This window comes from Procambarus clarkii, chromosome 12 (genome assembly GCF_040958095.1).
Source record: "Procambarus clarkii isolate CNS0578487 chromosome 12, FALCON_Pclarkii_2.0, whole genome shotgun sequence".
NCBI classification, from domain to species: Eukaryota; Metazoa; Arthropoda; class Malacostraca; order Decapoda; family Cambaridae; genus Procambarus; species Procambarus clarkii.
Genome location: NC_091161.1, coordinates 43,393,737 through 43,465,825, shown reverse-complemented (window position 1 = coordinate 43,465,825; position 72,089 = coordinate 43,393,737). Strand labels below are relative to the sequence as shown.

The 72,089-nt window shown below is 42.9% G+C and overlaps 1 protein-coding gene across 1 annotated transcript; it reads right to left on the bottom strand.

Annotated features, from left to right (window-relative positions):
• Positions 1-14,829: 14,829 nt before the first annotated feature.
• Positions 14,830-51,068, bottom strand: LOC138364024 (trichohyalin-like). Its single transcript, XM_069323460.1, has 8 exons — positions 50,961-51,068; positions 50,275-50,448; positions 49,457-49,643; positions 44,576-44,873; positions 42,513-42,549; positions 20,675-21,088; positions 19,699-20,593; positions 14,830-14,834 (listed from the first exon to the last, which is right to left on the bottom strand). Exons 1-8 carry the CDS (start codon positions 51,066-51,068, stop codon positions 14,830-14,832), a joined length of 2,118 nt encoding a protein of 705 aa, XP_069179561.1.
• Positions 51,069-72,089: the final 21,021 nt, after the last annotated feature.

Sequence of the window (72,089 nt, the reverse complement as noted above, 5' to 3'; positions counted from 1 at the left end):
CCTGCCACACCTCCTGCGGCACCTGCCACACCACCTGCGGCACCTGCCACACCACCTGCGGCACCTGCCACACCACCTGCGGCACCTGCCACACCACCTGCGGCACCTGCCACACCACCTGCGGCACCTGCCACACCACCTGCGGCACCTGCCACACCACCTGCGGCACCTGCCACACCACCTGCGGCACCTGCCACACCACCTGCGGCACCTGCCACACCACCTGCGGCACCTGCCACACCACCTGCGGCACCTGCCACACCTCCTGCGGCACCTGCCACACCTCCTGCGGCACCTGCCACACCTCCTGCGGCACCTGCCACACCTCCTGCGGCACCTGCCACACCTCCTGCGGCACCTGCCACACCTCCTGCGGCACCTGCCACACCTCCTGCGGCACCTGCCACACCTGCGGAGTAGTAGGGTGTACAGCTCACAGGTAACTTTTTTTTTGGCCAGAGGACCCCTGTGAGATGTACAGCTCACAGGTAACTTTTTTTTTGGCCAGAGGACCCCTGTGAGATGTACAGCTCACAGGTAACTTTTTTTTTTCTGGGAAATATCCCGCGTGTAAGCCGGGGTTTTCAGGTAAATTTTGTGTCACAGATTTTAGAAGTATGGAATTCTTATGAGAAAAATAATTTCCGAGACTTAGAAGTTTGTTAAGGCCTTATGGGAGAAATTCAAATATCGTGTGTAGCGCTTTAGGGTTTCCAGGAGAACTCTACGGACATATTTTACATGTTTTCAACTTACAAAAATCGTCTATGTAAGCCATTGTTTTCATGTAAATTTAGAAAATCACCTGTGCTGACCAAGGTTTTCAGGTCTCGTACCTCACACCCCCTCCCTGCCCCCTTACCTCGCAATCTCTCGCGTCACCTTTATTTACCTTACGCCCTGCCAGCCAGACGCTTCTTGTAGGTCGCCTCTTATCATATCTTATCTTATCTTCTCCATAATATCTGGACCGTCCCTCCTCTCTCTCTCTCCTCTTCATATTATTCTCTCTTCCTATTTTTTCTGACATAATGTTTTATTCCTTTTTCATTAACCAGTCAGTTTTATACAAATCAACCGAAGCATCTCAATGTAACCTTTAATACTGAATCTGTCTCAGAGACTAACTAAGCTGGCCCCAGCTACCTGCCCCAGGCTATCTGCCCGAGGCAATCACCACCTGATTACCTGCCCTGTCATCTACCAGTCATTGTCAGCGTTCGCCACCGTAATAATTTATATATATATACATTAGGCGTTAATAAAACTTATTTATTTATAATTTATTTAGTCATCTAATTCATAGTTTACACAATTTATAATAAGAGTTTATTCCCAGTATTCGCCAATCATTCTCGCTATTAATAAAACAGCCAAACGCTCACTCAGGGGCACACTATCGTTATTACGCTCATTCAGGGGCCCCCTCAGATCGCCAAAGTCTCAGAGGCCTACACTTTCAGTCAACATTCAATCTTCATCCTGTTCACAAGGTTCCCCCCAGCCTAGTCATATCATCATGTCAGTGTGTCCTCTGTGCCTGTCTCCTCTCAACAACGAAATCGTGCATGTGTGTCAAACTCAGTGTTTAACATGCCTAGGTGAAATGTCTATCAACGCTCTTCAAGAATGCAGACTGTACTGTATAGGATGCAACGGGCCTACACCGCCTGGACATTTTGACGTAACCTGTACCAGCTGTGGACAACTCTATTGTGCAAATCGTAAGTACCGCTTTTTTCTCGCACATTCAATAAACTTTCGAAGAAAATATATATCTGAAACACACATACATACATACAGACAGTCAATTTATATATATTATTCTTATTTCAGTTCATGGTTCTACTTCCTGCCCATACTGTCGTTGGTCCGTTAACCGGGAACCTCCCACTGATGCCAGAAACGTCATTGAACCTCCACCCAAACGCCGTCGCATCATAAATAACCGTACGTTTTCACAATAATTTTCGTAATTTAAAAAGTTATTAATTGTATATTTTAACAAGTGTATAAATTAGTAATAAGTACTCATACAGAAAAATGTTTCCATTACAGGAGTTCCTATTCGTAATCAAGAGAATCTCATACTTGGTGGAATCAACATCCCAGCTCGTAAGTAATATTATTATTTATCTGTAATTCATTTTTTCCTCTTATTTAGACTTTGTTTTTCCTCTTAATAATAAATCCTCTTATTTACACGATATTTTCCTCTTAAAGTTACAAACATTGTTTTCCTATTAAGGTTTTCAAATCCTCTTAATGTTTTCAAATTTGCTTTCCTCTTAATGTTTATTCATTGCTAATATTATATTACAGAATCGCCCCTGGATTCATCCCAACCCTCTGAGTGGAGCACGCCTGTACGCAGTCAACCCCAGCTGTCCCAGGAGCTAGAAGAAGATGCACCAGACGGCAACCTGCAGGCATCCTCAGATGAAGAAGAAGAAGACAATCAATCCCCTGTTCACGACATATCAGATGAAGTCAATGCTCCAGATTCCCCAGAGGTACTTAACTTGGATAACGTTGTTCCGCGAGTGTTAGAAGTCATACACCATTTCGAAGGATCATTCTCGAGACATTCTTTCTCCATTCCCGGTCATTTAGACGCCGACCCCAGCGTTTATATAAATAGGTATAGGGAATTTTTTATAGAATATATAGACAATCAGTTCAGACAAATACAGGAAGAATTCCCTCCCTCATTTCACATTTACCCAGACGTAAGCCTAATTTTGCAAAAACTTAATCATGCCGACGATCAATATGAAATATTAGACGAAGTATTTTCAATTAGAGGAGAAACTCAGACTGTTACACAGGAAGAGGTGGAAGTTCTCGTAAATTCATGGGTTGACGAAATGTCTGCCAAAATTGACGAATGCCTAAAAAATGTCCAATCCTCAAGTGTAGGAATTCATTCCATGTCAGGCTTTGCCATTAATTTTTCATATATTCGCCACCCTATGCACCTTGGATCTTACGTACCATATCCTGCGAAATTAAGGGGTAAAGAATCAGTATTTAATCCTGAAAGTGAAGGAGATGAGTGTTTGTTACATTGCATTGCGGCATATAAAAACTTAGCATTGGGCAGGACTATGCATAACGTTAGACGACATTACAAAAGCCTTCGATGGTGTAGAAGATTCGTAGTATGGGCAGATGAAATCAGATTCCCTGTATCATTTGATAATCTTAAGAAAATAGAGAAGCTTAACAAAATTTTTATTTATATTTATACAATAACTCATGAAAGTAACAGATACTATCTTAGTTTAGCTAGGAAAAGCCAGGAAAAGTATGCCGATAAAGTCCCTTTGTTGTTATTAGAAGGCAAGCATCTCTGTCTGATCAAGGACTTTGATAAATTTGTAAAGAGTATTAACCATAATCCGTATAATATTCCTAACACTCATAAATTCTGTAAAATTTGCCTTTTGCATGCTCCCTTAGATGAAATTCAGGCTCACGAAGAGTCATGCACTGTATCCCAAGTATTTTCGTTCTATAATGCTAATGATAAAATCAGTTTTAAAAATTACGGTAGGACCTATAGCCCAACTCACACCGCTTATTACGATTTTGAATGTCTATTAGACCGTCAAAATCCTAGAGGCATGGTGGAATGTAAGCATAAAGCAATTGCTTATGCTTACATGAATTTAGACAGGGAATTCAATGTCGTAGAAACGTATTCATACGTAGGCCCAGACGCGGTCAATCATTTTATTACAAAGCTAGAAGCCTCATGGAATGCTATTCATGCTCAGCTCCCCAACTTCCCTAAGAACTTGTCTAGAGAACAGGAAAGAATGTTTCAAAGACAAAATACGTGTCAATTGTGTCATCAAACTTTCAAGAATAAGAAAGATAAACATAGACATCATAATCATGCTATTCAGGAAAATAATTACTTAGGTGCTTATTGTGCTCGTTGCAATTTACAATGTAAAAATGCTCGTAGATACTTGACCAAATTTTCCCATAATGCTGCCTATGATCTTGGAATTATACTTAAAGAACTGTCCAAAAATCCTCACCGCGATGTAGAAATTCTAACCAAGGAAGGATTGAAATTTATGCAAGTCATCATAGGTAAACTTAAATTCCTAGATAGCCTAGCTCTCCTTAATGGGTCATTAGGAACCTTAGCAAGCGAGCACGTTGCCAGTAAGAAACCCACCAAGTACACTGAACACATACTAAATGGCGTATCCGATGAAGCTAAAGCTCTGTTAATTAAAGGTAAACAAAGCCTATGTTATGATTATATATCTTCCATGGACGTGTTAGACGAACCTCAGCTCCCTTCGCGAGATAAGTTTTATAATGTTTTACATGATGCTCCACTGTCTGAAGAAGATTATAACAATGCTCTTAAAGTATTTAATTTAGGGAACTGTACAAACATCAAGGATTACCTCATGTTATATTTAAAAGTTGACGTGGGAATTCTAGTTGATATATTTACACTTTGGCGAACATCACTTAAAGAAATTTATGAACTAGATATTGTTTTCTATGTATCACTTCTTAGTTATGCTTGGGACGCGTTCTTATTTAAATCAAAAGTTGTACTTTACTATGTGTATGATCAGAATATATATGATTTGTTGAGAAGGAATCTTAGAGGGGGGTTCACATCTTCCATAAGACAATTTACACAGGCTGTTAACGAGCACACTACATCTAACCCTAGCTCTGATGACGATACTCATATTTTGTACCTCGACTTTAACAGCCTATATGCAGCGTGCATGGCTGAGGTACTTCCCCAGGGAGGGATTAGACAATTAACTGACCTTGAGCGGGATACCTTATTAGGGCAAGGGTTACAACATATCCCCTGTGATCAAGACAAAGGCTATTGGATTTTATGCGATACAAAACATGTATCTCCCGAGGTAGCCAGGTATACCGATGATCTGCCCCTTGTACTGTCTCATACTAATATAACGGAGGAGTTTTTGTCAGAGTACAGTAAGAAAACCCTTAATGATGAAAAACGTAAGCTCCCACCTAAAAATACTAAGTTAATTGCATCCCACTTGCCCCAAAACGACTACTTAGTAAGCCTTGATTTCCTGCAATTGCTATTAAAACTTGGACTAGAAGTTGAACGAGTAAAAACAATCTATGAATTTAAACAGGCTCCCTATTTAAAAGATTTTATTTCAACCAACATTCGAGAACGAGCCAATACCACCTGTAAAGTTAAAGAAAAAGCTTTTAAACTCATAAGTAATAGTCTGTACGGGAAATCAATGACAAATATATCTAGATATGCTAATACTCACCATCTAGTAACGACAAAACATTCATTCTTAACTCATGCAAGAAACCCTCTGTATAAACGAGCTGTCTCTTTAGGTCAAGATAGGGTTCTCTGTACAGTAATGAAAGACATCCTTAAAGTTACCACTCCTCCTTACATGGGATATCAGATCTTGCAGATAGCCAAGAGGCGTTTATACGAGTTCTGGTATAATGTAGTTAAAGCCCATTATGGGGAGAGAGCTAGACTAATTTATACGGATACAGACTCATTCATATTTACTCTGACCTGTAAAGATGCTTTCCAAGAAATGACAAAAGCTCCTCTAGTAAATTATATGGATTTCAGTAATTTTGACAAAGATCATCCCATGTATTCTGCTACTCGCAAAGGTGAACTAGGACTCCTCAAGTCAGAAGTAAAGCAGAAAATTATAACTGAATTAATTGCACTCAAGCCTAAAACTTATTCTCTCCTAACCCTTGATAATGAACATTTATGTAAATGTAAAGGGATTCCTTATCACCAACAAAAGAAAATAACACATGCATCTTTTCAGAACACATTAGAGACAAATACAACTTTTAATTTTATATCCCGATCCATTCGTAATGTTAATGGACAGATATGCACGTGTAAAACAACTAAGCGCGGTCTGTCAGCTTTTGATGACAAGAGGTACCTCATTAGTCCCACAGAGTCATTAGCTTACGGTCACCCAGACATTCCAGAGCGTGAGGTACAGGTAGAGGAAGAGGTACAGGTACAGGAAGAGGTACAGGTAGAGGAAGAGGTTCAGGTAGAGGAAGAGGTGCAGGTAGGGGATCCAGTAATTGTAGATAATCCCCAACCAAGACGTCAATTGTTCCACATTTTTAATCTTTGGGAAAAGCGGGATAGAGTCGCTCAGCAATTATTCCCTAACAACAACTAAGTCTGTTACTGTATTGTCTATGTATTATCTATAACTATATTCAAATGTCTATGATATTGTATTGGATATGATTTGTTACTGTATTGGATAAGAAATGACTGATTTTATTGGCTATGATATTGTATATTCTATGATTTTATTACTGTATTGGATATGTTATGACTATGATTTTATTGGCTATGATATTTGATATTGTATGATTTTATTACTGTATTGGTTATGTTATGACTATTATTTTATTGGCTATGTTTAAAATAACTCGAATGTAGATTTCGTTTAAATACTCCTTTCATTATATATTTGTAGTTAGTCTATTGAATCCTAGCAACATGGAAGGGCAGAAAAAAGTTATTACTGAATCCCAGTTGAATATATTTAGTGAACCATCAAGAATTATTATTGCTGGATTTTCAAATGGTGGGAAGAGCTATTTATGTGCTAAAATGATAGAGAAATATCAGCAGAACTTTGCAAAAATAATTATCTGTGGAAGCGGGTATAAGTAAGTAAGTAATTATCAAAAGAAGGCACCAAACCGGGAAGGCTATGTAGCACCATCAAATACGCAAAATAATCAGAGGGCGCTAAATATCACCAAGGATGCCAATACGAGAACAAAAACGCATAAGGCGAACGATATCAAAAGTATCCGAGTCACCAAGAATTCTATCGAGGGACAGGTGACCGCGAGGGGCGGTCGGAAAGCAAGACACACGCTCGTCCTGGAAGTCAGGACATTCAAGAAGGACATGCACGACCGTAAGAGGGACAATGCAACTAGGACAATAAGGAGCAGGGCGGCGCTCCATCAAGTGACCATGGGTTAAGCGAGTATGGCCAATACGCAACCTCGCTAGAGCTGTTTCCCACCGCCGGTTACGGTGGAAGGAGGACGGCCACGAGGAAACACAACATTTAAGAGTACGTAGCTTGTTACCAGTAACAGACAACCAAGAAGCCTGCCAACGGGTAAGGACTGAGGAATGGATAACCGGGTAAAAGTCGGAATACGGAATGCCTTTACGAGAGATGGGACAAGAGCGGACAGCTTCCTTAGCGGCAGCATCCGCACGCTCATTTAAAGACACGCCAATATGGCTGGGAACCCAACAAAACTCAACCGACTTAAATTTACTGTGAACGAGAAACAGCCAATGCTGGATCTCGACAACTACCGGATGAACTGGATTAAAGCACCCGAGAGCCATGAGGGCACTACGAGAGTCAACAACAACCACAAAGGAAGACTGACAACGAGAAAGCAGGAGACGAAGAGCATAGAGAATAGCATAAAGTTCCGCTGTAAAGATGCTAGTCTCCGGAGGCAAGCGACACATATAAGTGCGATCAGGAAAAACAACAGAGTAGCCAACACCGTCCGCTGACTTAGACCCATCGGTGAAGACAGAAACGGAGCGGGAGTGAGAAGAAAAGTGCTCGAGGAAAAGGCGTTTTAGAACTGTAGGAGGGGTAAAAGCTTTAGTGATACGAGTCAAGGATGTACAAAACCGCGGAAGAGGGACCCTCCACGGGGGCAAAGAAGGAACAACACGAGGAGAAACATCAGAAATACGAACGGAAAGAGAATCCTGCAGGCGAGATAACCGGACAGAAAGAGGGAGGTGGTGAAGAGGAACAGGAACCGCAGGAGGGGTAAAAGTTAAAGCACGACAGAGACGAGAGGAAGGATGTTGCAAGGACCGCGCAAGATAGCGAAGACAGTAGCGATCACGGCGGTCCTGGAGAGACAGGAAGCCAGTGTCAACATACAAGCTAAGGACGGGAGTCGAACGAAAGGCACCAGAACTGAGGCGCAACCCAGTATGGTGCAAAGCATCAAGACGGCGAAGAGTAGAAGGAGAAGCAGACGAGTAAGCAGGGCAACCATAATCGAGCTTAGACAGGACGAGAGAGGAATGTAAAGCAAGGAGAGTGCGCCTATCTGCCCCCCAAGAAGTATGGGACAAGACCCGAAGGAGGGTAAGGGACTTAGAGCACTCAACACGGAGGTAAGAGATATGGGGAGACCAAGACAAACGAGTGTCAAGGAATAACCCCAAAAGCTTCGCGGAATCTTTGTATTCAAGGGGATGACCATAAAGTGACAAAGAGGGACGAAGAACAACCCGTTTCCGCGTAAAAGTCATGGCACAAGTCTTAGAAGTAGAGAACTTGAAGCCATGACCTGTGGCCCAAGACGACACGGCATCAATCGCAAGTTGAAGCCGGCGTTGAAGGAGAGGCGAATCATCACCCTGACAACAAAGGGTAAGATCATCGACATAGAGAGCGGAGAAGACACCAGAAGGAAGAGAGGAAAGAAGACCATTGAGGGCAACCAGAAAAAGAGTAGTGCTCAGAACACTACCCTGGGGCACACCTTCGTATTGCTGAAAAGGGGGAGAGAGAGCGGTACCAAGGCGCACCCGAAAGGAACGACGAGAGAGGAAGCTGCGGAGAAAGAGAGGGAGATGACCACGAAGGCCAAAAGAATGAAGTTGAGATAGGATATGATAACGCCAAGTGGTGTCGTAAGCCTTTTCTAGGTCAAAAAGGACGGCAACAACGGAGGTCTTCGCAGCAAAAGCAGTACGTATATAGACCTCCAAGTTCACCAGGACATCTGTCGTGCTGCGGCACTTGCGGAAACCAAATTGAGAAGGGGAGAGGAGGTGATGGTGTTCCAGGAACCACATCAGACGAACGTTAACCATACGTTCAAAGAGTTTGCAGACACAACTTGTGAGAGCAATAGGGCGAAAGTCCTTAGGGGAAGTACCCAGAGACCCTGGTTTGCGAACAGGGAGGACAACGGCATCGAGCCAGTCCTCAGGGACTGACGACGACTCCCAGATCCGATTATACAGACTCAGTAAATACTGAGACGTGCTCGGAGGGAGATGGCGAAGCATCTCATAATGAATACCATCGGAGCCCGCCGCCGTAGAACCGCAGAGGGCCAGGGCAGAACGAAGTTCAGAGAGAGAGAAGGGATCATTATAGGGAAGCTGAAGATGAGTGCAGAAATCTAAAGGACGAGACTCAAGGACAGGTTTACGAAGAAGGAAAGATTGGGGAAGATGAAGACCAGAGCTAACAGAAGAAAAGTGGGAACCCAGTTCGGAAGCGACCTGCAACGGGTCCGCCACAAGAGTATCATGGAGGTGAAGGACCGGTGAAACATCGGGAACGAACTTGCCCGCTATCTTGCGGATACGCTTCCAGATCTGGGCCAGAGGGGTTTCGGACGTAATTGTCGAGACATAAGATGCCCAACATTCACGTTTAGCCGTACGGATGGCCCTACGGGCCACCGCACTCGCTTTCCGAAAGAAAAGAAAAGAATCGGTCGTCTGCCTACGGCGGTGCTTCTTCCAGGCTGCACGCTTACAGCGGACAGCCCGAGCACAGTCCGCATTCCACCAGGGAACGCACTTCCGTGGACCCCGAGAGGAAGAGCGAGGAATAGAGCGGAGGGCAGCGTCGAAGACAGTGTCATGAAAAAGGAGGAGAGCGCGAGAGAGGGGCAGAAGGGAGAGGTCAGAGAGAGTAGCACTGAGGGAAAACAGGGTCCAGTCCGCCTTAGCAAACTGCCACCTAGGGAAAGAGAGGGAAGGGCGAAAAGAGAAAAAGGAAACAAGGATGGGGAAATGATCACTTCCATGGAGGTCATCAAGAACCTGCCATGTGAAATCTAAGTAAAGAGAAGAAGAGCAGAGAGAAAGATCAAGACAAGAAAGGGTGCGAGTTCGAGAGTCCAAATGAGTGGGCTCACCAGAATTCAGAAGAGACAGGGAAGAAGAGAGGAGAAACGGCTCAAGGAGGCGACCCCGGGTATTCGTCAGAACGTCACCCCAAAGAGAATGACGACAATTGAAGTCACCCAGCAGGAGCACAGGCTCCGGCAAGGAGTCTAGGAGGTGTTTCAAATCAGGAAGAGAGAGCGGGACACTCGGGGGGAGATAAATGGAACAAACTGTGTACCATTTCCCCACAAAGATACGAGCAGCAGAACAATGGAGAGGCGAAGGAAAAAGTAAAGGAACAAAGGGAACATCAGCCCGAATCAAGAGAGCAGAAGAATTAGAAGCCCCAGCAATGGCTGGGGGGGGGGGAGAGAAAGGAATAGCCACGAAAACGACCAGGACGAGCACCAAGCATCGGCTCCTGGAGACAGACACAAAGGGGCGAAAACCGCGAAACCAGAAGTTGGAGTTCGAGGAAATTGGCGTAATAACCTCGAACGTTCCATTGAAGAATGGACAACGACGAGAAGAGAAAGGACAAAAACAGAGAACAAGGAAGAAACAAAGGCGAAAGACCAACAGAGCACGTTAAAGAATATCAGGGTCGGGATCAGGGTCAGCAAAGTCAGGGTTAGGGGGCATGGGTAAACTGAGCAAAGACGGAGGGAAGGAAACGGGAGAACAGATCAGAGGTGGGCGGGCAGGGTCCGGAGGAGGAGGAGGAGGAGGAGGAGGAGACAACGGAGAGGAGCAGTCAAGGACAGCAGCAGGAAGAGGGGGAGTAGAAAGAGAGGAGCGCACCCCAGCAAGAGCAGCAACCGAAAGGGAAGCAGGGGCCAAAGAAACCTCCATAGCAGGAACAGGGGGCGCAAGCACTGAAACGGGAGTGGAAGGAGCAACAGAGCCAGAAGGAGGAGCTGAGGAAGAAAGCGAAGCCTTCTTACCCGCCGGGGAAGAGGAAGGAGAGGAGCCAGGCTTACGCTTCTGACTTAAAGAGACCGGTGTCCCAGCAACTACGTACCGGGCAACGGACTCCAGTGTCTCAACAGGAGAAGCCGAACGAGAGCACACACGACGGCCGTTAGGAGAGCGATGGACATCCGCCCGCACCGACAGGCGGCGGGGAGAGCCGATAGATGGAGGAAGAGGATGGGAAGGAGGATCGGAGGGGGACGAGGAAGGAGACACAGAAGACACGACAGACCGGGTAGAAGGAAGGGGAACCCCAGACAGAGGACCAGGAGGAGGATCCTTTGGGAGAGAACCCAAAGGGACAGAGGAGGGGGCAGTGGGCGCATCAGGGTCCAAGGCCTGGAAACGGTTGTGAGTCTGAGGAAGGCGGGAAGGACGAGGAGAGGAAGAGCGCAACACGCGAGCATAAGAGATATTAGCATAAGGCGGGAGCCGGCGAACCTGGCGCCTCGCCTCAGGAAAAGATAAACGCTCCCGGTGCTTCAAGTTGAGGACGGCTGCCTCAAGCTTGTAATGGACACACGCACGGGAGAAGGTAGGATGGGCCTCACCGCAGTTGAGGCAACGAGCCTGGGGAGAAGCGCACTCCGACTTAGAGTGACCTTCGCCACCACACAAAGGACAGAGAGAGAGAGTCCCGGAGCAGCGGAGGGCACCATGCCCAAACCTCCAGCACTTGTTGCAGAGCCGAGGAGAAGGAATGTACTCCTGGACAGAGCACCTGGCACCAGCAAGAATGACAGAGGGTGGAAGGGTCCTACCATCAAAGGTAATCTTCACAACCCGGAGGGGTTGACGGCGACTACCACGAGGGGGACGAGTAAACGTGTCCACCTGGAGAATAGAATGGCCCTGGGCAGCGAGGATATGTCGAATATCGTCGTGGCAGTCGCGTAGGTCCCGAACACCGGTCGCAACATGGGGCGGGAGCAAAATAGTGCCAACACTGGCATTCAACTGGACGTTCTTCGAGACCCGAACGGGGGTCTCGCCAAGGCAGGATAAGGCAGCCAAGCGGGAAGCAGCATCCTGAGAAGGAGCAGCAACGACACGCGTACCGAGACGAGTGGGGTTAAAAGTAATGGAGGCATCCACGGAATCAATGAGATGTCGATGAAGGGAGAAATCGTCAGGAGGCGCAGAATCAAGAGGGAGGAGATCAAAATATTTGGCCCACGAAGCGGGACCAAACAAGGCTTGATAGGTAGCAGAACTGGAAGGAATCGAGCGAGGGCGGCCGTGACGAGAACGGCGGTGAGAACCCCCAGAGAGAGAGGGGTTAAAAGGCGCAGTAGTAACAACTAGAGAAGGAGCCGCGCCAGGGGACGAGGTAGTCACCACTGGGGGCTTGGGGCTCGACCCAACCACAGAGGAGGGAGGGGAGCCAGGGGAAGGAGTCAGAGAGGCCAAAGGAGGAGCAAGGTCGGGGCCCAATGCAGCGGAGGCTACAGAGCCCGGTCTTCCAATACGGACCGACTCGGGGGCTTGGTCGCCCACCCCACGAGCCTGAAAAGGTAAGCCAGAAGCAGCCGAAACAGGGGTTATCATCTTGACGAAATTACGAATTCACTCACGAATGTGCCCCCACACCCACCATGGAGCCACAATTAGAGGCAGGACACCCAACAAGAAGCTATCGCCGATCTTGTCGGGGCCTCCTAGGGGTGCGTCGTGAGTATACGCCCCACAAACGCCACCTTAAGAAACCGACAGTCCGTCGAGATCGGGTTCAGTGACGAAGTGGGGATTGACAATAAAAGGTTCCCCTCGCTCTCGACGTCGGGTACTGCAGTTCTACGGGTGCAAGAGTATGCCTCCTCAAGCACCCGGGCGTCAAAGTAGAAGAAGTCCAAGGGAAGAACCAGAACGAGCAAAAGGTCGGCAGGAAACGGCAAGCAGATAGGAGAAGAGGGGGGAGAAAAACGAAACAGAAGGAAAAGGAAAAGATGCCCAGCAGAATTGGAGAGGACGGCAGCAGGAGCACAAGGCTAGAAAAGGACAGAGGACTGTCCCAAGGAGCATCACACTCCGGCAGCCGCCCACTAAGCCCCCAGACGGCGACAACGAGCTGAGCGGGGAGGGGGGGAAGCGGGTATAAAGAGTTGAGAACTAATCCACTTATTAAACATAAGATATCTTTTTACTCTGAAATTGTAAACCCTTTAGACGATCGTGATCCAGAGGACACATCTCATATATTAGTTGTTTATGATGACTTGTATGTTGAATCTACAAACTCTAAAATAGTAAGTGATATATTTACTAAGGGACGGCATGAGAACATCTGTTATTTTTATAACCCAAAATATATTTTTCAGTGGGAAATTTTCTAGATCTATAAGTTTAAATGCTTCTCATTTTATTCTGCTTAAATCAAGAGACTTGTCCCAGATAGAAACATTAGGCAGACAAATATTCGGAAAACAAGATGCCAAGAAATTTTTAGATATATATAAGAAAGTGATTTCTCGACAGTATGGGTATTTACTTGTTGACTTGGGCGTTAAAACACCTGAATCCATAATATTTAGGGGAAATATTGTAAATGAACCCCCATATGAAATAGTGTATCAATGGTGAACATTACACAAACTCTTAATAAGATATACAATGACCCCAAGTCCATAGGTGGGTTTGGTGGCGTTTTAAAATTGTATAAGGCTGCAAAGAAAACAATCCCTGAAATAACTATAAAAGATGTGAAAGACTATTTAAAAACGTCTAATGCATATACCTTACATCTATTAAAAAAACGTAAATTTAAACGAAGACGTATCTTAGCACCTAGACCTAAAGCTTTCTTTACCAGTGACTTGGCTGATATGACATTGTTAGCTAAGCACAACAATGATATTAAATATTTATTAGTTTGTGTTGATATATTTTCAAGGTTTGCACATGTAGTTCCACTATCCACTAAATCAGGTCAGAGTGTAAGTGAAGCCATGAAAGCTGTTCTGGATTTACCTTCATCAAAAGGTGTAAGGAAGCTTAACACTGATAAGGGCGGTGAATTCTATAATAAATATATGAAACGATTGTTAGACAGTAAAAACATTGATCTGTACAGTGTATTTTCCCAGGAAACTAAAGCCAGCATTGCAGAGAGATTTATAAGAACATTGAAAACTAAGATATATAAATATTTAACGGCTTATAACACCTTAACCTATATAAATGTTTTACCTGATATGGTTAAAACGTATAATAGAACACCACATAGAGGATTAAAGGGGAAAATACCTATTGATGTACATGCTTTATCTTCGCCTCAAGATGTGACTAGGCAATTTAAGCTCATGTATAAAGGAGAGCAGCAGACTAAGCCACGCATCAGTAATCATCTGTCTGTAGGAGATACAGTACGGCTTGCCTTATCTAATCGTATTTCAAAGTTCAAAAGAGGTTTTCATCAACAGAACACTAAGGAAATATTTACAATTGCTCAAATTGATACTAAACAACCCGTGCCTTTATATTATCTAAAGGACTTAAATAATAGACTTATAGAAGGCGGATTTTATAGAGAGGAGTTGACTCCCACCTACTTGTCAGATACATTTGAAATTGAGAGAATTATAAGTAAACGTAAAGTTGGTAATACTACTTTATATAAAGTTAGATACGTCGGTTACGACAGTTCATTTGATCAGTGGGTGAATTCAGATGACGTGAAGAAACTATGAAGAAGCAGCCCTTAGTTAGCAAGTATCGTGAATTTATTGAACTATTAGCTAGATTAGGTTATAATTCTAGGAAAAAGTTAATTAAGACTTAAAAAGGAACATATACTTTGCTTATCAGAAATATTTAATAATTTCTTAAAAAATAAAATTGAAGTTGGGAAGCCTATTTTAAAGAGACTTTCTAAATATAGAGCTCTACTCCATACATTAGCCTGTAAGAAGAAGGCTATTTCACTCAAAGACATTAACAAGTAAAAGAGGAGGTAATTTATTGGGCATTTTACTTCCCATAGCTATAAATTTCATTTCAAGGCTATTTAATAAGGAATAATGAAAGAATTCTATCTTGTACCACGAAAAGCTATTGATCAACAGAAGCCTACGGCAGTAAGTGTTGAGAAGCCTACGATGACAGTGAGAACAAATCCTGTTATACAACACTTGATAGACTTAAGATTAAAGCTTAAGGATTATGATTTTGCTGTCTCCTTGTTAAATTATTTTAATACAACTGGACTTGTAAAGTGGGATGAGGAAGGGAACATTACATCACCAGTTACTGGGATCAATATTGTTGACGTTTTAGGCAGGATGTGCACTCCGAAATTGTTATTCCCAGAAGATAAACTGCCAATAGCAAAGTTGTTTTTCTCTTTGACCTCTACACCTAAGAATTTATTTAGAAATGTAGATGCGAAAAATCAAGTGTTTTCTCCTCCAAGTTTGAAGAGGAATATCAAGGCTGGAGATGAAGGAGAGTCTACCTGGATATCATATTAAGGCGAGTTTCTGTTTATTTTTATCATTTACTATTAGTCTACAGGATGGATAGTTACGTTATATATGCAGCGAGTAACTCTGATACTGATGTATTTAAAAATAATGCTCCCAATGCTTTTGAAAATAGATTACATAATCAGCTGCCTTTAGACCCGAATAAAGCTTATGAGGTGTGCCTGAAGAATATATTCCTGCCTCCATCTTATTTCGCTGTTAGGAGGAATGACCCGGAAAGTTTTATTTCAGTTCAACTTCTAGTGTCTAATAAAAATTTATCTGATTTGAGTACGGTGAATACATCTTTCACTTTAAAGTCGGATATTTTAGCCAGTGATAATTGCATAGAGCTAACGACTATTTTAAATAGAGAAATTTCTACTATATTTTCAAAAGGTTCACCGAGTTTTATAGGACCCGTACTTAATTATAATTTCCCAGATCACGGGGACGTTTATATGAAATATGATTCGAGTATTAATCGAATTAAGTTTAATGCAGCATTTAGTGAGAAGTTGTTAAAATTATTTATTACAAAGGATGGAAAATTAGTTGTTCGAATTTCTTTATCTTTCGGTCGAAATATATGTAAAGTTATTGGAGCTGAAGTAGGTAAAGCCTATGATATTTTTATTATGAATAAGCTACCTAATAACAGGTTATCTGTACAAGATACTTGCTATTATCATCCTAGGCCAGGAGGCCGTATAGATTTCTTGTGTGTATATTGTGATAAGGTGCAGCCCACCATGTTTGGTAATCAGATTGTAAATATCTTGGATGTTGTTTCGTTTCAAAGTAATGTAACACACAGGAAATTATATAAACCTTTAAATACGACTAATATTGATGGCATCAGTATTAGATTAACAGATCAAGATGGGGAGCCTGTATATTTTGAAAAGGATGGATGTACGATTGCAATATTACATATTAGACCCGTTGATATATAATGGCATGAGTAGAGGGAGTTTATCATTCTCTCTTGGCCTGTTTAAACATGAGGGTCGGGTTTGTACCGCTGTCTGTTGACGAGGTAGGGCGATTTATCGCTCCTCGAGGGAAGAGAGGTGGAGCACTGGGCGATATTACTGTTTTTGATAGAAGACATTTAAGAGGAGGTGGAATATTAAGTTTCTTAACTGGTCTAGCTCGTAGAGCAACTCCTTTCCTATTAAAAACTATCATGCCAGCAGCATTGACAATGGGACAATGTTCTGCAGGATATAAATGCTGGTCAAGGTACTTTGAAAGATTCAATTAGAAAACGCGGTATGGAAACATTGAAAAGTATAGGTCCTAAATTGTTAACAGGTGGCCGAATAACGAAAAGAAAAACGAAAAGACCTGCCTTTATAAAGAAAATGGATAGATATAAAGATGTGTTTTCATAAAAACAGTACTAGTTGTATGCTAGACACAGACATGATGAGTGTAAATGCTCCTAGTGCAGCATTGCAAGTTCCTTTAGAAAATTATACAGCTGCTATAAGCGATGGCTTTCCTAAAGTTAATCCGCATAGAATGGTTGAAAGTACGATATTTTCAAGACAGACACAGGATATTTTACCTGTGAATTCAAGTATTAACAATAAATTTAAAGACTCTTATATTGAATTTCGTATCCCGGGAGTTAAGGGGCAATTTATTGATCTTTCGAGCTTGACGCTAGAACTGATGGTTGAATTAACGGGACCTGACGGAATTACGGCTTTAGCGGATATTAAAAATGCATCATTAGTCAATGGTTTGTCCCAGACAATGTTTAAAGCTGTAACTGTTTATTTAAATGAGCAAGTGGTGGAAACTAATTCACTATTTTCATATTTATCATATGTAAAGCTAATGACGACGCTTTCTGAATGTAAAGCTGAAAGATTTAAAGAACTGACGTATTTCTATAATGATGTTTTTCCTGAAAAATATGATGTAGATTATTTTAAGAATGCCTCAGAAGACCTTAAATCTAGATTTGTAAAGTTAAAAACTGAGGGAGTAAATTGTTGCTTTAAACTGCTATTGGACATTACAACTTTGAGCGAATATCTTTTGGATGGAATTGATATTCGTTTGAGATTAGAACTTAACAGTGATCCGTGGGTTATAAACAGTATTGAATCTGGATATAAGTTTAACATAAAACTAGCTAGAATGTGGATTGATCGGATAACTCCATTTGCATCTGGATTGGAGGCTATTAATAGAGCTCTGGCTGAACAAAATACGCCAGTTACATATACGTTTGATAAGACACTCCACAAGACGTTCATTCTCGGTAATGGGCAGCAGAGATTAAGTATTGACCAGCCATGGGGGAGCATTATCCCAGATAAATTATTTATTATGATGATGGATATGGAAGCAATATCAGGAGCGTATACACTTAATCCACTTTATTTCGATCACTGCGATTTATCTAATGTATATATTACACGTGATGGGACAAACTTATTTAATATAACTTGCAAGTTCCCGAATAAATGCTCGAAACTATACTACGAGACTCAAAATACAGTAGGCTTTAATGCTTGCAATACCTTGACATATAATTCATTTATAAAAGGAAGAACGTTACTGGCATTTAGACTAACGCCTGAGGAATTGAGAGATACCCTTCCTATAGAGGCTTCGGGCAACCTGAGAATTACATTAGAATTTGCTGTTCCAGCGAAATCAAATAGTTATTTTATTCGGAATTACAACGGGAGTATTGAGAATTTATTCCGATAGGCGAGTTGTGTGTGATACAAGAGCATGAACTGCAAACAAATTAATACGGCATTGAACGATATGAAAGGTAGTAAAGCTAAATATATTGGATGCTATTTAGCGACGGATATATATAGAATAATGAAGCAAATACGGGATAAACCGATTATGTTTATAATAAATACCTTAGGAAGAGACTAAGGAAGTAATGGGTCACTGGATTGCTGTATATAAATCTAAACGGAAAATAGTTATACTCGATTCATATGGAATAAATGTGTATTCGCCATACATTTCGGAGTTTTTAAATTATTAAAGACTGATGTATACACGTTTACAGAGAGACTTCAGAGTTTAAATACTTACGTATGCGGGCTATATGCGATGTTTTTCTGTTACCATCTTTCAAACAAGGATCTAAAAACTGCAATAAAGCTGTTTGAAACTAGTTTTACTTACGGAGAATATATGCAGAATGATAGGAACGTAATGAGGCTATCTTATGCTTTATTTAAAAATATGCCGAGCTGCTATGAAACGCTGTGTTATGATAAGAGCGATATTTGTTGGAAAATGTGCTTGGAGACGACTGGCTGAATGAGGCTATAACAAATTATCTAACGGAAAATGGTGAGTACATTTGTTTAGAGGTTTTATGTGTCTGATAAATATTGTACATGTGTAAATGCTATCTGAAACTGTTATTCTTTATTTACAGAGATGAAGAGTGAATAGGACGGATATTATACAAGCGGATTGAGGAGTGAGCTTCTTAGAACTTCGGGCTAACTGAATAGTTTATTATAAATTGTGTAAACTAAGAATTAGATGACTAAATAAATTATAAATAAATAAATAAGTTTTATTAACGCCTAATGTATATATATAAATTATTACGGTGGCGAACGCTGACAATGACTGGTAGATGACAGGGCAGGTAATCAGGTGATGTTTGCCTCGGGCAGATAGCCTGGGGCAGGTAGCTAGGGCCAGCTTAGTCAGTCTCTGAGACAGTTTCAGTATTAAAGGTTACATTGAGATGCTTCGGTTGATTTGTATAAAACTGACTGGTTAATGAAAAAGGAATAAAACATTATTATGTCAGAAAAAATAGGAAGAGAGAATAATATGAAGAGGAGAGAGAGAGAGGAGGGACGGTCCAGATATTATGGAGAAGATAAGATAAGATATGATAGGAGGCGACCTACAAGAAGCGTCTGGCTGGCCGGGCGTAAGGTAAATAAAGGTGACGCGAGAGATTGCGAGGTAAGGGGGGAGGGAGGGGGTGTGAGGTACGAGACCTGAAAACCCTGACTTACAAAGGTGATTTTCTAAATTTACCTGAAAACTAAGGCTTACATAGACGATTTTTGTAAGTTGAAAACATGTAAAATATGTCCGTAGAGTTCTCCTGGAAACCCTAAAGCGCTACACACGATATTTGAATTTCTCCCATAAGGCCTTAACAAACTTCTAAGTCTCGGAAATTATTTTTCTCATAAGAATTCCATACTTCTAAAATCTGTGACACAAAATTTACCTGAAAACCCTGGCTTACACGCGGGATATTTCCCAGAAAAAAAAAGTTACCTGTGACCTGCCGCACCTCCTGCCGCGGCACCTGCCGCACCTCCTGCCGCGGCACCTGCCGCACCTCCTGCCGCGGCACCTGCCGCACCTCCTGCCGCGGCACCTGCCGCACCTCCTGCCGCGGCACCTGCCGCACCTCCTGCCGCGGCACCTGCCGCACCTCCTGCCGCGGCACCTGCCGCACCTCCTGCCGCGGCACCTGCCGCACCTCCTGCCGCGGCACCTGCCGCACCTCCTGCCGCGGCACCTGCCGCACCTCCTGCCGCGGCACCTGCCGCACCTCCTGCCGCGGCACCTGCCGCACCTCCTGCCGCGGCACCTGCCGCACCTCCTGCCGCGGCACCTGCCGCACCTCCTGCCGCGGCACCTGCCGCACCTCCTGCCGCGGCACCTGCCGCACCTCCTGCCGCGGCACCTGCCGCACCTCCTGCCGCGGCACCTGCCGCACCTCCTGCCGCGGCACCTGCCGCACCTCCTGCCGCGGCACCTGCCGCACCTCCTGCCGCGGCACCTGCCGCACCTCCTGCCGCGGCACCTGCCGCACCTCCTGCCGCGGCACCTGCGGCACCTCCTGCCGCACCTCCTGCGGCACCACCTGCGGCACCTCCTGCGGCACCTCCTGCGGCGGCACCTGCGGCACCTCCTGCCGCACCTCCTGCGGCACCTCCTGCGGCACCTCCTGCGGCACCTCCTGCCGCACCTCCTGCGGCACCTCCTGCCGCACCTCCTGCGGCACCTCCTGCCGCACCTCCTGCGGCACCTCCTGCCGCGGCACCTGCCGCGGCACCTGCCGCGGCACCTGCCGCACCTGCCGCGGCACCTGCCGCACCTCCTGCGGCACCTGCCGCACCTCCTGCGGCACCTGCCGCACCTCCTGCGGCACCTGCCGCACCTCCTGCGGCACCTGCCGCACCTGCCACGGCACCTGCGGCACCTGCCACGGCACCTGCGGCACCTGCCACGGCACCTGCCACACCTCCTGCGGCACCTGCCACACCTCCTGCGGCACCTGCCACACCTCCTGCGGCACCTGCCACACCTGCCGCGGCACCTGCCGCACCTCCTGCCGCGGCACCTGCCGCACCTCCTGCCGCGGCACCTGCCGCACCTCCTGCCGCGGCACCTGCCGCACCTCCTGCCGCGGCACCTGCCGCACCTCCTGCCGCGGCACCTGCCGCACCTCCTGCCGCGGCACCTGCCGCACCTCCTGCCGCGGCACCTGCCGCACCTCCTGCCGCGGCACCTGCCGCACCTCCTGCCGCGGCACCTGCCGCACCTCCTGCCGCGGCACCTGCCGCGGCACCTGCCGCACCTCCTGCCGCGGCACCTGCCACACCTCCTGCGGCACCTGCCACACCTCCTGCGGCACCTGCCACACCTCCTGCGGCACCTGCCACACCTCCTGCGGCACCTGCCACACCTCCTGCGGCACCTGCCACACCTCCTGCGGCACCTGCCACACCTCCTGCGGCACCTGCCACACCTCCTGCGGCACCTGCCACACCTCCTGCGGCACCTGCCACACCTCCTGCGGCACCTGCCACACCTGCGGCACCTGCCACACCACCTGCGGCACCTACCACACCTCCTGCGGCACCTACCACACCTCCTGCGGCACCTGCCACACCTGCGGCACCTGCCACTCAAGATCTTAGACCTGCAACTCCAGACGTTCTCCCTCTTGATGTTGCATATTACAGACCAATTAGGTTAGTATGTTTTATTTTTTATATTTTGATATTACATCATAAATAATTGTAAATATAAAGCTGCTGTCTTTTTTTTTTATTTTTTTTTAAATTAAATTTGTTTTATGTTTTTTTTTTATCAGGCGATCTTCATGGAACTTCCACACCTTACTGAAGGAATGCCAATCTACAAGGGTGGTAATTTTGATTGAAATTGGTCGTTCATCAACCTCAGCCACAGGTGGCTGAACTTTGACCTTGATTTTCTACAGGTAAGCAATTTGCAACTACATGGTTGAATAACCTTTTTTATTTATTATTCAATTTACATGAAACTTGCACATTATATGTAGAGTCTATGCCTCTAAAAACTATTATTATTTTTTTCCTAAGATCATTTATTGATTTTATAAATATTTGTAAACATTTTGTTGCAGCATTTTTTTTGTGAACTTTGAAAATTTGTATTATTGCACTAAATACATTTGGGATAGTAATGTTACAAGACAACCTTTATTATATAGTAATGTGATAGCCGAGTATCATAGAAATGATTTCGGTTGATATTTGCATTTATTTCAACTTTAAAACATGTTAAAAAATGGTTAAAACAAATTTTTTTCTCCCTCTATTTAGGCTGCGATGCTGAAACTTGAACCAGTTGCAGCCCTCTTTAAATTTAACATGTCAATAAATTTTCATTGCACTAGAACAACAATTATGAAACCAAACTAAAATTAATGAGCAGTCTTATTTGATATTTACAATGAGGTCATAACGAAATACATAGACGCTGAAACAGCCTTTGATCAACACATCCAGTCTTGGTAGTTTGTTTATAATGTACTCAAGACTAATAATAAACACTAACATACACTTGAATCACTTCAGCAGTCACACGCCGGTTACATCAGCCCGTCCTCTAGAGTTGCCACGACGGACATAAAATGATGAACTAAATTGCTGTTTGGAATTTTGACGTTAAAATGTGATGCATTATTCAAGAGGACACTTTGGTTGCTAACCAACATTGCCCTGAGTTTGTATTATTAATCTACAAACTAATTCACAAACCATAATTTATTATTTTTTCTAGTTCGAAAATGGTCTAATTTGGTTCCATTATTTCGTGATTATTATTATTATAATTATTAACTTCTGCCATTATTATTCTTTCTAGCATCAGAACAGTAGAAAACATATTTGGACATTAAGGGCAGCTCCTGTTAACGGTTGAAACGATCGGTAAAACAATCCACGTCTGCTTTAAGAACACAAAAATCAAGGATATTGGCCCTCGCATGGCAGCTTTCATTTATATTCAGTCATTCATATACGTCTAACCTACGCTTGAAACAATCAAGGAACCCTACATCTCTTATATTATCCGGTATATTTGTTCCACAAATCAACAACCCTGTTACCAAACCAGCATTTATCCAGGTCTTTCCTAAATCTAAACTTAGCTAATTTTCATCCATTGTTTCGTATTCTATTAAGTGTTTATGTATTTTATACCTTAACCTCGTTATGCCCGTTCTTCAGCTTGTACGCTTGGGGGAATGGGGTAGAAATACCCTAAGCAACTCTATCCCTGTAAGATGTACTTTGTCTCAAACAGTTTAACTTGTACACTTCAATCAGGGCCACCTCCTAACTCTTCGCCTTTCTAGATAATGAATTAAGCTTTAACAATCTTTTTCCACATGGAAGGTTCCTAATTCGTGGGGTTAACATTGTCATTCTATGCATGACGCGTTCTATAGTACGGCTACCAAAACTGAACTTCATAATCTAAATGAGCCTAACTAGCTAGTTACAGCTGCAGAAAAACACAAGGTGTTTTATTGCTAACGCTTCTAGAAATATTCCCAGGGTCTTTTTGCCTTATTTCAAACAGTTATGCATAGATTTTTTTGCTTATAGTTCTTACTAATTATGACCAAGATTCCTTTCTCAATCTCATCACCTTCCCTCTGATATCCTGTGACTATAATCATTACCTAGCCTCATAACCTTACTTTTGTCAGTATTAAACTATCTACCGGTGTTTTTGATAATTTTGGAAGCCTATCTACATCACCTTGAAATGATTTTGATCCATGATATTAATACGTGCTTGAATATATACATGATACAATTACTTCATACCTATAAATGTCGTTTATTATGTATATGGCTCAAACGTAAATTATCGAGTGTAATAAAATGTTTAGTTCACGGGTAATTCCCTCATGGATTTTTTTTTTTTTAGTTCAGGGAGGGGGGGATGGAGGGGGTTAAGTTTTAGAGTTAGCTGGCTTAGCAAAATCAAGTTGAAAATAATATAAACTTGCTTTCAGCGACACAACTGACTGTCCGATAATAACAATTTCACCTGTGCTTGTCACTGAGCCATGACATTTAAAGTTCAAACCAATGGTTCACCTTTTATAATAATGTCAAAATTAACCCCCTCCTCCCTCTCATATAGAGCAAAGAAAATGGCGCTTACTAATATATCACAACCCAGTTTCCATTTTTGCCCCCATGTGGGTCATATACTCCATGTTGAGAAACTGGTTTAAATCCATTCAAATACACAGTTGATATAAAAAAAAACTTGACTCACTGTCAATCAATCGATGAATAAGCGAGTTTGTATATATTAGTCAGCGTGTGTTTAAGAATGAAGGTAACTGCAGAGGCCTATTGGCCCATACTAATGTAATACACAACAATACCAGCTTAGATGTGCGATCCCTGTTGGTAGAAACCTTACGGCACTCAAACGGCCGTTTAACTCCATACATTTCCCACAAAACTTGATGGCACTACAAACAAGGCCATGGCAAGCCCTCAGACACTCACCCCCACCACCTGACTAACTCTCTAACCCGGTACACTTATTGGCTACCTGACAACGCTCTGGCGTTCAGGTAGCCAATTGTCAGGTAATATCGGAATCAGTTGACTGCGTTTGTCGTAATACTACCAATGTAGCCGTATAATTCCTTACTTAGAGGACGTCCCTTAATTTGGTTGGCTGATAGTTTGACCCAAGTCTCTTTTGGATAGTGTACAAAGTCCGCCTCGCTGTTTGCACAGAAAAGTTTTTTATATTATAAATTTAATAATACAGTGAATTATTCTTGTGTTTTAGATACATTGAAGCCTATCATGTGTGTCAGAGAGCCTACGACACCTCATGTTTAATGTGAATTCACGTCCATCATCATCAATGGAGAAAAAAGACGTCTGTGTTATTTGCATCGAAGCTTCGCCAAATGATTCTATGAAACCATAAAAGTTGAAGACAACATTTGCAAAATGTTCAAGCACAACACAAGAAGGACAATTTTTTTGAACGTCATAGGAATGCTAAAAAAAAAATAAACCTAGTTCAACAGGGGAGTTCCAAGAAAAAAAGATGAAAAATAATTGAAGCTTTTTATGTTGTATGACTTGAGATAGTAGAGCTGAAACGCACGCAATTGGGGGAAACTTTGTTCAAACTGTGCGTTCTCAAAATGGTTTAAGTACATTTATAGAAACAATAAAATACATCTCAAAGGGATAAAGTAGCTTACGCTATTTCTACACTATTTTAAGTCTCTCAACAGGCACACAAATCCACGAATCAAAATACAAGAATCACATTTTACATTGCAGGTTAATAAAGTAAACACAGCATGTAAGTGTTACACTCTTGGGGCAGTGTTTGTAAATCCAAAGTATTCTATATCACACTATTATCACATCTAAACAATTTGATGTGCTACACTACTTATTTCCTTATTTAGTTATTACGTTGACACTAATACAATGATCTAAGGTATGGGAGTGTGGCATACTACATAATTTACACTCCTTATCTATTTCACTGACAAAACCGTAATACAAAACACATTTGTATCCTACTCTTAATCTTATGTAAAGTGAATCTTTTCAAACTTTCTTCTACCATAAGTGAAGGGCGCATAATGCTTAAGTGTGTTACTGCTGTCCACAATAGCCGTTCCCTTTACTTTTTATTCATCCTCTTGGATCATCTTGATTCATGACCGTTTCAAAGTTTTATGACATACAACATGGACAAGAGTTTTTCTGAGGCTCTCTTCGCTATCACATCAACTGCCTCATTCACCAATATTTCCATATGTGAAGGGAGTCATGTAAATCTTATATTATAACCATTTTTTCTAAAGACTTTACATTCTCTATACACTATTACAATATTCTGGTATACTGCTCGTTTGCTATTTAAAGACTCCAACGCTCCTCTACTGTCTACATATGAAATTTTTTTTTACTACATTTCACTACTTCCTGTAATCCTGCTAATTCAGTTTTAAGTTCAACCTGCATTGAAGAGACATTGTCAGTTAAGCAGTGTTCAATAACAGTATATACAGTGCCGATATGTACTCCCTAATAAAAACTGCATCCTGCCTTTCCACATCCTTAGCTGTTGTTGCCGTTGTTTTAGATTTAGCTACTCAGAACTAAATGTCCATGTAGCACATGCTATAGTGAGCCTGTAATTGAGATCAGTTATTCACAATAACCTTGTTACTGTGTTATGTGTCAAAGTTTTAAATGGAGGTGTGGTTTCCTCCTTTTCATTTTTTTTACTGCTTATGTTTTAGTGCACTGGTTTTAGTCATGTTTTGATAACATTACCTTGGTGGCAAATATAGATGTATAGTGTTAACTAGTGTCCCATTATTCAACTGCATTGTAGTCGCTGTGAATTTTGAGTCTAATGCAGCTGCTCTCATTGGATTAATGTTAAGTTTGGTGCACTGGGCTTCAGTTGCTTCACATTTCAATAAGTAATGCAATAGTGGTGTCCCTGCCTCTGTCCCATAGATATGACACGCTTTAACTATTGAGTTTAGTACCTTTCAGCAGCACTTGTAACCAAGTCAGTCTGTGTATGGCTAATACAATGTCTCTTTCTTTGCCAGGTTTGAAAGAGGGGGATGCACAGTGTCTTGTTCGTATTATATCACAGTGAGTCTTCCTTCTGCTACTTTGGCTCTGGTGACGTGATGGGAATATTGTTTTTTTATTTGCTTCTTAATCTGCAAAACTCGAGGTATGTTAACCTTAACAACAGGTAGAGCAGTGGCAGTTTTTGCTAGAGATCCCTAGCTACTATTCCATTGCAATATATGTGTTTTCTGTAGGTAATTCTCTAATTACACTGTTATATGTTGCTCTCAGCTCTGCTATCTCGTACATACTTTGTTCTTTTGCCGGGGAATAATTACTACATCTACATTACAATCCTTCCATGGTGGTGTGAATTGTCTCTTAGGCAAATTCAAAGCAATACATTTGGGAATAACATACTCAAAGATCAGAACATAAGATACTCATATATGCTCACTTATACTTTAACATACATTGTTCATTACATATCATAACATACATTAATTCATTAGCTACACCGCTTCATTAATCTAATCGCAGAGGCTATATTCATCTCCAAAATTACATCCCTAATACTCTGTAGAGACCCCAGACATGTGTGGAGGCATTTATACATGTTTACCGTAGGTTTGATGGGCGTCGATCCTGCCCCAAGTTAGTGATCTCAGTGGAACTTTGTTGCAGGGGAAGCATGTCTGAGGGAAGTCTGGAATCACCCAGTTGTATGTATTGCCTTAAATCAACAGTAGTGCCACTAGAAGTTCACATCCCCTAGAAGACAATGGCACGGAGGCTTCTACAAGCGGATGGTGTGAACAGTCAAATGCTGTCCAAGGAAAACCCTCCACCACAAAAGTTTGATCTACACGAGCTTTACACCGGTCACCGAAATTGATTCTCGGGTCAATAACAGACCACTGACCAACCTCTTACGATCTTTCGCAGGTAAGCCATTAAGTCTATCTAATCTGATGTATGGAAGTCTTCGTAAATCTCTAGCATCCCTCACATACATGAGAGAGAAGATCCGTCGCATGTCATAGTGACTTAAGAGCTACAATCATCTGTCAGGAGTAGTAAGTCGGTGGAATGACGTTTGGACTCTAGAATACCGAACTGCTCCTAGGGAGAATGACTACTACAGGAGAATAATGACTATAGGAGGATAATGAGTATGGGAGAATAACAACTATGGGAATATCAACAATTAACCCCTACAATAAAAAAAACTTAAAATCTGGTGATGTTCTGATTGACAGCGACCATCCACGTTCAGAATGGCCTCTAGGCGGTATAGTCTGTATTCAGACAGTCAGGGTATCATGAGAATAGTGAAAGTGAAGTGAAGTTGTACAACTAGTCTCAAAACCTTAGAAAAACTAATTCCCTCATAGCTAGCAGGAAAGGATGTCACCCAGAGACTCCCCACCCCACTGTCCTGAAATGACTGCTGTGCAACATTGCAAATTTAAACAAATACTATAATTCTGAAGGAGGGCAATGAAGGTTTTGCAATTCCTAAAAAGGGAGCTCCAACCCTTGTTACTCTCCTCCTCCCCAGAATTATGCTGGAATTTTCGACACTAAATACTAACACACTGCACCCAGCAAATGCAGTTATGTTAGGAAAATACTAAACCAACTACTACACTAATTTTTCTAAGATAATCGTTAAAAGAAAATGGGTTTCATGGCTTCTCAGACAAAATGGGATATTTGCCACATCACCTGAAGAATATTTATCCATAACACATCATAAAAACACCATTCTTGGAAACAAATAAGATAAAGTATTCTCCAAGACTGGATACAAATTAATTACAAGTGAATTCAATGTCTACTTCCCTAAGTCGGTAATGACGGATTTAAAACTGTGCAAGGGAACACGTCCTGAGTACTGGAGGGAAGAGACTATTGAGACCAGCTTAGCCTACAAACACGCTCGTGTGAGCAATTAATCGTTCTGCAAAATCAGTGTGGTCGAGCATCAACAACTCCTGTTATCGACTATGAACTTTGCTAATTAATTATTAGATAAGTATAGTGATCACTTAAAAAAAATTGACTTGTTATAGAGCAGGGCTACCCACCCAGAACCGGTAAGAATTATTTCAATTAACTTATTCTTTACATTATCCCATGTAAATACAGGCATAAACTTGTGCCCGTGCCTCCTTCCCTCTCTTCTTACTGGCTATTCAGCTCCTGCCACCTCTCGAGTGGCTTAATCTTCATCAATTAGTCGTCTTGTCACAATCGACTTTATAATGGATCCAGAACAGGCAGAAATGTCGTTGCCCATTCATCTTCTAGTGTGAGGTTTCGTGAACTAAACATTCTTGTTTCCTTGTTATGTCAAATATATTTGTTGCTGGTTATTACTTTGTCATTATTCAGCAGGGGGAGACGAGAAGAAGTTAAGTGACTACATTATCTTGGTGTATCACGAGGCATTCTCAGTCGCCATTAAGGCCTTGACCATGAGTTTCAGCCCACGTGACGGAGTCTCTTGCCTATTACCAGGCTATATTCTACTTTATAACTAAGCTGTATTCTCTTTAATCCAGTAATATTTAGTAGGCTAACAATTCTAGCAAATTTCAATTAGTTGATTAATTTTGATTGATAGGCTGTATTAAACCCCCGAATTTATGAAAGCAAAATCCCTAGCAGGATCATTTTTAAATACACAGTCCACTTTGAATTAATAAATTCCAATATAACTAATAAAATAAATCATTTAATAAGAAAATCGTTGGGAGATTTCCCCACACCCCCTTCATCTCCAGGGCTTGTCTCTTCCAGCGACTCTCGTTCCCGGGCAGGAACGTCGCACGAGGAATGGAAGTGTTTTCACTGGAACGTGAGGATTCTCTCGAAATGTTGGAGACCATGGACAGTGAGCAGGGTGTGCTGGAGTCTGTGGCGGCTTCTTTTAGGTCAGTGGTTGTCATGAGGTTCTCTCCTCGGTGCAGACGTGTGGGCATCCCCTTGTGGGTAGGCCGGAGTGGAGGGTGCTGAGACTGTAGCCGGCAGTCATGATTTGTATCTAGTTTTGAAGCGGGGAGGGGGGGGGGGGTCTGTTTCACGCCTTGAGCCCCGCCTCCAGGCGTGCTTCTGTCCAAGTTGCCCGAAAGATTTTCAGAGGCCGTTGTCGATTCTTTGCATGGAGTTTCGGCTCGTACTGACCGGCCGGGCCCTGACGTGTAAATATATACTTCAGATGACTCTTCATTTAACTTGTGGTTCTATTAATGACAACGGGCTGCGTTCCATGGTAACTGATCTCTATGCTTCATAGGCAGGGGGTTGATGTGACTTGTTCAGAAACACAATGTTCGGTGTGTGGCTTTGTTGCATTGGTTGGAGGAGTATTATTTAGTTTTGTTAAATCTGGTACAAATGTTGAAAGGGGTACGATGATCCTCCTTTCCAAGCAGGCGCCTAGTTCGGTGTTGCACACGGAAATGACTAGGATGGCAGGATTTTGTTGGTCAAGATCTCTTATGAAGGTGGCGATTCCTTTATTATTCATTTACGCACCCTCAGAGGTGACTAGGCAGCGGGAACATGAGGATATTTTTTTGCAGATAAAGTTTAAATTTTTTTTTAGACATGCTACACGTGCCATGGTGTCTTACGGGGAATTTAACTGTCGCGTCGGCATGGGACAGTAGCAGTCTCTTGCCTGCAAATGTGTCCCCTGCGGTGATTGAGGCTCTGCAGTGTTTTGGTTTTCGGGATGCGATGTGATTCGGGGGGGGGGTGCATTGGCATTAACGATTTTGTCTTCTGGTTAGTGTTCTCGTCTCAATAGGTTTTACGTTCATAAGTGAACATAAACACACGAGATAAGGTCGGTGGTATCTGTTTGGACGGTACCAGTTGCTTTCTCGGACCATTGTATGGTGCTGGTTAAATTTAGCTCTGAGCTCTGAGCTAAATTTAGCTCTTTAGCTCTTAGCTCGCACCTGGCTCTGAGCCAGGTGCGAGTGGAACGATGATGGAAACTGAACTGTACTTTGCTATAGTGTCCTGATGTTCGTGCTCGGTTTCGGGAGCGGTGGGCTGTGTTGGTCTCCCGAAAACATTGGTATTGTCTTTTGGACTAGGGTGATTGGTGTAAAGGCGAGTGTAAGAGGTTGTTCACTGCATTAGCGAAGAGGAAGGTGGCTGCACGCTATTAGTTATTACATGTTCAGCAAGAGTGGGGTGACTCATTTGTATGGGTTAGGTAATCGGGGGTTTGATAGGTTTGGGGATATTTTATTCTGTAAAGTTTAAATTCGTCTGTTGCGGGAGATGTTGGCTTTTTCTAATATAAAATAAAGAAATGATTTTATATTAGAAAAAGTCCCTATTTTGAATAAACAGCATGTTATAATTGATGAATACATCTCTGGGGTCGACCGCTGGATGGAATGGACTTGGTCTGAGGACAGCTTAAACAGAAAATCTTTAAAATCTTGTTAACCTCTTCACAAATGCAGTGAACACAGTGATTGAAGGCTTAAAATTAGAAAATAAGTTTATTTTGTATTGCGTTACTTTTTTGGCAAATGTTAATGTGAAGACCCACAAGCCTGGATAACCTCTTAGGCCTATAATTTCGCAGATCCCCAAGACAACTTATAAACTCTCAGATATTGAACAAAATAATCTCAATGCCTCCCAACCACGGTCCCTTTTTAATCTAGCAACTAATTCATCGTTCTTGAAATAAAACCCCACAAGATCTTTGCTTTCCTTGGCCTTGACAGTCTTCATTAACGTACCAGTGGAAAAAAACTCATGATATTCTACACACAGTAATCACACTAAGGTGACTGCAGTGAGAAAATATGTAGGGGCCCTGATGAGGATTCGAACCTATGCAGTGGGTGTTCCCACGCACAAGCCCTGGTTCGAACCCTCATCACAGCTCCTACGGATTTTCTCACTGATGCAGTTACGTTAGTGTGATTACTCTATATTAAAGGAGGAGAGTCAGAGGGAGATCATTCCTGGATGACAGAGCCAGAGTGCATGGGGGGGGGGGGGATTGTGTGGAACTCCTGCCCCGATTTCAGTAGAAGCCTCAGGAAATCCTTGTATGTTCAGTAAAACTCCAGGTTGCAACCCTTATACCATGTCGTGGCCTAGTTGAACAGGGCGTGTGTGGGGGAACACCCACTGCATAGGTTCGAACCCTCATCATGGCTCCTATGGATTCTCTAATTAATACTCCGTTTCCTCTTTGCTTCTAGCTGAAGATCTTTGGGTGCACTATGCTGTAATCTGAGAGTACCTCAGGTGTACACACCCTGTTTAAGCAGCTGTTCCATAAGTTGAAGCGAGTTATAGCAGTTATCCCTATGCAAATGGTAACCTTTGCTCTTCAGTGGTGCAATTAAACTCATAACCCTTCGAATTGTTGTCTTCTCAATTCCTGCATATACTTCAAAATCAAAGATGTAACCAGTCTTTGATTCAGTATGTACAGCTTTACTCCATACTTATCAGGTTAATTTGGATTAAAATCTTTGGAAGATAGACTGCTCCACCATGTCATTGTGCCTTCATCCAGACAGATGTTTGAGTAATGTAGCAAGTTTTGACTTTGTTAGATATACCATTAATGTTCTAACTTTAATGAGTGTCTGTACTGTCTTCGGGAATGCCATTGTTATGAGTATGAAAATACTTATCAATCGTTACATATTGCTTTGAAGTCATACAAAAACTGAAAGAAGCTGCATGCCACTTTTTACCAGTTTGCCAGAACATTGACATCATTGGAACCGTCACAATTCCCATCAACTTTGTCAATTGCAAATATCTGGCAAGCTCATTTACTTTCACTTCCCACTCATTCTTTACTAGGTGAGAAGCATTGAACATGATTTGTGATGCATACAAATTTCTTTCATATGCCAAATACTTCTGTAAATCTCTAATAATAAATAACAATAAATCCCAGAGGAGTGGTTAGTGTTGGGACAGTCAAGCCTGGTGGTCCAGTAGTGGTTGGTGCTGGTACAGTCAAGCCTGGTGTTCCAGTAAAACTGAACAAATGGTGCAGTGTTGTCAGTAGACCAGGCTTCACTAGAACTGGCATGTGGGGTTCTAGTGGTAAATAAATCGTCTGCACGTGGGGCTGTATCAATAGCCACATCAATATCACTATTCATTTTGTATCGTATCCTCACCTGTCGTTTCTGCCACTTAACTATCAACATAACATTATTTACACGTTGAAAATATTAGAGGGTCTGGTCCCAAACTTGCACAAAAAAATAAAACCACACGAGACCAGAAATCCTGGCATTATGTGCAGAATACCCCCGTTGAGAAGCAGAGGTGCAATAGGTACTCAAAGAACTATCAACATCAGAGGCCAGAGACTGTTCAACATGCTTTCACTACACAAAGGACATAACTAGCCGACACCCTCGCACTGTTCACAAGAGCATAACCACCTCCAAAGGATACCTGATCATTCAGGCTGCGATTCATGTATCAGGCTGCGAGCAGCCTCGTCCAACACCCTGGTTGACCAGGCCTGCAACGAGGAAGTCTGGTCGAGGACCGGGCCACAGACGTTCAGCCCCGAAATCATCGCAAGGTAAATGCAAGAAAAGGTATCGCTCACTTTCTGCAGTGTCAAGGTCACAGCCTGAAAATTCATTAAGTACAGTCAACCTTTGTCGGTGAGAGTTTCCAATGTTTCTTGCTAGTACTCTCTAGCTTTTTCATATTTTTTTTTTTTTTTTAATTAGAGATGGATTTTCTCTTACTGATCACTATCCACCACAGTAAATTTTCAGTCTTTATAAAGGCAGAACAAATGAGGAAAACAGGAAATTGCACACGTTTAGACACGGGTACAGCGCTGCGGTCACGAGTATGGTCACTAAGGTACTGAGACTCCCGCTTGGGTGGCTACCCACACGGCGGGGTGATGACTCGTGGGGTGGGGAATACAGAGAATGATAAAACGTTGGCGCGCATTTTAAAACAAGTCCCATAATGAGACAAATAGATTTTTACCATTTTATTTCCATGATGGGGGGCTAACCTCATGGCCCTGAACATGTGTTTTGTAAATCATTGAGCGAACGTCATCGACGAAGTGCATATTATTATTAATTATTAACTGCTGACTTATCATCCGAGGCAAAGAGGAGCTTCTGGCCCGCGTCTCTGCACTGCTTCACCTGCTGTCTCCCATGGCGTCACTCCCTCACTAATTGTCCTCCTGTGTTGGGTGCACCCTTCAAACCACCATGTTCCGTTAGTGTCAGTGGGTACTCATTAGCTTCACATTCAAGCTTCCTCACAGCCGAGCCGTCCACTACTGGGCTTCCTCGTAGGTGTCACAGGTCACGTTCCCAGGAACTATCCCGAACCCTCTTTTAGAGGTAGGCTGTTGCAAAGGCTCGTCGCTCTACTAGTCAACTCCCCTCCCCTCCCCCCCCCCTCCGTGTAACTGACGGAAAGGGACTTCACACACTAATCAGCTACACTAGCGCCGAGAGCCACACTGTCACTACTTGTTGGCCAATACTTAACACTGTCTGCTGACCAATAGTTTCTCTACTCGACAGAACTCTTATCAATCACTGCCCTCCCGCATCAGTGATTAATATTTCCTGTCAATGCATTTTTTTAGAGTTTCAGTTTACAATTTTACTGGCCATTTTCACACTGGCACTTCCTGCGCAAATGTGTCAGAGAGCCAACCATCATTCTTGGTGACTACAATGCTAGACACAAGAACATTGGTGGCTCTCGCTTCAGTAACGGTAACGGGAATCAACTGCTGTCGCTACTAAATAGTCACCAAGATGTGCAGATTGTGGGTGACCTTGAACCCACGCATATTTGTGGAGGCATTCTAGACCTCTGTGTTGGTTTCAACGTCTCTCACGTCTGGTGCACATCGTCTATTGTAACAGATTTGTTGTCAGATCATCACCCTAGATTGACTACTCTATGTATAGGAAATACCATCCTGCCCGGTGGGACTTTCAAACGCAAACGGGTCAGTGTTCCTCCTGCTCGACGTGAAGACTTTGTTGCTCATGTGTCAGAGTGGTACAGCACTTATGATCCCTCCACAGTCCAGACATTTAACGACGGTCTAGTACAGAGCATTCAGATGTTTGCCGACCCTTTTAGGTCAACCCCCTGCACCATCCAATAGTCGGAACGATATGAAAGGTAATAAACGCCATGCCTATTACAATGACCCCAAACTGCGTACTTTGAAACGCACTGCCAGACGAGTTGGGCTTGCATATAGGGAAACACGTACGCCGGCAATGCTCAAGCTCTTTCAGAAAGCCCTAGCCAAGGCGAGGGAGCGCATGACAGAGCTCAGGCAAGGTAACTGGGAAACTTTTGTTAACAGTCTCAACTCTCACACCCCCCTCAGCCAGGCATGGAAGGATATTAAAAGAATTAAAGGCGATAAGATCGGCCAAGTAGCACACCCTCACCCTCTACACAGAGCAAACGAGTTAGTCGATGCTTGGGCAACCACCTCTAGCTTCAATAATCTTCCCCCAGACATACAGTTCAGATTAAATGCTGGTTACGGAGATCGAGAAAGGCTCGTTGACTTCATGCTCCACAAGGAAGATGAATGCAACGTGCCATTTACTGAGTTTGAATTACTCGCGGCCCTAAACAAAGGCAAAGCCACATCCCCCGGTGAAGATGGTATCACTTATGACATATTGCGTCTGCTCCCTTTAGTACCAGGGAATCCCCTGCTTGAGCTGTATAATATGAGCTATGTTACTGGGGAGCTTCCTAACTCTTGGACCAACAGTATAATCATTCCAATTCCCAAGCCAAATCAAGAGAATGCTTTCCGCCCAATTTCCCTTACTAGCTGCATTTGCAAAACATTCGAGAGAATGGTCCTAAACCGTCTCCTCCATAGAATAAGAACCATGCTATCCCCCCAGATATATGGCTTCATGCATGGAAGGAGTGTACATCATTGCATCACCACCTTTCTTACCCTGCACACTGAAAAGTCATATACCACCTTCCTAGATCTTAAGTCTGCCTTTGATATTGCAAATAGACATGTTATCTTGAGTGAGCTTGCAAGAATGAATATTGGTGGTCGGACTTTTGTTGGATCAGGGGTTACTTATCCAACAGGAAGTCATCTGTATTTTTCCAGGGGCATAGGAGTGTAACAAGAGACTTTGAACTAGGTACCCCGCAGGGTGGTGTCCTCAGTCCTACCTTATTTAATATCTTAATAAACACGCTGTTAAACTCTATACCGAGCAAACCCAACGTCCACATCATTAGCTATGCTGATATAATGATACACACCACTGGGTATGCTAACACGCAGAACACTCTTAACTCTGTATTAGACTCATGTCAGGACCTAGGTTTAATTATCTCAGCAGAGAAAACAAAGATACTAAATCCGCGCCCACCCAAGGCAGGGAGGAGCTGTTCGCAAGATGCAACTGTTGATGGCTCCCAGCTTGACTATGTAAACAGATTCAAATACCTTGGCCTTGAGGTGCCACTGTATGGTCCTGTTGTATTCAGACTTGTCGTCAGTATAAAGAGAGGCTCCGAGCTCTCAAGGCTGTTGCAGGTTATCACTCAGGCTATGGTGCCAATGTCAGAATTGTCAAAATGATGTACTTTGCATACATCAGATCTTTAGTGGATTATGCTGCACCTCTGCTTGTTTTGATGCCTGAAAGAAAGCTTGGAGGGCTTGAAAAATTGCAGAACGAAGCCTTGAGGATAATCCTTGGGTGCCCTCGTACCACAAAGATACTTAATATGAGAAAGGAACTTAATATTCTGAGCGTTGTTGATCGTGTTACTGAAATTAACTGTCAAATTGGTATAAAAATGCTTAGGCTAACTCATCCTAATCCTTGCACAGAAGCCCTCCAGAATTTCTTTATTGAAGATCAGCATTGTTCCAAATGGATAACAAAAACTGGAACTCAACTCAATGTATGGGGTTCATGATTTGTACCAAGAGAAACAACAACGGCACTTTCCTGCACCGTGGGAGGTTACACCCTATCCAGTTTTAATCCCTCCCTTTCCACCCAAGAAGCAAATTAGAGATCAGCCCAAGCTTCGTCTTGAGGCAAAGCTCAACGCCTTAAGCCATATTGATGCTCTGTCCACAGAGCATTCTCTCTCTCAAATTATATACACTGATGGTTCCCTACACCGCACCACGGGTGCAGCTGGAAGTGCAGTTGTCCTGACAATGGGCGATGGCCTATACTTTGAGTGGGGAGTCCGTATAAACAACTGGGCCTCTACCCTTCAGACTGAACTATTTGCCTTGATCCTTGCACTGAAATGTGTACAAGTCTCCAAACTTGATACATTAATTGTAAGTGACTCCTTATCATCCTTAAATGCTCTCAACTCTTTAAGACATAACTAACATGCTCGTGTCCGAAGCTAGACACAAATACAACAAAATTATTAAGGATGGTAACAGTGTCCATTTCATGTGGTCTCCATCTCATGTTGGCGTCCGAATGCATGATAGAGCTGATAAGTTAGCCAAAGAATCTGCCTTTCAAGGAGCCGTTGAGTGTAACCTTGGATTGTCAATGAGCAATCTGAGAGCAGCAGTACACCGAGAACTTCAACAAGATCTTGTAGATCTGAGGCAAAGTGAAATTGACACCAGTAATTCCATCTATCATCATACTATCATGCAAGAGGAGCCACACATCTATGGATCATCCAATAAAATCAGCAGACTTCTAGATGTTACTGCTGCTCGGCTTAGACTTGGTTACAAGTATCTCTGGGAATTCTCATTATCTGCTGATGTAGACCTGACCAAATGTAAACTGTCAACAAAATTATTCGCACACCCTCCGTCACTATGTGATGGAGTGCGAAAAGATACGTGAATTTAGAGACAATTCTATAACCAATGTTCCAGCGATGTGTCAATATTTCATTCAAAATGATCTGCTACCAGAAATTTTAGCCAAATATCCCCAGTTTGCTAACTGTAGGTAGTAACTAAGTGATTGTAACCTATCCACCGCTGCCCACTGGATGGGGGGCGGTGTGCAGGACAAACAAATTTTGACACTAGCTCTCCACATATGTCAGTTGCTTAATTTAGAACCTGTACTTGAGGTCGATCTCGAACCCATTGTTGATGTGACGACTTATATTGAATTTTGTAACTAGCTCATCAAGATTGTAACTTGCTTAGCTAAATGAATTGTGGGGTTCAGTCCCTGAGCCCATTATGTGCCTCTAACCCTTTCCACTACCGCCCACTAGATGGGTATGGGGTGCATAATAAATGAACTAAACTAACAGTATAATTGATATTAGATTATCCTTAATATTCACTAACATTTAAAAATATATAATTTACTTTCTCAACCTTTTTTTTCCAACATTTTTAATATATGCAGCATGATACATGGTGCTTAATACACTGGATGACACACACATCACAGGTTAGGTTAGGAAAGCTAGGTTGGGTTGAATCGTTAATGTATGATTCTTAACGCTAGTTAAAAAAAAAACAGATGCTAGGTGTCACTGTTAGATGGAGGAGCAGGTAGGTGGTGGATAACGGCATGAACCGTTAGATGAATGGTGGATCAACAGGACGATGGCTCGCTGGTAGGTGAATGGTGCTTTAACAGGGCGTACCGAGGGATACTGTGTGTTAGTATCAGACAGAAATCGCTCATTTACATACAATAGGACTATTTAGGTTAGGTAAGAATAGTTAGTGATGCATAGACATTATTTACACTAAATGCGTAGAGTGGGCGGAGCCGGGGGGGGGGGGGGTGGCCATTTGTCACCTGGTGAATGGAAGGGGAGACAGTCAGGAAGGTGTTTTGCACTTGTACGGGAAAATTCATTGCTAACAGTTATTGTATTTCACACACCCTAAACGTTCGTTCATGCTTGCACTAACCTCGACATGCATATCTACTATCTGTCAACCTTAATTGTTTCACAGAATCAATTAGAAACCCTTCCTTGAAGTAACCTTTACACTTATCCTTTGTAAATCCTTTTTTGCTTCACTGAAACCGAATCAATTTGAAACATTTCCCTAAACGTTTCTCCTCCCGAAACTTAAGCCTAATGCTTCCTGTATCTTTCTTGCTAATCCTTAATTAAAGTATACAAAATTATCTACTGTACGAATCAATTTGATTTTTTTATTAATTCTTCTCGATTTCTCCCCTTTCCCCTCATTCAAGAATATTGCCATGAAAATTACAGTTGAAAAACCATACTTCCACTCCCTAATGTACGAAACATTTTTAAAAACTACAGGAATCATTTTGATTTTCCCTTTTAACTTCGTTCACAACTCATGCCCTTGACTACTATTTTCGTAACTGTCAAAATTTCCGTTTACTAAGGCTTGCAACTTTAAATGGAACACCATTGCAACATGACTCGTCACACGTTTTCAATTCTTACCTCTTGTCCTGGTTTGCAAAGCAATTGTATCTTACATCCTCAATTCCCTTACTATAGTCCTCTGCTAGAACTAATTAATCAAAGTCTGAGGCATGGTATCTTACCCGACCGCTGGATACCGACTAATAATACCCAAAGCCAAATTCACAAACATTCTGACCCATACGAAAAAATTAGTGGAAGCCGTGAGGAGGAGTCGAACCTAAGCTCTGAGGACTCCCAAGCAAACACCTTAGACAACTGTACCACAACATGATCAAAAGAATTCCAGCCTGGGATGCTTGGGAGTACACAGAACAGATTCGAATCCTCCTCTCAAGCCCCTACTCATTTTCTCATTGATACATCACATTACTGTGATTTCTTCGTGCCTTCAGACCCCATGTCTGACATCATTTAAGTGTTAAGTTCTTGAGAGGATTACACTCGACAGGTTAATGTTTGAAATTAGACCCCAACTTGCCCCTAACCTGAATGGTTCCCTTACTGGAAGACGCATTTAAACTTGCTTTGCTGAATATTTTGTTACAGGGACCATGCTCTTAGGGGGCATTTATTGACCTCAAAACTACTTTTGATACAGCAAAAAAGGGGAAATAAATCTTAGAACGATTAGCCTCTTTGGGGATTAAGTGGAAGACTTTTGATATAGCTCAAGGGGCACCCGAGTATCAGAACTGCCTCAGTTCTTTCAATGGGGTCAAAAGTAAACATTCTACACCCTTTGATTTGGGTACACCCCAGAGTTGTGCGCTTTGCGCAACAATGTTCAATGTCCTAATGCACGAAAACTGTTAGTTCCACACTAGCTGATGAAGCCGTCATCTAATGTCGACGAAATTTGTTTTGTTTCAAATATCCAAACGAGACTGCAATCTCTACTTGATTAACTCGCTGCTAAAAGCATTGAATTCGGTCTTTAACTTAATCCATCACTTTCTCTCCCAAAAAACAGCCAGTGTGCCTCTAGCTTTCAAAGTTAACAACCAAACAATAGAAACATGTGGGCAGCACAAATTCCTTGGAGTAGGTATCATCAGTGACATTGTAAACGACCTACACCGTTGGTTAGAAGCGAAATCACTGAAAATACTAGTAAGAATATTGGTATAAATGTTAAATATGCTAGACTATTTAACATGTTAGATCCCTAGTTGATTATCATGCCCTGCACTTCAGGAGGTAGGTCTCTTAACCTCCCTCGGTACTTTTCCATGACATGAAACAAAGATTACTTGTGTATGGAATTGTTATTGATTTAGGCACTTGTTTGTCTCCTGTTTGTTTATTTTTTACAAGGTCATTGGACAAAGGGAAACTAGACCAAATGATGTTCTTTTCCAGTCAGAGGCAACCCGGCCAATACCGTGCAGCAAGCACCAAATTGACAGAACCCATCAACGGCATCAAACTGAGAGAAAACGTGAAGCCAGGGAGAGTCCTCTAACCTTGTCTGTATGTGGTGATGTTAAAACTAGTACTCCAAGCAGACCTAGATAAATTATGGACTGACTAAGTATTTCAAGGAGTACCCAGTCCGTACTAACTCCTCCATAAGGCACCCAGGATACAGTAGAAAATGTATACATGTCAAATGAAAGAATAAAAGGTCAATTTAATAAAGCGAGATGGCGAACAGACCGGAGACAACGACAGGCCTAGACCAAGAGGCTAAGAGGAGGAGATGCCTGGTCACCAAGGCCAGTTCCACAACAAAGTGGCTATAGTTATAACTGATCATGGAATGACCTGCGGGTATTTAACAGGGGCCTACCTACCCCCCCCCCCCTCAGAGCAGGCCGTGGTTCAACCCCAAAAATAGAAACCAGGTCAATTGATTGAACATAATTTAAGACAACCAAGGGAACGATCGCCAGGTGTAACATTGGCCTCGTAGAGGCGCAATAGATTTTGAAGAAAGACACTATGGACGAGGCAATTAAAAGAGGGCTATAGAAGAGACGACGACTACGGGTACAACGGAGAAAAGATATTGGTACAACAAAAAGAGGCAAGTCCCATACAAAAGATTTAGTTCCGTCGAATATTCTCAGTTGAAAGTGTTACGACCTAGATGGTCTAGGTGATAATAAACAAGCCATTTGGAGCACTCCTAAACCTACTGCCCGAGACTGAAGTACACGACCCACTTTGTCGGCCCTAAACTCAGGCCACACCAGGAAGGATGCCAAAGCACTGGCAGAGGTTTTTGTATTAACTTAAGGATAAAATTACAGGAGAACTAAGGAAGGAGTCTGCTGATGGACCACAAATATGGCCCAAACAACAGCGCCTCGTATATGTAACTGAGGTCATCCTCTTCATGGTGGACAACAAATCGTACTGCCAGATTAAAGGAACGATGATCAGAGCAAGTGTTAGTGTGGCTGCAGCAGAAATATTTATGCATGCAGCATTTTATGCTTCCGCACACTATAGTGAACACCAGCCACACTACTCAACTCGTCCTCGGGCCAGGCTCGTTAGTGCAGAGGCCGTCCCACGAGACGGGTTCATCAATTTTAACACCGTAATAAAAATATGTTCCCATTCATAATTTAATATACAATTCAATGTATATTAGGCATACATTATGTAATTAGTTTTTTTGGGCTATTATTTGTGTTTGTAGTACACTAGTGAAGCATTTACAGACTTCTTATTCGAGAAGCGGATGTCAGTGAAGCACTGTTGGAGAATAGTACTTTAATCGGACAGACCGCCCTCGTCAATAAAGGACAAATGATTGTTAATCCAGCCAACAAACCACTTGTTTATCAATGAAAAACAGGTTTACACAAAACTCGTCCTCTGTTCATTCCATTCAGTGGTCGATCCTAAAGACTCATTCATATATTTAAATTAGCTTGCTTCCTTCGGAGCCTTCTTTGTTAGCTTGGAATAAAAGGACGTAGTTAGTGTCCTTGCTCTTAATGCCGTTATCTGTGGTTATAGGAGCTCCGCCAGTTATTATATAATATTTTCTTCCCCAATAAAGAGGGACTTTGCAGTTACAAATCAGGAACACCACGTTACCGCGTTCCAGAGACCCAGAAACGTTCACCTTAACACTTCACAGGTCCTGCCGCCTGACCACAATATTTGTCGATTTGCAGAATTGCTACAGCATTCAAGGGCTACCAATACCTTGTGCACGATACTGATGATGGCCACGTAGCTGCAAGTGCTCAGCCTCCCGAAACTGTCCGACGGTATATTCAGCTTGCTAGGTTTAGCCCGGTACTTTCCCTTCACGCTAAAACTTTTCTCTTCCCAGTCTCCCCTAACCCAAGTGAAGCACCACCCTCTTGGGTATTTTTATATACATACATCTATTTGATTGGACTGGTGGGATAGAAGACAGACTAACAGAAATATGGACAGGGGAGGGGATTGAAATTTAACCGAAATTGTTAGCTTAACATTAACCATATAATACACCACAACTTAATCTTCAAATTATGGGCCTGAAGAATGGTTAACCACTCGGAAGTGGTTAACGCATAGAGTACTTTAGACTATACCTATTAGAGGATCACTGCTTCAAGGCATAGTGTGTTAAACTATTAAAATTATTAAACGTGTTCCCTTCACCTATGGTACTTAGGTGGGAATATGTATCAATTACATAATGACCAACTGCGATTCGAGAGAAGATTTTCCAAGTAACTTTAATCCCTCCATACCTGCAGTAGCGTTGTAAAAGACCAAGTTCATGGGTCTGGTTGACCATACCTGCAGTGCTGTTGTACTGATGCACCCTCGTACATACCTGAAATAACATTAAATACATCAAAATACTAAATTGAACATCTTGTAAAGTTTGAGAAACATCCCGGAAAACAATCGATCAGGTCAGATTTTGGTTCATCTATAAAGCTGACTTACCACCGAATGGCAAAATCTCAGACATGACTTATCCAAAGCCCGTTGTCAACACACCGGCCAAGTGGTCGTTAACCCGGCAGCCAAACATGAACGTGAAGAAATCTTCACATTTAACTTCTCAGTCTATGCTCGTTCATGCACTGACCCACAACAGTTCACACATTTTAACACTGTACTTAAAATAGTTTTTGATGTGACCTATTATATATTATTTATTAGGGGAGGGAGACAGGTTGGAATACACTCACGTTGTTTCCTTCAACTATCAGGCCTATACACAACTTAAATATACATTAATATTTACTTATATTGGAAAAAAGAATAGTACTTGGTTACACAAGACGTTAATGTTAATTTAGGCGTCTCTGGGGTTGGCTGCAGCGTGGACGACACTGACTCTGGATGGTTAGTTTCATTCACATAGGATGGGGGGGGGGGAGGGGATGTGACGCTTGCTACATTAAAAGTCTTTGGTCTGTGTTTCAAGGATTGAAATATGATAGTTCCCAAGAAACACCTTGTAACTGCCAGAATTTAATAATTGTCAACATTTTTTACCTGCTTTTGGTGGAACGTTCAGTTTCACTATGAGTGTAACACTCAAGCCGCTGTTGTTGAACAGTTTATCACATAGCAGGCGTTTTTAGAATTAAATTTTGCTTTAATAATCATCAAAAGTCTTAATCTAGGTAAAAGTTTCCACTAATAGACAGGTATATTACTCTATCATATTTACAAATGAGTAAACCAGAGCTAATTGAATAATTTTAAATAAAGTTTTAACATCTTGTAACTATGCTTATTTAGACAATCAGCAAATATAGACTATTCCACCAATAGAATACAATGTGATAAAATAACTAATCATCTAGAGTAACTTGCCTGTAAGCCTGGCACAGGTGACCTCATGCACAGGACTGTCCAGGTGACTAATTTAGTACAACCAATGAGGCGGGCGCTGAGCAGCACCTCTCCCCACGCCGGCCCGCGCCACACTGCCCGCCGCGCCTCTTGACTAGCTTGGCCTGATGGGTCAACTACCTGTGACGTCATTCACCTCACCTGACATGAGGCCGCCTCGCATACAAATAATTCACAAGTCACTTCCACAATATTAATATAGTTTATTTCTATTAATGTGAAGTATGAACAAGTGTGAGTATATATTAAAAGCACATACTTCACTACTGGACATTAAACCCACTACCACACCCACCTAGTAGCTTGGAAGCTTCATAACGCCTTCTGTAACTGTTATGTTGGGGTCTAGGCCAGGGGCCAGGTACAGCAACCGGTTACGGTGCTCAGCGTCCTGTGTGTATATATTACTGTATGCCTGTAGGGTCGAACTCTTAGGTCTTGGACCCCGCCTTTCTTATCGTCGATTGTCTAGTTACCGAATCAAGACCTATTTTTCCTATCATATCATCTACATGTGTTTCCATCACACACACACACACACATTCCCAGGATACAGCCCGCAGCAGTTGTTTAACTCCCAGATACCTGTTTACTGCTTCGTGAACAAATCATCAAGTGAAAGAAATTCTGCCCATTTGTTTCTGCTTCGATCGGGAATCGAATCCGGGTCCTTTGAACTACGACCCTAGAGTGCTGTCCACTTGGTTGCGAGGACGTGTGCGTGCGTGTATGTGTTTGTGCGAACTCTCCTAAATGTACTCACCAAAATGTGCCTGCAGGGTCAAGCTAGGCTCCTAGCCACCTCCCCCCCCCCCAGCCTTCTAAACGTTCTAAGATTAATGCAATGTCTTCTTTCCCCCTCATTTATCATATTTCCATTTAAAACTTTGAATCGATTTATCTTCAACGTCTTTACGTCTAACCAGTTGCACTTATTGACAGCCCTGAGACTGAAAAAGGTCTTAATGACGTCCCTGTGACTTATTTACGTCTCTAATTTCCTAGTGAGACCCCAAGTTCTGCTGTTCCTAGCTTCCAACAATATTGCTTTGTCTACCTTGTCAATTTCCATTAGAATCTTATATATTGCTATCAGATCCCCCTCATCTCTCCTTTCCTCCAGTGTGGTAAGGTCCAGTTCTCTCAGTCTTATTTTATAGCTTAAACTCTTCAGCTCTGGAACAAGTCTCGTTGCAGATCTTTGGCCCTTTTCTAGTTTTTCCTTGTCCTTTAACAGGTAAGAGTTCCATGCCGGGGATGCATATTCATGTATGGCTCTCACCTTCGCTGTAAATAGGTACCGGAAAGCCCTCGTGTTTAAATTTCTGAAGGATACACGGATGTTGGCCAGTATGCCATTATGAAGCTGTTATTCTGCTAATGTGGGCATCTGACATCACAAATGGGGTTATGTCCACTACTAGGACTTTCTTCCTTTCTGATGTAGGAATCAGTTTTCCCTTTTATCCTATACTTTTGTCCTGGTCTTAGTGTGCCTGTTCCAATCCTCATAACTTTGCATTTGGCCATGCTTAACTCTAGCAACCATTTTTTTCTGAAATATTTTAAGTGTCCAAATCTGATTAAATGCCTCACAATCTGCTACTGTCCTGAGACTTCTCAAACTTTGCATCATCTGTAAATATTGAAATGAAGGCACAAATTTCCTGTCAGGTGATTGACAAATTCGAAACAGTATGGGACCTATAAGCGACCCTTGTAGTACTCCACTTGTAACCTCTCTCCCCTCTGCTTCCTTCTTGAGAGAGAATCTCTGACCCAATCAGCATTAAGGAAACCTAAACAAACTGCCCCTGGTGTGGATGGTATAACTTGTAACACCTTGAGCTTACTGAATGATGTCCCTAGCCACCCTCTGATTGACCTCTATTAAATGAGTCTCTCACAAGGTATCTTGCCAAAGAAATGGACACAAAGTCTCATAGAACCAATTCCTATACCTATCTCTCAAAATTCAGACCGATTTCCCTTACATCTTGCATGTGTAAAGTCTTGTCTTGGAGTTCTAAGTCGAGTCATTTTTCAGGTCAAAGAAGAATTGGCTCCTAACCTATATGGGTTTATGCCCAAGTTTTGTTCACAACCATGTTTTGCTGAATATTTTGTACACTTCCAGGATAGGACACAAGCAGCCTTTATTGACCTGAACTCAGTTTTCGATGAAGCAAATGGCGAAATATTATTAGAGAAACCTGCTGAATTTGGAATCGAAGATAATCTGAGTTGGATAAAGAGCTACATATCCAACAGGCGTGCTAGTGTCCCATTTAAAGGAGTTAAAAGTACAAGAACGGATGCATTCAAACTAGGCACACCTCAAGGTTGTGTCCTAAGCCCTACCCGCCAAACACACACCGAAACTACGACGTTGGTACAACGTTCGAACAAGTTTTAACACCTCCTAACCAGTTATAACAACCAATATAGCAAGTTGTATCAACGTTCTAATACGTCATAAACACGTTAAACCAAGATGTACCAACTTTATTACAAGTTGTAACAAGCGGAAAAAAAAGACAGTTTTGGTTTGTGTTTGCAGGGTATGCTCTTTAATATACTTATGTGCAAACTTATCCATGACATGCCTTTACAATCTACTAAAACTGTTATATGTTATGCTGATGATATTTGTCTTATGGCAAACAGTAAACTAAGACTATAAACGTTACTTGATGTATTTTCCAAGAAAGTAGTAGAATGTGGCCTCATAATCTCTGTTGATAATACAAGAGCTCTCTTTTTCCCATTCTCTTCATGTTAACTATACTATTAATGGAGTGCCCGTGGAGACTTTTGAGTCTTATAGATTTTTTGAATCGAGGTTACTGATTTACTTATCATCAGCAACCTTCGCAAAAACTTGTTGAGCGTCTTAAACCTCTCAAAACTCTTGTGAGTTAAGGATTTGGCATTAACATAAGATATGCTCGTAGTTTTTATGTTGCCTTTATATGATCTGTTGTTGATTATTATGCCTTGCATCTTCTTAATTTAACACCTAAACAACTACAAGGCCTAGATGTAGTACAAAAAAATGCCATGTGCATCATCCTGGGTTATCCTAGAACTGTCATAATTGTTAACATAAGAACGGAACTAAGATTACCTTCTATTTACGAGAGAATAGTTCAACATAAAACTATGTTTTGTGTCATACGGGCTCACCATAGCCCGTGTTACCTGGAACAAAAAGTTCCAGGTAGCCAATCTTTAACAACAACAACATTTTGTGCCAAAACTTTGAAAAATAATGGTTCCCCCAACTCTATTCAAATTAAATTGAGATCCATTCTAAACAATTCTGACTGTTCACTCAATCCGCAAAAAGCGCCTTACAGTGTGTGGCTCAGTTGTTGTGCCAATAATCTTATGAAACTGAATGTCTCTTTGTCTTGATAAAACTGTTCACTATATTCCCCCATGGAAAAATGTGCAGGTCTCTATACATTATACACCCATCAGTGTAAAACAAATGTATAACACAAACTATGAGATGTATAACACTAGAAACTATTGACAGTCATCTTCAAAATCTCAAACCGACTAAATCCTATGCCTTTACTGATGGATCTGTGCAATTAGGCACCCGTAGAACAGATTGTGCATGTGCAGTATATAAAGGGAATTAAATGATCATGCCTAGTACACAGAGATTGAACGACTGGGAAAGCACGACAGACTGAGCTATTGGGTATTTATCTAGCTACTAAATACGTTAAGCTCCATGGGGATGGGGTGATATTTTGTGACTAAAAGTGCTCTGCAGTCTTTAAATAACACATCACAATTTATGCTTGTAATATTAAATGGAAAGTAATTTTTGCCAATGATAATAACCGTTGTATAAAATTTGTGTGGATCCCATCCCATGATGGAATTGGAAAATATGACTTCGTACATCAGTTGGCCAATAAGGATTGCAGGAAAGAAAACACTGACTGTGACTTTGCATTATCTAATGAAATTATTAGAAACATAGAAATTAAAGAAATTACTTCAGGTTTATTAGAATTAAGACATGGCCAGAGACCTGAAAGCTGCAGTATTAAAAGCTATGACAACTTTTGTAATAATAGGTATTTGTACGATCAGCACAGTAGCCGGACCAGGCAATATGATGTAGTCATTGCGTGAATTCGCCTTGGGTATAGGAACATCTGGCAGGTTAGTGAGGCTGAGCCACTACCCAAATGTTCAGATTGTAAACTCTGTGACAAACCTTTAATGCATTCACTAGAACACTATAATGTTCAATGTGAAACCGTAAAAGATTTTAGACCTCCTGGCCTATTGTACCACCAAATGTGTTACTGTTTCATTGAATCTGGAGTACTGGACGACATCCTAACAATTTATCCAAACGGCCTATTGACATCTGGAGGTTATCTGGAGATGATTTCAGGGATTTTTAGTGTCCCCGCGGCCCGGTCCTCGACCAGGCCTCCACCCCCAGGAAGCAGCCCGTGACAGCTGACTAACACCCAGGTACCTATTTAATGCTAGGTAACAGGGGGCATAGGGTGAAAGAAACTCTGCCCATTGTTTCTCGCCGGGGCCTGGGATCGAACCCAGGACCATAGAATCACAAGTCTAGCGTGCTGTCCGCTCGGCCGACCATAGCTCGAGTGCAGGGGGGAGTTGTGTAAAATCCTGGTTTGTGCCTCGGAGAGGTTGCAGGATCCAGTAAGTTCAGTAGAACTTCGGTTTCAACTACTTTACCCTGTCGTAGCTCAGTCGGTTAAGGCAGTGTCTGGGATGCTCCCGGACGCAGGTTCAAATCCTCGTCACGGCCCTTGTGGATTTTTTTAATTTATCCAAAATTCGTTTGTACATTTGAAAGAAATAAGAATAATTTTATTAATATTAATCTTAAGTTGCATCTCTTATGAACCCATCCCTGCCCTTATGTGGCAGTGACCAAAAGAAAGTTATATTTACATATTCGTACATTGAAACATTGATTGTAACCATGATACATGGGCTTCAACCTACAGTTCAGACCAATTGCCTTGTGTATGATCCTCTGTCCTGTGTGACAGTGAATACCAGCATTATCCTCACTCCAGTAAGCAACCCGTTCTCGCACTTTCGTATAGTCAATATTGACTTATTAAATATGTGCATATGTGACATACTAAACATAATAGTTTACCTTGAAAAGCTTCATTGAAAACACCGACCTTACCTAACCTTCTTAGTATGTTAAGATAAACATCTTATTGCTTCGTAATTACAATTATTACTTAACCTATTATAAGTATAGGTTAAGTAATAATAACCTATACCTATTATAGGTATAGGTTAAGTAATAATTGTAATTACGAAGCAATAAGATGCTTATCTTAACATACTAAGAAGGTTAGGTAAGGTCGGTGTTTTCTATAAAGCTTTTCAAGGTAAATTAATATGTTTAGTATGTCACATATGCACGTACTTAATAAGTCAATATTGACTATACGAAAGTGCGAGAACGGGTTGCAATAAGACTTAATTGAATTCCTCAGATTAGGCAAAATTGTAATTAAATTTTGTCAATAAAGATGTTAATAATAATAAATCTCTGACCCACCTTAGGACTTTTCCTAAGGTGGAAAAAGTCTACCTACACCACACAACTCCCGACCCCTTCATAGGTTCGGACCACATTCCTGTCTCTATGTATCCCAAAAAACTCTATCCTCATTCAAGGCCTCCCACGTTTACCATACAGCAGAGCTGACTGGGCAGCATTCACAGAGCGTGCAAGAGACAGACCTAACATTCACATATGATGGAAAGACGCCCGGGGGTCATTGACACCCAACTACACCTTAGACAAGACAGTCACACAAGCGGCGGCTTCAACAAACACTGCTCATCACCCACAGAAGATACTCTATTACTCCGTCCATGCGATCCAGGAGACGTATCACACGCTACCAAAACAGATTCATACAAAACCAGCACAGACATGGCCACGTACTTTTCGGCCTCACTATACTCTGCAATCACGTACTCATTAGCCTGGTCGATGATCACCCCTTGCCCTTGACATGCCTAGTAATAATGGCAAAACAGAACAAAAACAAACTCTCAAGAATTTTTGCAACTTCATTAACAAAGTCAAGAGAAGCAAGTACACCACTTTCAAACACATTTACTCACAACGACAGAAACTTCATGAACCCGGCAGTCATCCAGGTTTTCCAGCAACACTGTTAGACAAACTTTCACCCAGAGCCAACAGCACTTCGAAACTTTACGGTTAACAACATGGATTACCAGACACGCAAACCGCAGACCAGACAACGTTGGAAGATTGGTGCGCGGCCAGAGATGGAGATGGATGTATAGAGCTTGCGGGCATGCGTTGGTGGCCTGCCGGTTTAAAGTGAGTCTTACAAGATGGGTACGCGTTTGCCTCCCTGAAGAGATCCACTTCGGTTGGTTTAGCGTTTTCCCGGCCAGTGGACCAAACGCTGGTTGGTCTAGCTTTGGTGGACGTGCTCCATGTCAAGTTGGCCGATCTGATTGGTGTGTAGCTTCTTCAGGATCGTTGAGAGGTGGCTGAATTTCACCGTCAAGTTGTGTTTCAAGAGTTCCTCTATCGGTGTGAGAGGCGTTATTTCCCTCTGCCTGATGAGGCGGGAACCATTCAGGGTAGTTAACCTGAGTGTGACTGACTTACGTGGCGGTGCATGGAGCGCCGTTTGAATTGTTGGATGAGCTGTTGACCAGGCGGTTTGAGAAAGTGCTGAGTGTCCGGTGAAACAAGGTCACAACCGCCCACTGTGCGGGGATGCTTGATGACACCCGGACTTTGACGTTGTCCCTGTCGTGAAGTGTTCCTTCTTCGTTGTCCCTGATAGGGTTTACAATTGGATGTTTGTAAAAAAGTCAGCCCCGTCCATGTTATCGTTGTGGTCAGTAAGGTCACCTGGCGGCTGCACTGCGTCGTGGTCGCGGCTGACTGTGTGAATATATTCAAGAAGGGGGATTTTCCAGTTATGCTGACACAGGACGAGTTGGTGGGGGTGGCTGGGGATGTTATTCTACCTCCTGTTATGATCCCAGGTAGCTGAAAAATGAGTCTCCCTTGAGAGTTATTCTGCAAGACCTGACCTAAATAAGAGGTGAAAGAAATATAGACATGGGGGTACATACGTAAAATAATTGGTTAGATTTGATGAATAGTTTAAGAGTATGGGCAGTGATCAAGAATATAAGTAAATGACTTGACATGAGATGTGGAGAGTTTGCTGGAGGTGTGAGGCTCGCTTGAGAGGAGCTTGAGCTCACTTGAGCACCAGACATCGTGAGGGGAAGTTGCACTCCGTTGAGCTCCTGTCAGAGAGGAACCCCTAGTTGATATACCTTCAAGAGGAAGGAAGTGTGAAGACGTTTCAGCTGTGGATTCGAGCTGGAAACGTGTGGTCTCAAGTCACGGACGGCAAGAAGAGTTGTGAAGCCGCCCAGAGACATTTTCATGGGCCATGGGAGCGCCCTGGTCAGGCACCATCGATAGGGAGAGCGCCCTGCAGGAAACCTTATTGTGGTAAGCCCAAATTTAACTAGTTAATAGTGATTGTCTGTATTTGATTGTGTGCCCAGCGATCATAGTAATTGTTTGTGAGTACATTAGGCATGTTTTGATGAGGCAGAAGGGCAAAATAAGAGAGTAAAGATGGAGGAACGTCTCGGAGGGCAGAGCGACATTTATCCACTCCAACCACTGGTGGGCGACTGAGTGAGAGGGCCGCCCGGGAAGCGGAAGGCTCCCAGGGAGGGCAGAAAATGGACCAGCCCAAACGTGGGAGTCACCTCACAGCATGTAGAAAGCAGGGAGATGTTAAGTGAAACATTTATTGTGAACTTTATGTTAGTTATATGTTTGTAGAGGAACATTTTTACTGGCATGTAAATGGGTTGCAGGTTTGTCTGGGGAAGGATTTCCTGAGAACTTCAAAGCCAGCAGAGAGGGGGGTAGTTGATGAGACTCCAAGGTTGTTGAAGGCACTGAGCTCTGTGGAAGAGCAGCCATACAGTGAGGAGCAGGACCTCAAGCTGAGAGAAGAGGAGCAGTGGAATGAAGTTTCACATGCTTCTGTAATTCCAGTGGTGAAACACCATTGTTGCTCAAGGAAGAATTCATGGTGTAGCAGCCGGGAGAGCTGTGGAAGACCCTAGTAGACGATTCTAGGAAAACCTGAAGATGTCAGGATAGTGAACTTCCAGATGTGGAAAAGAAGTTCTTATTGACTACTTGTAGGGAGTTGGTAGAGTGTTTGGTTGTCATTAGCGTGCAAGACGCAATGAAAGGTGGGTGATTGGTTACCATTTTTGTGCCAAGGAGTATTTATACTGAAGTATAGAGTTACAACTGTAGGCTGGATTACCTGCAGAGACATATGTGGGCTCTAGGACTGATAGGGTGATTGATTGATCATTGTTGTTTATCAAGGAATATTTATGCTGATATTTATGTTATTGCAGTCATAGGCTGGTTTTTCCATATATATATATATATATATATATATATATATATATATATATATATATATATATATATATATATATATATATATATATATATATATATATATATACATATATATATATATATATATATATATATATACATATATATATATATATATATATATATATATATATATATATATATATATATATATATATATATATATATATATATATATATATATATATATATATTGTGACGGTGTTCCCCCCCCTTATATTTCTCCAACGCTTGCAGTAAGAGTCATGTCTACCTTTCCCAAGCGTTCTCTACGTTGCAGGCATCAATTTGATATATGGGAGCGAGTGGAGTGTTCTCGGAGAGCCGAGAAATTTGTGAAACAATAATATTTTGGCCTGTGGTTTAGGCCCTTTAGGAAGCCAAGATGGCGCTGGCTCTCCTGATTCCCCGCCAAAACTGTGTGACGTCAGTGGCACAGGATTGGTCACCGACAGCAATGTGGCACCGAGAGCCAATGAAAACTTCCCGTGGCGAAAGTGACGTCACGAAAGGAAGGGGGTCCTGGCAGCGCGCCGTGCTGGCGCCAGCAGTCAGACACGACACGTCAAGGAGGTTGGACGTGCGACGATTGGTCCTGTCAGTTTGACAGTTGTTTCCCGCTCCCGTGGATTTACGCGTCACCTGAAGTCTGCCAGTACTCTGTGAGGTCTTCCCTAGTTCATGTGTTGAACCAGAGAGGGAATCGACGGTTATTGAGCAACAAGTGCTCCAGTCAGGTACTGTGCAAGAAGAAGTGAAGTCTGTGCAGTGACGTAGGCGACGTCTGAAGCAGTTCACCCAGTCGTGACGGCGTAGTGGCTGACAGAGCCACTGGGTAGCAGAGGGAGAAGAGGACTAATTGGGGAATCCGGACGACTGCAGCTGAGACGTAGGCGGCAGCCGTTGCTGGGAGAAGACGACGGCCAGGAGACCGACTCCAACCCTACCAGAAGTCGAGGAAGAGTACGGACCTGCAGGGAAGAGGGCACGGAGACGACGCGCTAAACGGTGGGACGACGAGTGGTTCCGGTAGGACACGACAACGTGTGTGTAGGGGCGTTCCCGACACGAGGACCAGGAGCTACAACTCAACTTTCATCGGAGGATAGGTTGAAGTAGGTGTTTCTAGTTTCCCTCCCCATTCCCCTTTAGTTAGCTATATTATTCGGCTATATTATCTAGCCTGAGGATTTTATATGTTGTGAGCAAGTCTCACCCATGTCACAATAAAGCACCAGTGTGCAGGATAGTACTATCAAGAGTACTTGTAATTTTCATGTTTATTATTGGTGTGTACAGGCACCCGGAACAAGTGATAAATTTACTGTGTTTTGTATATCTTTCTAGAGACTTTGATGAGAACATATAGTGATAAATTATATATAATATTATGCCAGTATTTGGAAGTTAGGCTATGTGCCCAGAAACTATTTATTCACCATTTATCGATGTCTGATTTACATACACTATATATGTCTATGTTCATGCAGTGATTAATCATTTGTGAGTACAGTGAATTATTGTGTTATCGCCCACGAGAGAAAGTACTGAAAACTCCAGTGTTAAATACTTCATAATATATCATTGAATGAAGGGCAGGTAAAACCATTACAGTGAGTCATTGTCGCATTGATTGTAGAAACGACTGTTTGAGCCCGAGCATAGTGTAACTAAGTAATACGTGCTATTGTAGCCAATATCGAGTGTGCGAGTTTCTAGCAATATTGGAGAACTTAAAGAAACAGCGCGTGTGAATCTAGAAAACAAGCAATAAACTTTCGCGCGGGGCCAGGCAATCAGCTGTTCTTGACATTGACGAGGAGGGGAGGTGTTGCCACTTAGTGAGTGCATAATATTCGTGGGAACTACCGGCCACAGCCAGGATCAGCTGATTTATTTATTGATTGACCTCGTGACATTTTTCATGCATTTTAAGTAAAATACAAAATTACTTCTGTGTTTATATCATCCCCTCCATTGATCTTGTGGCTATATTATACTGGAAAGCAAAGAGTGATAAGAGTAAGTACCTGCCTGATTCCTGATCTTTTGAGTGTGACCTTGCCAAGGCTACCACTAATTCCACCAGTCCACTGAGGTGTTACTGGACACCGAAAACACCAGTTGGCGACCTTGTGGTTAATAGTAAAGCCCTATTGTTGGGTGCGGACCACACGACAGTTAAGTAAACAAGAAGTGTGTTCCCACTCCTTCTCTATCAGAAGGCCGGTGGAGATTGACTGGGATACTCTCCTGGCGTGCAGTGGCGCCGAAAGGATTAGAGTGAAGACCCGCTGGGCTACGGTGAGTGACCTTGAGATACCGTTGCTCACCCAGAGTAAGAGCAAGAGTAAGTGTAAACCCCGACATTGGCGACCTTGCCAGGATTTCGATCGAAGTAAAGGTTGCAGTGGTGGTACTTGGCAGTGGTGTTAGAGATCAGGTGCAGGTTATCACTCATAGCACAAGATGGAGGATGATAAAGTTGCAAGGTTTATTGACTCTAGAGATGAACAGGTGCTGGAAGAGTGCACCAAGGCACAGTTACAGGCTATAGCGGATCATTTTGGAATAAAGCTGAGATCTGCCAGAGTGGCAGAAAGAAGACTAGAGATAATGGCTCAGCTCAGGGCACGAGACGAAGCTTTGGGGGAGGAACGGACCCAAACACCTGCCAGTGTGGGTGAACACCTGAGCATTGGTGGGAGCAGCAGGGGATCCAGCGGCAGCAGGCACAGCATTAAGCTGGAAATAATGAAGCTGCAGCTGGAAGCACAGCAGCGCAAAGAAGAGCGAGAAGCAGAAGCACAGCAGCGCAAAGAAGAGCGAGAAGCAGAAGCACAGCAGCGCAAAGAAGAGCAAGAAGCGGAAGCGCAGCTGAGGAGAGAAGAAGCGCAGCAGCGCAAAGAGGAGCGAGAAGCACAGCAGCGCAAAGAAGAGCGAGAAGCACAGCAGCGCAAAGAAGAGCGAGAAGCAGAAGCACAGTTGAGGCGTGAAGAGCGAGAAGCACAGCTACGCAGGGAAGAACAAGAGCAAGAAGCACAGCTGAAGCGTGAGGAGCGAGAAGCTAGAATGAGACTACTGGAAATAGAAGCCAACAAGGAGGTGGAGCTGAAGCGAGCTGAACTAGGACTAGGTGCACCTGCTCCGCCGCAACAGGAAGACCGACGAGTGAGGGAACGAGACCTGCCGGTCTTGGTGCCCAGTGAAGCCGAAAGTTTCTTCGATCACTTTGAAAGGGTTGCTGCTCTGAAGAGGTGGCCGAGGGCGGAGTGGGCGGAGCTGGTTCAAGGGAGGCTCACAGGGGAAGCTCGTGAAGCCTACACTATGCTCGACTTCCAAGAATGCACCAACTACGATGCGGTAAAACGAGCTGTGCTCCATTCCTTCAAGCTCACGCCGGAGTGTTACAGAAAGAGGTTCAGGGAATGTACCCGTTCACCAGGAAAGTCTTATGCGGAGACGGCGAGGGACATGGAAAGAAAGCTCCTTAAGTGGCTGGACTCTGAAGAAGCGAGGTCGGTCGAAGAGGTCAAGGAACTAATGGCCATGGAAAAGTTTATGTCCGTGCTCCCTCCTGAGATCAGGGTGAGGGTAAAGGAGGCGGACATAAAGAACCTGAGGGCCGCAGCCGACCGAGCCGACATGTTAGAGGAAGCACTACGCCCAAGCCGAGAGGGACAGCACCGATCACCCGTGTACTCCGGAAGCAGTAGGAATTATAGGAGGACGGATGGATGGAGGACAGAAGCGAGTTCTCCTAAGTCCCACCTCTCGAGATGGGACGATAGAGGAACAAAAGGTGCTGTAGTGCCGACAACCAACCAACTGAGAGCTCGGGAGCTGTTACTGCAACGAAGGAAACGACAAGTGGGGCGAGAAAGACACAGGGTGCGACGGCCTCTGAAGGCAGTGCTAAGGCGAGCGGTGGCGGATGGTCTCCGCCGAGGATCCGCTGCTACAACTGCGGAATACTTGGACACGTCGCGCGGGAATGCAGACGCCCTAAGCAGCGGGGACACGTTGCTTTAGTGATGTTCGAGGACCAGAGGGCCGAGAGAGTGCGGGATGAACCCGTGCTGGATGGGGCGAAGATAGTTCACCCATTCGTGTGTCAAGGAACCGTAAGGATGGGGGACGCAGACCCCATCCCAGTGAAGATGCTAAGAGACACTGGGGCTGATTTTACCCTGGTGAGTGAGACCCTGTTCCCCGAGGGTTACGAAAGTACCAGTGTGGGGGTGGCAAGCGTGACCACTGTGGGAGGCCCAGTGAGGATGCCCCTACACCAGGTAACTTTGGATTCCGATTATGGCTGCCAGACCCTTGTGGTGGGAGTCTGTACATCAATGCCCAAGATGGAGGCACAGGTCATCTTGGGGAATGACGCGTGTGGAGGATATGTCCTTCCGAATCTCGTGAAAGGCGAAGAGTGCCTAGAACAATACAAGGAGACAGGCGGAGTGTTAGACGCCTGTGGGGACGAGAAGGGAATCGCCCCGGCGGCGTTCCCAGTTTGTGCTGTGGGGCCGAGACAGTGCGAAGAACAAGGAGGTAGTGGATCTGATGGGGCTGAGGAGACGTCCGACAGCCTGGGAATAGATCACCTCTTCGTAGGACCCGGAGAACGAGCGGAGGGCGAAGGTAGCCCGAATGGTGAGTTGCAGGTGACCCTCACCAGTTCTCTAGGGGTTGACCGCACTCGTCTTGGAGAGTTGCAGCAGGAAGAGTTCCCCGAATTGGTTAGTGAGGCCAAAGGAGGACGTGTGGGTCCTGAGAAGGCTTACTTTCCATTTATCTATGTTATATATGTTATGCTATCCATGCTGAGGGAACGATGGACACCAGGAGCGACCGTGGGAACGGTGAATGAATATGTCCAGAAGTTCAAAGAACGTCTCACCCTAGCGAAGGAACTGGCTGGGAAACACCTGAAGGAGGCGCAGCGTAAGATGTCGGAGTGGTACGACAAGAGAGCTGCGCAGAGGGATTTCCAGGTCGGATCCCAAGTGATGGTTTTGCTGCCAGGTAAAGGTAGGGTGACCGAGACGCGGTTCAAGGGACCATTCCAGTTGTTGCGATGGGTGGGTCCAGTGTCGTACGAGATTGGGAAGCCGGACAGACCCCGGAAGAAACAGGTGTGTCACGTAGACCGCCTGAGACCTTTCTTCACTGTGGAAGGAAGAGCCGCCAGGCAGGACGGAACGGTGTCCCGAAAACCCCAGCGGAAGACGGTTCTGTGTGTACAGGGGGACCGAGAACTCCCGGAGGAGGAAGAAAAGTGGTCCAGGGCGGACCGCACCCGTCTCACCAACACTGAGAGTCTGACAAGGATCAAGGTCAAGCACGTCAAGGGGAAGGACAACGTAGTAGCAGATGCCCTATCCCGCTTACACTAACCAGACATGACTCTTATTTTAAGGGGAGGGGTATGTGACGGTATTCCCCCCCTTATATTTCTCCCACGCCTGCAGTAAGAGTCATGTCTACCTTTCCCAAGTGTTCTCTACGTTGCAGGCATCAATTTGATATATGGGAGAGAGTGGAGTGTTCTCGGAGAGCCGAGAAATTTGTGAAACAATCATTTGTGAGTACAGTGAATTATTGTGTTATCGCCCACGAGAGAAAGTACTGAAAACTCCAGTGTTAAATACTTCATAATATATCATTGAATGAAGGGCAGGTAAAACCATTACAGTGAGTCATTGTCGCATTGATTGTAGAAACGACTGTTTGAGCCCGAGCATAGTGTAACTAAGTAATACGTGCTATTGTAGCCAATATCGAGTGTGCGAGTTTCTAGCAATATTGGAGAACTTAAAGAAACAGCGCGTGTGAATCTAGAAAACAAGCAATAAACTTTCGCGCGGGGCCAGGCAATCAGCTGTTCTTGACATTGACGAGGAGGGGAGGTGTTGCCACTTAGTGAGTGCATAATATTCGTGGGAACTACCGGCCACAGCCAGGATCAGCTGATTTATTTATTGATTGACCTCGTGACATTTTTCATGCATTTTAAGTAAAATACAAAATTACTTCTGTGTTTATATCATCCCCTCCATTGATCTTGTGGCTATATTATACTGGAAAGCAAAGAGTGATAAGAGTAAGTACCTGCCTGATCCCTGATCTTTTGAGTGTGACCTTGCCAAGGCTACCACTAATTCCACCAGTCCACTGAGGTGTTACTGGACACCGAAAACACCAGTTGGCGACCTTGTGGTTAATAGTAAAGCCCTATTGTTGGGTGCGGGCCACACGACAGTTAAGTAAACAAGAAGTGTGTTCCCACTCCTTCTCTATCAGAAGGCAGGTGGAGATTGACTGGGATACTCTCCTGGCGTGCAGTGGTGCCGAAAGGATTAGAGTGAAGACCCGCTGGGCTACGGTGAGTGACCTTGAGATACCGTTGCTCACCCAGAGTAAGAGCAAGAGTAAGTGTAAACCCCGACAATATATATATATATATATATATATATATATATATATATATATATATATATATATATATATATATATATATATATATATATATATATATATATATATATATATATATATATATATATATATATATATATATATATATATATATATATATATATATATGTCGTACCTAGTAGCCAGAACGCACTTCTCTGCCTACTATGAAAGGCCCGATTTGCCTAATAAGCCAAGTTTTCATGAATTAATTGTTTTTTGACTACCTAACCTAACCTAACCTAACTTTTTCGGTTACCTAACCTAACCTAACTTTTTCGGTTACCTAACCTAACGTAACCTGTAAAGATAGGTTAGGTTAGGTTAGGTAGGGTTGGTTAGGTTCGGTCATATATCTACGTAAATTTTAACTCCAATACAAAAAAATTGACCTCATACATAATGAAATTGGTAGCTTTATCATTTCATAAGAAAAAAATTAGAGAAAATATATTAATACAGGAAAACTTGGCTTATTAGGCAAATCGGGCCTTTCATAGTAGGCCGAGAAGTGCGTTCTGGCTACTAGGTACGACATATATATATATATATATATATATATATGTCGTACCTAATAGGCAGAACGCACTTCTTGGCCTACTATGCAAGGCCCGATTTGCCTAATAAGCCAAGTTTTCCTGAATTAATATGTTTTCTCTAATTTTTTTCTTATGAAATGATAAAGCTACCCATTTCATTATGTATGAGGTAAATTTTTTTTTATTGGAGTTAAAATTAGCGTAGATATATGACCGAACCTAACCAACCCTACCTAACCTAACCTAACCTATCTTTATAGGTTACGTTATGTTAGGTGACCGAAAAACTTAGGTTAGGTTAGGTTAGGTAGGTTAGGTAGTCGAAAAACAATTAATTCCTGAAAACTTGGCTTATTAGGCAAATCGGGCCTTGCATAGTAGGCTGAGAAGTACGTTCTGGCTATTCGGTACGACATATATATATATATATATATATATATATATATATATATATATATATATATGTCGTACCTAGTAGCCAGAACTCACTTCTCAGCCTACTATGCAAGGCCAGATTTGCCTAATAAGCCTAGTTTTCATGAATTAATGTTTTTTCGACTACCTAACCTACCTACCCTAACCTAACCTAACGTTTTCGGCTACCTAACCTAACCTAACCTATAAAGATAGGTTAGGTGAGGTTAGGTAGGGTTGGTTAGGTTCGGTCATATATCTACGTTAATTTTAACTCCAATAAAAAAAAATTTACCTCATACATAATGAAATGGGTAGCTTTATCATTTCATAAGAAAAAAATTAGAGAAAATATATTAATTCAGTAAAACTTGGCTTATTAGGCAAATCTGGCCTTGCATAGTAGGCTGAGAAGTGAGTTCTGGCTACTAGCTACGACATATATATATATATATAATATGCAATTGACGATCACGAAACACATCATTTTATGCGGAATTCCACAGAGAAATGTGAAAGAAAGTGAACGTTTCGGCCTGTTAAAGCCTTTGTCAACACAAGACTGACTAGAGGAGAAGGGAGAAGGGGGAGGATACAGGCCGACACCTGGAACCTGACCAACCCATCTCTAGGGAAAGAATTAACCAGAAACAGGTATGGCTTAGCTTGGAAAGGTCAAAGAGGATTAAGCGGTCAGAGAATATATATATATATATATATATATATATATATATATATATATATATATATATATATATATATATATGTCGTACCTAGTAGCCAGAACGCACTTCTCTGCCTACTATGAAAGGCCCGATTTGCCTAATAAGCCAAGTTTTCATGAATTAATTGTTTTTTGACTACCTAACCTAACCTAACCTAACTTTTTCGGTTACCTAACCTAACGTAACCTGTAAAGATAGGTTAGGTTAGGTTAGGTAGGGTTGGTTAGGTTCGGTCATATATCTACGTAAATTTTAACTCCAATACAAAAAAATTGACCTCATACATAATGAAATTGGTAGCTTTATCATTTCATAAGAAAAAAATTAGAGAAAATATATTAATACAGGAAAACTTGGCTTATTAGGCAAATCGGGCCTTTCATAGTAGGCCGAGAAGTGCGTTCTGGCTACTAGGTACGACATATATATATATATATATATATATATATATGTCGTACCTAATAGGCAGAACGCACTTCTTGGCCTACTATGCAAGGCCCGATTTGCCTAATAAGCCAAGTTTTCCTGAATTAATAGGTTTTCTCTAATTTTTTTCTTATGAAATGATAAAGCTACCCATTTCATTATGTATGAGGTAAATTTTTTTTTATTGGAGTTAAAATTAGCGTAGATATATGACCGAACCTAACCAACCCTACCTAACCTAACCTAACCTATCTTTATAGGTTACGTTATGTTAGGTGACCGAAAAACTTAGGTTAGGTTAGGTTAGGTAGGTTAGGTAGTCGAAAAACAATTAATTCCTGAAAACTTGGCTTATTAGGCAAATCGGGCCTTGCATAGTAGGCTGAGAAGTACGTTCTGGCTATTCGGTACGACATATATATATATATATATATATATATATATATATATATATATATGTCGTACCTAGTAGCCAGAACTCACTTCTCAGCCTACTATGCAAGGCCAGATTTGCCTAATAAGCCTAGTTTTCATGAATTAATGTTTTTTCGACTACCTAACCTACCTACCCTAACCTAACCTAACGTTTTCGGCTACCTAACCTAACCTAACCTATAAAGATAGGTTAGGTGAGGTTAGGTAGGGTTGGTTAGGTTCGGTCATATATCTACGTTAATTTTAACTCCAATAAAAAAAAATTTACCTCATACATAATGAAATGGGTAGCTTTATCATTTCATAAGAAAAAAATTAGAGAAAATATATTAATTCAGTAAAACTTGGCTTATTAGGCAAATCTGGCCTTGCATAGTAGGCTGAGAAGTGAGTTCTGGCTACTAGCTACGACATATATATATATATATAATATGCAATTGACGATCACGAAACACATCATTTTATGCAGAATTCCACAGAGAAATGTGAAAGAAAGTGAACGTTTCGGCCTGTTAAAGCCTTTGTCAACACAAGACTGACTAGAGGAGAAGGGAGAAGGGGGAGGATACAGGCCGACACCTGGAACCTGACCAACCCATCTCTAGGGAAAGAATTAACCAGAAACAGGTATGGCTTAGCTTGGAAAGGTCAAAGAGGATTAAGCGGTCAGAGAATAAGGATGAAAGATTAAAGAAAAGCCTCATGAACACGCAATATATAAATATAAAATTGTAATGAGACATTGTAAGCCTCTCTAAAAGAGTTTTTTCTTAAACTGTTGTGCAATATTATAACTTAAAAATGGATCAAGTTTGTACATACCAGTACTAACATTAAGAAGATTTGGACACTGACTGATTAAAGCAGACTCAATCAAATTCCGTTCCACGAAATCACCACAATTGGTAATGCTTTTCGCCCCATTTTAGTTAATACTGTGATCGCATAAACTCGTGTGCAAATACAAGGCATTAGATGTTTGGCCAGTTCTAATACTATAAGCATGTTGTGACAACCGCAATTGTAAGGACTTTCCTGTTTGTTCAAGGTACACAAAATCACAATCATTGCAGGGAATCGAATACACGCAACCTGCTGTATCAGGGGAATTTTTTATTAAATTGGATTCGATCGTACTATTAGTGAACACCAAATTTATATTAAGTTTCTTAAAAATCGAAATCGGAGACAATTTTTCAAGTCCACTCGCATAAGGTACCACCAATGAGTTATATATATATATATATATATATATATATATATATATATATATATATATATATATATATATATATATATATATATATATATATATATATATATATATATATATATATATATATATATATATATATGTCGTACCTAGTAGCCAGAACTCACTTTTTGGCCTACTATGCAAGGCCCGATTTGCCTAATAAGCCAAGTTTTCCTGAATTAATATATTTTTTCTAATTTTTTTCTTATGAAATGATAAAGCTACCCATTTCATTATGTATGAGGTCAATTTTTATTTATTTGAGTTAAAATTAACGTAGATATATGACCGAACCTAACCAACCCTACCTAACCTAACCTATCTTTATAGGTTAGGCTTGGTTAGGTAGCCGAAAAAGTTAGGTTAGGTTAGGTTAGGTAGGTTAGGTAGTCGAAAAACAATTAATTCATGAAAACTTGGCTTATTAAGCAAATCGGGCCTTGCATAGTAGGCTGAGAAGTGCGTTCTGGCTACTAGGTACGACATATATATATATATATATATATATATATATATATATATATATATATATATATATATATATATATATATATATATATATATATATATATATATGTCGTACCTAGTAGCCAGAACTCACTTCTCAGCCTACTATTCAAGGCCCGATTTGCCTAATAAGCCAAGTTTTCCTGAATTAATATATTTACTATAATTTTTTTCTTATGAAATGATAAAGCAACCCTTTTCTCTATGTATGAGGTCAATTTTTTTTTATTGGAGTTAAAATTAACGTAGATATATGACCGAACCTAACCAACCCTACCTAACCTAACCTAACCTATATTTATAGGTAAGGTTAGGTTAGGTAGCCAAAAAAAGCTAGGTTAGGTTATGTTAGGTAGGTTAGGTAGACGAAAAAACATTAATTCATGAAAACTTGGCTTATTAGGCAAATCGGGCCTTGAATAGTAGGCTGAGAAGTGCGTTCTGGCTATTAGGTACGACATATATATATATATATATATATATATATATATATATATATATATATATATATATATATATATATATATATATATATATATATATATATATATATATATATATATACCATTCAGGCTTGTTCGCGTTTGTGTTCCTCACGTGTGCCCCAAAGAATGAGGTGATTTGGTAAAATGCTATGCCCAAGATTACTATCCGAGTGCCGGCGGTGGGGTGGTTCAAATAGCCTCGGCTATCACCTCATTATGTCCGGTCGTGATGGTCAAGTGGATTAAGGCGTCTTGAACATACCAGTTGCGTTGCTCCTGGGAGTATGGGTTCGAGTCACTTCTGGGGTGTGAGTTTTCAGTTGCATATTGTCCTGGGGACCATTCAGGCTTGTTCGCATTTGTGTTCCTCACGTGTGCCCCAAAGAATGAGGTGATTTGGTAAAATGCTATGCCCAAGATTACTATCCGAGTGTCGGCGGTGGGGTGGTTCAAATAGCCTCGGCTATCACCTCATTATGTCCGGTCGTGATGGTCAAGTGGATTAAGGCGTCTTGAACATACCAGTTGCGTTGCTCCTGGGAGTATGGGTTCGAGTCACTTCTGGGGTGTGAGTTTTCAGTTGCATATTGTCCTGGGGACCATTCAGGCTTGTTCGCATTTGTGTTCCTCACGTGTGCCCCAAAGAATGAGGTGATTTGGTAAAATGCTATGCCCAAGATTACTATCCGAGTGCCGGCGGTGGGGTGGTTCAAATAGCCTCGGCTATCACCTCATTATGTCCGGTCGTGATGATCAAGTGGATTAAGGCGTCTTGTACATACCAGTTGCGTTGCTCCTGGGAGTATGGGTTCGAGTCACTTCTGGTGTGTGAGTTTTCAGTTGCATATTGTCCTGGGGACCATTCAGGCTTGTTCGCATTTGTGTTCCTCACGTGTGCCCCAAAGAATGAGGTGATTTGGTAAAATGCTATGCCCAAGATTACTATCCGAGTGCCGGCGGTGGGGTGGTTCAAATAGCCTCGGCTATCACCTCATTATGTCCGGTCGTGATGATCAAGTGGATTAAGGCGTCTTGTACATACCAGTTGCGTTGCTCCTGGGAGTATGGGTTCGAGTCACTTCTGGGGTGTGAGTTTTCAGTTGCATATTGTCCTGGGGACCATTCAGGCTTGTTCGCATTTGTGTTCCTCACGTGTGCCCCAAAGAATGAGGTGATTTGGTAAAATGCTATGCCCAAGATTACTATCCGAGTGCCGGCGGTGGGGTGGTTCAAATAGCCTCGGCTATCACCTCATTATGTCCGGTCGTGATGGTCAAGTGGATTAAGGCGTCTTGTACATACCAGTTGCGTTGCTCCTGGGAGTATGGGTTCGAGTCACTTCTGGGGTGTGAGTTTTCAGTTGCATATTGTCCTGGGGACCATTCACGCTTGTTCGCATTTGTGTTCCTCACGTGTGCCCCAAAGAATGAGGTGATTTGGTAAAATGCTATGCCCAAGATTACTATCCGAGTGCCGGCGGTGGGGTGGTTCAAATAGCCTCGGCTATCACCTCATTATGTCCGGTCGTGATGGTCAAGTGGATTAAGGCGTTTTGTACATACCAGTTGCGTTGCTCCTGGGAGTATGGGTTCGAGTCACTTCTGGGGTGTGAGTTTTCAGTTGCATATTGTCCTGGGGACCATTCAGGCTTGTTCGCATATATATATATATATATATATATATATATATATATATATATATATACATATATATATATATATATATATATATATATATATATATATATATATATATATATATATATATATATATATATATATATATATATATATATATTGTGACGGTAACGCGTTGGTGTTCGGCTGTTCAAAGCTAGGGGTATGGCCTCGTCACATAGTATTAAAAAAAAATAGAAAATCTGGAACTTCGTCTGTGGTAAGGTAAGGAGAAGACACACAAAACACAAGTAAACTTTAACAAAGAAATTTTAATTACGTTAAATAAACAAAACATGAATAAAATGGACAAACAAATTCGTATAATAAAATCAGTCAAAATAATAAGAATAATTAAATGACACAATGAAAAGTTATGTTAAGACAAGTGAGCAAAATAACAAGAAGTTCAATAGACAAGTAAATGAGAGGTGCGGGAATATTGGCTTTAAGCTATCACCTCTCTCAGTACACGTACGCCAAAGCTTACGTCTAGCAGGGAGAAGTGTTAACTGTGAGAAAGCACGGAATATTCTGAGGACTGAGGGCGTGGCGGCCCCAGACATCAAGTAGTATGGGGGGGTGGAGTGCAGTTGCAGCCCGACCGGCGACCAATCAGAGGAGCCGGCAGCAAGACAGGTAGTTTGGCGGTTTGAGTCTGAGCAGGTGTTCTTGGCTGCATACGTTTTGCGCTCTGGCAAACCTTGCTGGTGTTGTTGTCGTTGTTGGACATTTCTTCCATAGTAGTTATATATATTTGTTGCGACGTATTTTTGGAGGGAAGAGCAGGCTCAATCTCTTGAAGGAGATTATCGTCACAACTCTCCCCCGAAGCCTGCGGTTCTGGAAGAAGTACGTCGTTATGTGGTGGAGTAATAGATGGAGTTGCTTCTACTTCATAAACTCTGGAGAGATCATTGGCTAAGATGTTGTCGGAATCTTGGTATAGCGTGTCTCCAGGTTGAATTTCTGCAGTTAGCAAGCCCATAGTAGAAGACGTTGCGATGAGAAGTGGGCGTGCTGCAGGAGGTGTAGGGTGGTGTGGTCCGTGTTGATGGTGGACCGAGCACTTTTCAGGTGTGGAGTGAAGTGCTGAAGCTTCAGGATGAGGAAGAGTAGCTCCTTGCCAATTGTTCCGTAGTTCCTTGTAGCAGTAGTCGCTGACAGGTGTATTCTTCTCGCCTCGTTGCTGCATCACGACACCACCAACGTCGGTACCACTGGCGTCGACATGGAGGATGAAGGGCTTATCTGACGAGGTGAGAGTGGAATTAGAATAGGGCAAAGGAGCACAATTATTATCCTGAAAGCATTTGGGAAGATCATTAAGGATTTCGGAATTAGAAAGCGCTGACTCCTTGTCAGTGCTTTCGGGAGGAGAAGCTGGGAAGGTCTCACTGTGGATGTAGGGTTCTGTGAAGGTAGAACAGTTAGTCAGGACAGTGGGAGGAGTACCATTATATTGCTTCAGGAGGTTGACGTGGCACAGCTGGGTCTTCCGCCGCCTATCTGGAGTCTCTATTACGTAGTTGTTGTTATTCCTGCACTCTTTGACGCGGTAGGGTCCTGAAAACCTGTTTTGTAAAGGTGAACCTGGGATAGGGAAGTATGCAAGGACGAAGTCTCCCGGCTTGAATTTTCTTATTTTGCTGGTCTGGTCGTAATGAGTCTTCATTCTCTCCTGGGCTTTCAATAGATTATCATGGGCAAAACGGTGGACTCTCTAGAATGTGTTGAAGGTTTTGAAGAAACTGGGGCACATTCTGATGCTCACTGAAGGTGGTGTAACGGTTCTGTTGTTACGTAAAGTATGGTGACAAATAAACACAGACACTAAGATACTATATATATATTTGGTCGAATATACAGAAGTACACAGGTGATACGTTGGTGTGAGTTGAGCGCACTGAGCGTTGGTACAGTATCTCGCAAGTGTCTGCTTTAGACCACACTTGAAAGTAGACTAGCCAATGTTCGCTACACCGCTGCTTATATTGCTTGGGCAACACCTCACCTCACCTCATTCATCTCCAAAGGTTGACAGGAATATTAACACTATATTTGGAGCGAGTATATTATTGGGATAATCTACTCGCTTCAGAACTCCTCCTCCCAGGGGATGAAAGGAAAAATAATTGATCAAGGAACTTAGCTGGTCGGTGAATTGTACGCCCTGCTCGCGTTACATAACCATCAAAGTTAACTTCCTCCTCTTCGCTGATGTCATCTAACTGGGGTCGTAGGAGGATCCTGTGCTGGGAGGTCGTCCGTCGTCGTAGGAGGGTTGTGGTGCGGCTGGTAATTGGGGTCGAAAAGTGAACTGCGTAGTCGGCGGATGTGTCTCTGGATTTAGCAGTGTCGCAGACGTTGAGACGAAGCCTGGAGCAGAGCAGAGAGCTGAGTGAGGCCGGAGTCGTGGAGCTCTATGTGGGAGAGCGTGGCGGCTCGATTGAGATTTGTGAGTGTCTAAACTCGGGGAGCGAGAGCGTGGCGGCTCGATGCGGTCGTAGTCTGCTGTCTGCTCTGTGTCGAAGCTGTAGCGTCTTGGGTTGATTAGGACTGTACACGCCGAGTACTACATTGTTGACTGTGGAAATTGTAGTCTGGTACTAAAAGATGTAGGCAGTGTGTGGACAAGCTCGGTGTAGCAGGAGAGAAGAATGTGCATAATTGTTGCGTCCTTGGGTCGCTGGTGGATCATTTAGATCCGGGGCGGATGGGCTCGGGCACCAGGACATTAGGAGGTAATGTAGGCACGTAGTTAGGACAACGAGGTAATCACTGCTAGAGCTGAATTGTCCTGGAGGCGACGAAGAGTCGGAAACGCAAGCTGTAAGTCCTGTACTGCGCAAAGTGCTTGAGTCGGCAGAGTATCAGAATGCAGTGAACGTGTAGATGAATCTGACGAAAGAGCAGCTTTCGTGGGCGCCCCTGTAGAACAAGCAGTGCCCTGGCAGCGACGGAGAGTCGGCAGGACAGGCTGTAGATCACACATTATGTAGTTACTGATGAAGCTGCCAGATGAGTGAGTAGTGATCGTGGAGCAGCAAGCCGTAGTAGATGAAAATGCAGAGACGATCGCGATGAAAATCATAGCTGTGGCGAGGGTGTTGGCAGTATTCCATGACAGGTGGCTGCGGTCCACAGCAAGCAGCAGCAGTAGAGGTCCAGTGAGAGTCCATGTTGTAGTCCGTCGTGGCTGGGTATCGTCGAAACTCTCTGGGGTCACCAATGTAACGGTTCTATTGTTACGTAAAGTATGGTGACAAATAAACACAGACACTAAGATACTATATATATATTTGGTCGAATATACAGAAGTACACAGGTGATACGTTGGTGTGAGTTGAGCGCACTGAGCGTTGGTACAGTATCTCACAAGTGTCTGCTCTAGACCACACTTGAAAGTAGACTAGCCAATGTTCGCTACACCGCTGCTTATATTGCTTGGGCAACACCTCACCTCACCTCATTCATCTCCAAAGGTTGACAGGAATATTAACACTATATTTGGAGCGAGTATATTATTGGGATAATCTACTCGCTACAGTGGCATCTCGGAGAGAGTCTTTGAAAGCCTTAAGGGGAGTACGGCACTTACGGCCGTAGAGCATCTCATAAGGAGATACTCCTAGGGACTCATTGGGGAGACTTCTGAAAATACACATTATAAGGTCAATCTGCTTATCCCAATCCTTCGAGGTTTCACTACAAAACTTTTTCAAGAGTGCTTTGATAGTCTGATGACTACGTTCAAGAGAACCCTGTGAAGCAGGATGATAGGGGCTGGACAATACCTGTTTGATGTTGAACTCCTCCAGTGTCCTTTTGAAGAGATCACTGGTGAAGTTGGTACCACAGTCGCTCTGAATCTCCCTGGGAAATCCGTATTGAGTGAAGATCTTCAATAGATGTTTTATAACCGTAGCAGCCGTGATGTTCTTCACTGGAACTGCTATGGGAAATCTGGTGGTAGGACACAGGATGGTTAGGATGTAGGCGTTACCTGAACTGGTCCGAGGTAAAGGACCAACACAGTCTATTATGAGTCTGTGGAAAGGTTCCGCAGGCACCTGTATGGGAATCAGTGGCGCTCTGGGAATGGAGATGTTCGGTTTGCCTGCCATCTGACATGTATGACACTGTTTTACGTACTGTTTGACGTTATTTACCATACCTGGCCAGTAGTAGTCTTGACGAATTCCATGGTAAGTCTTGTTGAAGCCGTAGTGGGAGAGCGCTCCGTGGGCCAGGTGTAGAATAGTGGGCCGCAGGCTGGTGGGAATCACAAGTTGTTCGATGTTGGCCCAATCGTCCTCCTCCTTCAGTTTACTGGGTCTATATCTGCAGTAGAGCAAGTCGTTCTCTAGGAAGAACCCAGGAATACTGTCGGGTTGAGTCTCAGCCTGGAAAAACAATGGTGTTAAAGTAAGATCTTCCCTCTGCAACTAACGGAACTCCAACTTGGTCAGATGCGGGGGTAGTTTCTGAGGGTCTTGAGGGACAGCGGTAGCAGTAGAGTCAGCTGGCTGTGGACGTGCGGCTTGTGCACGGGTGGTCACGAGAACCGGAGGAGAAACTTCATCACTCTCTTGAACCTCTGCTGGAACATACTCTAGAATAGGGTTACTTGGCACAGAGTTACACACTTGGGGTTTGTCCATGACGATCAGGTTGGTCGGTTGCAGGTCTTCTGCCAAGTCGTTGCCTAGGAGAAGTTGCACTCCAGGCATGGGAAAAGGCTTTTCCCTGACGGCGACTTGGACTTCTCCGTTCACGTAGGGACAATCCAGGTGGACTCTGGCGAGAGGGTATGGAGTGGTAGCAGTGAGGTCAGTGATGAAGACAGTTTCTCCGGTGTAGATGATGTTGGGCACAGCCGACTTCAAGATGATCGATTGAAGAGCCGCTGTGTCCCTCAAGATTTTCAATTTGAAACGTCCCTCCGGATTTGAACCGTTGGCAGAGACAGTTCCAGTATACAGGTGGTTACTGAAAAGAGAAAGATCATTAACATTAACACCAACATTCATCACAGGCTTACCGGACTTAGGAGGAGTTGGTTTGGGTTTTTGTTGGTCAGTGGTTCCCTTGTATTGAGACTTACCACACTTGTCTATGGTATGTCCATAGAGTCTACAATACTTGCAGTGCAGTTGCGAACCAGCTTGATCGGGGCTCACTTTCTCGTAACTGTACCACGACTTCTTACTGGAGGATGGTTCGGGTGTCAGCCGGTGGATGAGGCTGTAAGTGTCAGCCGACTTAGCACACTTCAGGTAGTCGGTTTCTTCTTTATCTGCTAAGTAGAGGCGGACAGGAGGCGGCACACGTCTCAAGAATTCTTCAACTAGCATCAGGTTGACGAGTTCTGTAAAAGTAGAGACATGTGCTGCTTCCAGCCATTTCATGAAATATCTCCGTTTTGTGTTAGCAAACTCGAGGAAGGTAGTGGTACTTGCCTTCAGGTGGTCACGGAATTTCCTTCTATAACTTTCTGTGGAAAGTAGGTAGGCGTCCAACACTGCTTGTTTCAGAGTCTGGTAGTCATTCTCAGACGCCAGAGTACTGAGTGTGACTGCCGCTCTACCTGTAAGATGGACTCTGAGAAGTGTGGCCCATTGGTCGACAGGCCAACTGAGTTGATTAGCAAGGGTTTCAAAGGTGGTAAAGAACACATCAACTTCTGCTTCTACAAAGGATGGTATTAACTTACTTGCATGTGATATATTAAAACTGACGGGAAGATTGGCAGTAGCTTGCTGGCGTTGAGCGAGGTGTGAAGTTTCTAACGTGTATTCTCGTTGACGACACTCTAGAGCCAGAGTCGCTTGTTGCTTGTCATGTTCGCGTTGTATCTCCAACTCGCGTTGTTTGGTTTCAAGCCGTACGCGTTCCCGCTCCTGGAATAAGGCAATCTCACGTTCTTGTTCTTCCCTTCGTATGGCAGCAGCTCGTTCTTGTTGTTCGAGGGCTTCCCTTTGCTGTTCGCGTTCAATCTTGGCCAGCTCTAGTTTGAGTTTCAGCGTTGCCAAGTCAGTTTTATCTGCAATATAGTAAGTTTCATGAGTTTCAGAGTCTATCTTACCTTGCTCTAAATAGTAATCCAGCAACAGGTTGTATAGGTCATTTTTGTTGGCTTGGTAGGGAACTTCTAGTTGATACTCATGTGCAAGAGTTTGTAATTCAGTCCTCTTGGCACGACTTAAAGTCCCTATTTCACCTGCTGGATTTGCACGGAAAGCTTGGAGACGAAACATGGTGAAATTAGCAAATAAAGGTACACGAATATTCAATAGTGAATGTCAGAAACAGGACAACGTGGCAACTGGTACCTATCCTGTGAGATCTTTAACAATTAAAGTTAAGTAAAAGATGTTAAATGATTAAATTAAATCAAGGGCGCAGGAAATCTTGTACCCGGTACTCATGTAAGAGGATAAGGGCAAGAAAATCCTACTAACAAATGAAACAGAGTTTCGAAAACAAATGAAACAGTAAATTGCCTCAAAAGTAAAATTGGTAGTCCAAGGATGTAGGCATACCTTGCCAAGTCTCTATAGGACATAAAGCAAGTTTTTCCTACTGAATTTAATATGATACTTACAGAATTAGCGAACTTTTGTGCTCTGAAAAAGTAAGCTAATTCCCTACCGTTGTATGTATCATCATCTCTGACTGACGTGTAGGGGTGCGAGGTGTCAACTGGTGACGAGAACTGCTGCTGAGGTCCCAATTCAGCAACTAAAGTTCGAGCTAGAGGAACTATGGCCCTCTTTGTCCTCCTACAGTCAGATTGCAGAAGATTGGGTACTCTTGACCCGGGGCAGACCACAGTACCAGGGTACCAATATGATGATCTGTCAAAATGAGAAATATCCAAGGGACAAAGATGGTAAACACGAGTAATAACACGGAGGGAGAGATGACCAATTAAGAGTATGACTGCAGCCTACAGTCACCACGTAATCCAAAGTTGTCTCACCTTCACTATATGTTACTCTCGTAATGCACAATACACC

What these genes read in the sequence shown, in the direction of transcription:
- LOC138364024 (XM_069323460.1), bottom strand. Translation starts at nt 51,068, where the DNA reads ATGTCTCTGGGCGGCTTCACAACTCTTCTTGCCGTCCGTGACTTGAGA. An exon ending in CTCACTAGGAAATTAGAGAC is followed by an intron (nt 42,550 to 44,575) that starts GTAAATAAGTCA and finishes ATGTTATTTCAG; the next exon opens with GTATGTACGAGGGTGCATCA. An exon ending in TCAGTACAACAGCACTGCAG is followed by an intron (nt 21,089 to 42,512) that starts GTATGGTCAACC and finishes GAGGTGTGGCAG; the next exon opens with GTGCCGCAGGAGGTGTGGCA.